This window comes from Chiloscyllium plagiosum, unplaced genomic scaffold (genome assembly GCF_037043375.1).
Source record: "Chiloscyllium plagiosum isolate Xiang-an unplaced genomic scaffold, Cpla_swu_hap1 HiC_scaffold_39, whole genome shotgun sequence".
Lineage (NCBI taxonomy): Eukaryota > Metazoa > Chordata > Chondrichthyes > Orectolobiformes > Hemiscylliidae > Chiloscyllium > Chiloscyllium plagiosum.
Window position 1 is genome coordinate 89,181,939 of NW_028270177.1, and position 72,089 is coordinate 89,254,027.

General features: G+C 41.2%; 1 gene segment (V, D, J or C); it reads right to left on the reverse strand.

The window, feature by feature from the left end:
* Window positions 1-34,350: 34,350 nt before the first annotated feature.
* On the reverse strand, window positions 34,351-55,243 carry LOC148138803 (Ig heavy chain C region, membrane-bound form-like). The segment is given in 7 exon segments: window positions 34,351-34,809; window positions 34,949-35,076; window positions 37,873-38,202; window positions 38,658-38,966; window positions 40,911-41,222; window positions 44,322-44,627; window positions 55,105-55,243. Coding segments are annotated over 7 exon segments (1,413 nt in total).
* Between the last annotated feature and the right edge of the window lie 16,846 nt (window positions 55,244-72,089).

Here is a 72,089-nt window from a genome sequence, read left to right on the forward strand (position 1 = left end):
ACATTAAATCTCTTTGTCTCCACGGATGCTGTCAGGCCGGCTGAATTTGTCTGTCAATTCCTGTTGTTGATTCAGATTTCCAGGATTCGCACTTATTTGTTTTACGCCAGTCTGAATACTATTTGTGACAAAACTCCATCAATTGCCAGCACCATACAACATTCCCTGCTTTGGGAAGGCTGTCAACAAGATAACCGGTCAGAGGAAATCTCCCATTGTCACAGCAGTCAGAGTACTGAATCCTTACCACTAGACTTCCAGGGAAATTGAAATATGGTGCTGTATGTTTCCTTAATGAATCCCCTTTTATTTTTTCATTTGTGATCATTTTATCTGCACATCAATTTCCTTCTTTCTTCCATTTCTTTCAGCGTGGAAAAGGCCTTTCCGCCTATCTGCAGTGCGGGAGACCGGATATTCATCTACTCTCGTCCCAGTTTCCAGCATGAGGCACTTAACCTTGCATGTTCTGATGTTTCCAGGGTAAATTTCAATGAGATACTCCCTGTGCTTTAAATGACACAATCATAGGACTGAACTTTGACGTGGTCACACTGTATGGTAATCGCCCTGAGGAAATCATCCTCATTTTCATCCACACAGATGGACAGACAGACAAATCCCCCGAGAGCAGGAGAGATGTCAGGATGAGACCAGTTTAACGTGCTACACATCTGCCAGGTTCTCCGACCACCTCACCGCACCATGTCAAAGATTTGTGCAGCACAGAAAATGCACTTCAGCTGAACAGGTTTGCACCAGTCGAACACAAGTCCCTGACTGTTCTCGTCTCATTCTCCAACAGTTGGCTCACAGCTTCAAACGCAGTTGGTGGTAGAAGTGTACACCTCAATGCGTCTCAAATTTCTCTAGAAATTTCTGCTTGCTGCACCCTGACAGGCAGTGGGTTGCAGATTCCCAACATGCCCAATTTGCCCATTTTTGTTTTTAAGCTGACTCTTCCAGTCGAAGTCAGGGAGCAATTTCCCTTCGCAATTATTGACATTTCTCCATCACCATCAGTAGGATTCGAGGCTGCATGGTTTAAGCCATATGAATTTCAATTCCATTGCCTTAACCACTCCTCCAGGACGACAGGACGACTTGTGCAATTCACTTTCCAGGTCTCTTTCCTAGTGGAGATGAGGAAGAGTAAATCATTATTGGGTTTGTTTGAATCCAATCATTTCACAGCTTCCAAACGTGTAAAATTTCGATGCGTGGTGAGGCTGGCCGCATCATCCTGATGGATGGAATGGGCATTCAGTTAAAACAAAAACAGAACTTGCAAGAAAACCTCAGCAGGTCCAGCAGCATTTCTGGAGAGACATTAAGAGGCAATGTTTCAGAACGTCATCAGCGCTGTGTTTTCTCCCACAGGTACTCCCAAATTGGTTCGTTTCTGCAGCAGTTTCTTTTTGGTTTCAGATTCCCACAAGTTACAGTTCTTGACATTAATCTTGACAGCAATGCGCAAATGACATTGTGGTTAGTCACACGGTAGTGTTTCCATTTGGAGAATACCTGTTGATCTCATTAGAAATTGAAACAGTGCAGCAAAGCAAACAGATGCATTAAGGGCAGCAATCGCTGTCGCCCTGGGGGCTCTTGAATCAGCTATCTTTCATTCAGCAGACTAATGCGCTGACACGTGCAATCCAGCACATCACACGATCCTCCAAAGTAGGCGGTTACTGAATCTCAACTTCAGTCTGCCCTTCCCAGAATGACAACTGTCCTCTATCAGATGTACTTTTCCAAAATAAAGCCTGGGACGCTCATTATTAAGACCTAGGAACAGTCTGATCCCACTCACTGCAGACGTACCCATGTCACTGGGAAACCTCTCTCCCAGAATCGGGACAGTCTGGTTCCAGCCTCTCAGTGTTTGTCTGGCCCGAGCTTTTTCAATGTCCTGGAGTCCTCATATACAAAAATCTTTCAATGTCTCAGATCAGTTCATGTCCCGAGAACATCAGAGTTAATGTCCCGTCCCCTTAAACAGGGGGAAGCTGTCTTGACTGTTTCTGCTCAGTCCGACAGTTCACCCTTGCTCATTGCCCTCCGATTCCACTTCCCAAAAAGTTTCTGAAGATCCACAAAGCTGGAAACTGCTTTCCATGTTTGCCTCCTTAACATTGTTCCGCTCTCAAATGTCAATATTTCACCAAAATCTCTTCACTATCCTCTGTCTTTCACCATGTCCGGGGATGAGAATTCCCTTCATGAGGAGAGAGTCCAGAGGCTGGTAAGTTTCACTTTGGAGCGAAGAAGGTGAACCAGAGATTTCCTGCGGCTGTTTATAATGATGTGGGAGGGAGAGGTGGGGATGGGCGCTTTGACGAACAGGAAGAAAACTTGCCACCGCCCAGGGTCAGTACATAGAGGACTGTGATTAACGGAATCGAATGTAAAGTTGCACTTTTGCACAGTACATTCCGAGGATACTGCAGAAACTCGGTGTGTCCAGCAGTATCCGTGGGAAGAGAAACGGTCAAGGTTTTGATAGTGGCACAGTTCTGATTAAGAACTCGAGGTTACAAAATCAAATCGAACAACTGGCATGGTTTGTTGAGATTGTTCTTTTTTCGAGTTTGAGCGCGAAATCGTCCTTTCGGAAATCATTGAAAACGGCAGAATTCGAAACTGCGTGGGGATTCCCAATGGATATCTAACCCATCACCTTTCCCACTCGGACCTGTCTACACATTTAACTTCCGTGCTTAATACATCTTATGAAATGAATGTTTCCAACCTGAAACACCAGTATTTGGCTTGCCCTGTCCGCAGCCTGACCCCAGTATTCGCTGTCCCCCTCTCTTGGTTCAGAACGGAGTAGGATGCTGAGAGATCCAGTTGAATTACAACCGTTGCTGAGAGATAATTGTGGCTCAGCAGTTAGCACTGCTGCCTCACAGCACCATGGTCCCAGGTTTGCTTCCAACGTCGGGCCACTGTCTGTGTGCTGTTTGCACATTCTTCCCCTGTCTGCGTGGGTTTCCTTCCACAGTCCAAACATGTGTTCGTCAGGTGAATTTGCCGTGGTAAATTGACATAGTGTTTGGTGCATTACTCACAGAGGGTCAGTGTGGACTGGTAGTGCCGAAGGGAGCCAAACTGGAGGGAATTAAATCCATTGAAGTGGATGGGAAGGATCCATTTTCATGTGCAGAGAGATTAATAAACATAGCAATGGATCGAGAAAATAAAAACGTTGTTGTATTGGTACAGTGCTTTCATCGCCAGCTGAGTTACTGAGGGTTACCTCAGATTACAACAGGATCTGGACCAGATGGGTCAATGGGCTGAGAAGTGGCAGCAGAAATTTAATTGAGATAAATGCGAGGTGCTGTATTTTGGGATAGCAAATCTTAGCAGGACTTATGCCATTAATGGTAAGATTCCAGGGAGTGTTGCTGAACAAGGAGACCTTCGAGAACAGGAGTTGGGAGGTCATGGTGTGGCTGTAATGGACATTGCTTAAACTACTGTTGGAATATTGCGTGCAATTTTGTTCACCTTCCTATCGGAAAGATGTTGTGAATATTGAAAGGGTTCAGAATAGCTTTACAAGGATGTTACCAGGGTTGGAGGATCTGAGCTGCAGGGAGAGGCTGATCAGGCTGGGGCTATTTTCCCGGCTGCGTCGGAGGCTGAGGGGTGACCTTCTCGAGGTTTACAAAATTATGAGGGGCATGGATAGGATTAATAGACAAAGTCTTTTTTCCTGGGGTCGGGGAGTCCAGAACTAGAGGGCATAGGTTCAGGGTTAGAGGTGAAAGATATAAAAGAGACCGATGGAGTAATGTTTTCACGCAGAGGGTGGTACGTGTATTGAATGAACTGCCAGAGGTGGAGGCCGGTACAATTGCAACATTTAAGAGGCATTTTGATGGGCAAATGAATGGAAAGGGTTTGGAGAGAAATGGGCCGGGTGCTGGCAGGTGTGACGAGATTGGGTTGGGATATCTGGTCGGCATGGACAGGTTGGACCAAAGTGTCTGTTTCCATGCTGTGCATCTCTATGACTCTATGATTCTATGTGATCTTGAACAAAATTCGCTTTTGGCAAATCTAATGTGCAATTCATGTCTGTTTGTGGTCACGATTTGAAAATGTTTCAAATACTCACAGCTGGCTCTGCAGTGTTAAGACCGACCTTCCGGTGTTTATAATGCCCTGATTTAAATATATGGATAATGTGGGACCAGTGGGCCTTATCACAGCGGATGGGGTCAAACATGTAAGACTGACGTGAGGAAAATATTCTCTCTTTCGGAGGATAGCAAGTCTGTGGAAATATATCCAACAGAGGTCTGTCAAGAATGGGTACATTCAAGGCTGAGATAGGCAGTTATTTAGTTAGTCCGCAATCAAGGGCCACGGAGATAAGGCTGAAAAGTAGTGTTGGGGATTATACAAATAAGCCGAGATATCATTGAAAGCTGTCGCTGACTTGATGGACTAAATTACTGCTATCTGCTCTAATGTCTTTGCTGTCATTTGGAAAATGCTAGACACCATTTAAAATGAGTAAAAACACAACGTTAGGAAGAGATGTTTGCACTCAAACTGAGTCAACATTATTTATTGAAAGGAAAGTCACACTTGCCAATTTGCCAGATTCCTTTGCTAACATGACCAGCGGAGCTGATCAAGGGAGCTGTTCGGTATAGTCCTTTCGAATTTCTGTCAAATACTCAATTAGGAGCCATATAATAGATCATTGCACACTGAGAGAGTTCACGGTGTTGGGTAATAAATCAGCATTAACTGTCCACTGTCTACTCACAAGAAGTCACCGAATCGGGATTATTGAATAGTTTTCAAGTTGAAAATATATAATTAGTGAAATCCAGAATGGTCAGTCATCGGGCTTCAATGATTTATCTGTCTTAATGACTTGAAGGAAGTGGCAAAGTGAAATGTGTCCGGTTCTGCTGCCGATATGCAATCAATGAGCGGGTTTATTTTGATGAGGACGTGCAAAACTGCAAAAAGATAATGATAGTATGAGTGAGTGGAGAAATCTTGCAGTTTCATGTTGTGAGTGTGAGGTCATGCACTTTGTCAGGAATAATCAAAAGACAGACTAATATTAATATGGAAAGAAACCCAATAAAAGGGTGGTTCAGATGGTTTCCAAGAAAAGTCGGAAACTAAGTCGCCTGTAAAGTAATCGATGACCAAGATATGGCTTGTCTTGTTCTATGGGCCATACGTATTTTATTGATTATTGTTCTCCAAACATTCTTTACAATAGAACCGGGAGTGGGAGAGGGGAAATTTAGATCACCCATGATTACTGCCATCTTTTAGCGCTCACACACACTATATTTCTTGTCCGTCTTATTTCTCACTCTGGTTACTGCGAGTGGGCTTGTCAACTACACCTGCTACTGACTTCTTTTCTCGCTGTTCCATATCTCGACACAAAACACATTTTACATCCTTATTTCCTGAATCAAGGCAATCTCTAATCATTGCATAAATATCAATAAAATCTCGGCATTTCGCACGCCTCTGAATGTCATCTTCCAACATTAATTGATTCTTTACTGTGTTGTAATTGCACATGATAAGAGAAAGACAAAAAAGACATTGGTGGACCTGGGCTTCAGACGCGCGTTATTGAAGTTAAAACGCAGATTACTGCCCACAATACGATCATAGAAGCACTCACATAATCTTCAGGAAGCACAGAAAAAGTACAGTGTCGTAGGGCATGTCAAGAGCAGCACCAGAAACACAACAGAAATACTGTTCTGGGCTACTATTTTGTATGTATTTCTCAATGAGCAATAGACTTTTACATGTGTTCCATCAGGAGGTACTTCACACAAGGAAGTAACCAGTGCTGCAGACGGTCATATAATCCCAGTTCCAACTCCCGGGATCAGAGATACTCAGTGTCCTGCATATCGATATGAGGAACAGCTGTCCGTGGCATTTACGGGCTAGATGAACTTTATGAATGCAGCTCGCACGTTGTCAGCCTCTTTCTCCTATATATTCTTTCGTGCAATCCCTTGGTGGAATCTCGTCAAATACTTTGTCCTGCACTTGATGGGTCTTGGGTCTTGTGTTCTCAAACCCCAACAATCGGAAGCGGAAACTATTGATTGAAACTAATTCAATTCATAACACTCACAGGACCGCAGCGTTTCACATGAGCTTCAGCAGCGCCGAGAATGTCATCGAGAAAGGGGAGGAAAAGGTTGAAAACCTTCTTCTCAGCTCCGCTGAAAATTCCAACAACTCCGAGGACCGGAGCTTCACAGCTTTCTGCTCCAAAACTCTATGGTTTTCTGCCGCAGAGAGTTGTACCCTCTACTTCCGCGTGCAAGGTGAGGATACCAAGCCCGACACTATCAAGGATGGTAGTTAGAGCGAGGGCAACACCGGTCACTATCATATAGACAGCCACAAACACACTCTTTTCATATGGAAGTCCATTCCTTCACACTCTCTTCATTTTACCATCACCCCAGAGATTATTCTGATAAAACAGCTTTGCACTGCCTCTGTGACAAGGGGACCATTGATTTAGAAAGGTCAGAAAGTCTGTCCACAATAGCCGAAATACTGTCTCAACAACACTCCACAACTGCTACACATGATTCATTTTGTAATGAAGGCTGACATTTCATTTCCTGTCCTGGTTCATGGATGCCCTGCATGAATTCTGTTCGTGGTGTCTGACCAAGGACATTCCGGTCCTTTTTGGCAAAAGCACTTCCCAACCTCTTACCTTCTAATAAATACAACATGAAAAGGAATGTATAAGTTAACAAAAAAGAACAAAGGAAATTTACAGCCCAGCAACAAGCCCTTCGGCCTCCAAGTCTGAGCCGATCCAAATGTACTGTCTAAACCTGTCGGTCAATTCCTAAGCATCTGTATCCCTCTGCTCTCCATTACTACATCTGTCTACACGCATCTTAAATGAATCTACCGTGCCTGCCTCTACCACCTCTGCTGGCAACGCCTTCCAAACGGCCACCACCCTCTGTGGGAAGTACTTGCCGCGTGTATCCCCCTTAATCTTTCCACCTCTCACCTTGAAAGCATGACCTCTCGTTATTGAATCCTTCACCCTCGGAAAAAGCTTGTCTCTATCCACCCTGTCTATACCCTTCACGATTTTGGAAACCTCAATCAGGCCCCCCCTCAATCTCCTTTTTATTAATGAAAATAAACCTAACCTACTCAACCTTTCTTCATAGCTAGCACCTTATATCCTCGTAAACCTTCTTTGCACCCTCCAAAAGGCGTCCATATCCTTTTCATAATGTGGCCACCAGAACTGTTTACAGAATTCTAAGTGCGGATGAACCAATGTCTTGTACAATGTTAACATGTCTTGCCAGTTCGTATACTCAATACGCCGTCCAGTGAAGGCAAGCAAACCATATGCCTTCTTGACTTCTCTATCCATCTGTGCAGCAACCTTGAGAGTACCATGGACCTGCACTCCCAGATCTCTCTGCCCAACAACTTTTCTCAAGGCTCTTCCGTTCATTGTATAATTCGCTCTAGAATTAGTCTTGCCTACATGCATTACCTCACATTTGTCTGGATTGAAAACCATCTGCTACTTTCCGCCCAAATCTCCAGTCCCTCTATATCCTCCTGCATTCTCTGACAGTCCCTTATGCTTTCTGCTACTCCAACAATCTTCGTGTCATCTGCAATCTTGCTGATCATACCAACAGTGTCCACTTCCAGATCATTTATTTGTATTACAAACAACAGTTGCCCCAACACTGACCCCTGTGGATCACCACTGGTCAACTTTCACCATTTCGAGAAACTCCCTTCAAATACTCCTCTCTGTCTCCTGTTTCTCAACCAGTTCTTTATCCACCTAGCTAGAATACCCTGCACACCATATGACTTCAATTTCTCCATTCGTCTACCATGGGGAATCTTATCAAACGTCTTATTAAAGTCCATGTATATGACATGTACAGCCCTTCTTTCATCTAGCAAATTGCTCACTTCCTCAAAGAGCTCAATTAAGTTGGTAAGGCACGATCTCCCCTGCACAAAACCATTTTGCCTATCACTGTAAACCCATTCTTTTCTAAATATAAGTAGATCCTATCCCTCAGTACCTTCTCCAGCAACTTTCCCACCACTGACGTCATGCACACTCGTCTTTGGTTACCCAGAATATTCCTACTACCCTTTTGTACAGGGGGACAACATAAACTACCCTCCAATCCTCCAGCACCTCACCTGTATTTAAGGATTCCACAAAGATATCTGTCAGGGCCCCAGCTATTTTCCCTATCGCCTCCCTCAGCAACTTGGGATAGATCCCATCCGGTCCTGGGGATTTGTCTACCTTAATAACCACTAGCCTACCCAACACATCTTCCCTACTTATGTCAGCATGATCAAGACTAATCAAACTTCTGTCTCTAATCTCAGCATTCATCATGTTCCTCTCCTCAGTGAACACTGATGCAAAGTAATCATTCAGAATCTCACCCATTCTCTCAGGTTCGACAAACAGCCTTCCTTCGTTATCCTTTAGCGGACCAATCCTTTCTCTAGTTACCCTCTTGCTTCTTGTATAAGAATAAAATGCTTAGTGATTCTCCTTAATTCTGCTCGCTAAAGTTATTTCATAACCCATTTAAGCCCGCTTGATTCCTCGTTTAAGACTTGTCCTACTTTTCCGATATTCTTCCGGGGCCCGTTCTGTTCTTAGCTGCCTAGACCTTATGTATGCTTCCCTTTTCCTCTTGGCTAGTCGTAGAATTTCTCCTGTCATCCACGGTTCACGAATGTTGCACTTCCTATCCTTTGCCTTCAACGGGACATGCCTATCCTGCACTATCCTTAACCTACCTTTCAAAGCCTCCCACATCTCAAATGTGGACTTCCTTTCAAATAGCTGTGTCCATTCCACATTTCCGAGCTTCTGCCGAATTTTGATATAATTGTTCTTAGCTTAGTTTAGTACTCGTCCCTTAGGACCACTCTCTCCTTTATCCATGAGTATTCTAAAACTTACAGAATTGTGGTCACTGTTCCCAAAGAAATCCCCCACCGCAACTTCTACCACCTGTCCTGGCTTGTTCCCCAGTACCAGGTCCAATATGACCCTTCCCTCGTCGGACTATTGACATGCTGCAGTAGAAAACTCTCCTGGACATTTCTTACAAATTCCACCCCATCCAGACCTCTGACGCTAAGCATATCCCAGTCAATGTTGGGAAAATTAAAATCTCTCATCACCACTACCCTGTTGCCTCTACATATTTCCAAAATCTGTTTACCTATTTGTTCTTCTACCACAAGCTCACTGTTGGGAGGCTTGTCATACAACCCCAACAGTGTAACTGCACTCTTCTAATTTCTCTGCTCCACCCATAATGCCTCACTAACCAAGACCTCCATAGTGTGCTCCTTTAGCACAACCGTGATATCGTCCTTGACCAGCAATGCAACTCCACCCCTCCCTTTTACTTCCCTCCCTGTCCTATTTGAAGAGTCTGTATCCAGGGATGTTTAATTGCCAATCTTCATGCCCTTACTTCAACCAAGCCTCTGTGATTGCAATGACATGATCCTCCCAGGCGCCAATCCAAGCCCTATGTTCATCTGCCTTTCACACTATACTCCTTGAATTAATGTAGACGCATTTTGGGCTCCCAATTTTTTTGTGCTCATCTACTCTCTGTCTACTCTTCCCTTTATGAATGCAATCTTCATAATTCTTACAGTCTCCGGTCTCCACATCACTGCCTACTTGTTTTCTCTTCTGGTTCCCAGTCTCCTCCACATTAGTTTAAATATTCCCAAATGCAGTAGCAAAAAACCCACTAAGGACATTGGTTCCAGTCTGGTTCAGATGTAGACCGTCCATTTTGTAATAGTCCCACCTGCCCCAGAACCGGTCCCAATGTCCAACAAATTGAGCTCCTCCCTTCTACATCATCTCTCAAGCCATGTGTTCAACCTGTCTTTTTTTATTTCTATGCTGGCTAGCACGTGGCACTAGTAGAAATCCCCAGATCACTACCTTTGAGGTCCTCCTCTTTAACTTCTCTCCGAGCTCCCTGAATTCTTCTTTGAGTTCCTCATCTCATTTTCTACTTATGTCGTTGGTGTCCATAAGCACCAAGACAACTGGCTGTTCACCCTCCCCTTTTAGAACGCTCTGCAGCTGATCGGTGGCATACCTGACCTGAGCACCTGTTAGGCAACATACCATCCAGAAGTCCCATTCCAGCACAGAACCGCCTATCTACTCCCTTCACAAGACAATTCCCTGTGACAATGGTCCTACGAGTCGTTTTACCGCCCTTCTGAACAGCAGTATCTGCCACGATGCCATGAACCATGCAACTGCTGCCCTCCCCTGGTAAGTAATCTCCCCCAACAGCATGCAAAACGGTATACCTGTTTTGGAGGGAGATGACGGCAGGGGACACCTGCAGTGTCTTCTTACTCTTTTTCTGTCTTTTGGTCACCCATTCACTGTCTCCCTCAGCAATTCTAAACTGTGTTTAAACCAGCTCACTAAACGTGCTATCCACGGCATCCTCAGCATTACAGATGCTCCACATTGAGTCCATCCGCAGCTCCAGAGTCATCATGCGGTCAAACAAGAGCTGCAGCTGGACACACTTCTTTCAAGTGGAAGTGTCTGGAGGGTCAGCCACGTTCCTCAGCTCCCACATCAAGCAAGAGGCACAGGCCACGGGTCTGAGTCAACCATCGTTGTTTTGCTAAAAGGTTGCCATAATACAGTGGAAGTTTATAGTATCCATTTGCCTTACAGACATCTTACATTTCATGATTTTCCCTTATCCATGGTGTGTGTGTGTGTGTGTGTGTTTGTGTGTGTGTGTGTTTGTGTGTGAGAGAGAGAGTGACAGAGAGAGAGGGGTGCTGACAAGAATCCTATTGTTATTTTTGTATACTCTAATTATATTCAGGGGTTCAGCCTTTTTTACGTGAATGTTCATTACTTCGGTGTTTCTTTGGAACTGAGAATTAACCGGAGTTCAGAATGGTTAGGACAATGTAACTTGAGCAGCTATTTAAAACAAATCTGTATCTGCTCAAATCTTTCAAGTATTGACTCACAGTCCATGACTCACGAAGGTATTAATATAAAGCTGACATGACAAAGAAAGGCTAAAAAATAACTTCAGAGGACATTGGGGCGCTATAGAGAAATATAGGTTAAGTGAGTAGTCAAAGGCCTGACAAATAGAGCTTTACGTGGATAAATGTGAAGTTGTCCATTTTGACTGGAAGAAAAGCATTTTGTTTTGATAGAGGGAGATTCCATAGCTCTGAGATGCAGTGGGATCAGAGTGTAACATTACCTGAATCACAAAGTGCTAGCAGTACGTAATTAGGACAGTGAATAAATGTTTTCCTTTTATCATGGGGGAATTTAAACACAAAAGTAGAGAGCACTGTTGAGCTTGTATCTTGAATGCTCTAATTCTTATCGGTCACCCTGTTTATGGAAGGAAGTAAATACGTTGGAGGCAATTCGGAGAATGCTTACCAGAATAATACTTACAGAATGACTTGTCATACAAAGGGAATTCGGATAGTCTAGGCTTTTTGTCAGTTTGTGGTTAGGAGAGGAAGAGGCAAATTAATTGAAACAAGATGTTTCCTCTTACAGAAGAGACGAGAATGAAGGATTACTGTCTAAATGTAAGTGGTTGCCCATTTAAAACACATCCAGATGATTTGTTTTCTCTCAAAATGTGGAAACTCTGGCACGCTATTAAAGCAGATTTATGGAATATTTTAAAGGCAAACATAAACAGTTTATTGTTGAGAGAGAGATGGCGAAAGGTTTTCAGGGTAGGCAGGAATGTGGATTTAAAGTTACAATTAATGAGACATATTCATGTTGAATATCTAACTCATCCCTGTTTGTATGGGATGTGGCAGGTTGATTAAACTGATAAATTGGAGTTTCAATGTAAAGATCCAACAAACAAGTTTATAATGCTGAAATCCTCCATCTTCAGAGCTTTTTCAATGGTTGAATTTTTCAAGTGTTTGTTTAAAATCACTTAATTTGTGCTGCAACACTAATTGCCGATATGGAAACTGTGACACTTCCAAGGCAGAAGAGATTCCAGTAATGAATGCAGTGATCACAAAGAAAGTTTTAGTCCAATGTCTGACTTAATTAAGATTCATCTGGAACACAACAATGTGAAAGAAAATGAGTGCCACTTCCTGTAAGTTCTATGGAGGGGCTTCTGTCTGAGTAATGCCACAGCAATGCAACAAACACCAACCTACGGCAGTCACATTAACAAAGTTGCTTTAATATGTCTATAATGTTTGGATTTTTCTGAGAGATTAGAGATTTTGTTTGCTTAAAAAATAGTTGCATCAATACAAAACCTTCAAAAGTGGTCAGTGGAAAATTGCTTGCCCATTCAATATTCAGATCTCAATTTGTATTCGAACATTTCGATAGCTGAACTCTGAAGAAAGAATAAATATATTGAACAATTAGGATTCCTATATCCTCTGCTCCCCTCATTCTGCCTGTGATGTCTTTCAAAGCCCCTATGAAAGTTTTAAGGAAAAAACCTACTGTTTTCCATTATCCCACTACCTCTGGAAGTTGACCTACTTAATAAATACAGTTGATCAAAGAATATAATACTGAATCCCTGAGCATCCAGCAATTTTATACCAGCCATCAGCCAATTGTGCATACAAGACCTAGCTTAAAATGTTATCTTTCATGACTAATTTCAGCTGCGTATACTGTGAAGAACCGGGAAATCTAATTTCTCCAGGGACAGTTGCAGAAAATAAGTTTGCTCCAGTTTGTGTATAAATGATCCTTGATTCAGAATTCAAAGACGTGAAAGGAAATTGCTGGAGAGCTGTTGTTTAGATTGTTCAGGGGCTTCCTCTTGAAAGCATGTGACAGCAGTGCAACAAACACCTTTGTAGACCAGACCACAGCAATCGCACTAAATTTGCATCCCTAATGCTTGCTTTGTTCCTACTGATTGAAGCTCTTATTTAACTAGAACAACAGAAAGCATCCAAATACAACCCGAAAGAACTGCAAATGCTGTAAATCAGAAAGAAAAACAGAGTTGCTGGAAAAGCCATTGCTTTAAAACATCCCAATCTCTTCAGTGAAACGTTTCCCCTTCATCAGCCTGGTCCTGAACGTTTTACCTCCCATTGACCTCTCTGGTCTATACTGCAAGGAAAAATTCCATCTCCCCGACATTCTCTGCCTCTCCCCCTACCTGTGCTCTGACTTCTTGCAAACCAGTTATGCAAGTTTGACAAAAAAAATCACCAACTCATGCAGTCATCCTTCTGCAGTGTGAGCAGTTTTTTTTTTAAAAAACAGCTGAATAAGTGCTGTAATACTGAATCCAGATCCTTCAGCCATTCCAGCGGCTGGCACACAATTGTATATGCAGACAAATGCTGATTTCAGTGACTAAACTTGCCTGTTCAATTGCAAGCCTGGTAAACGTGACAGCCTAAACTGCGATGGAGATGGGAAACCATGCCTTCCAAATCTAAGGCGGTCTCGAAAAAGTATGTTTGATACGATATGTGACCATGATTTTGCTTCATTCAGAATACAAGAAAGTGAAAGTAAGTTGTTGGTGTGCAGGCAGTTATGGTAAGATAACGTACAGGCCCCTCATGAAAACACCACACAGCAATGCAGAGATTACCACTCCCGACCACAGCAATCACATACTGCCTCTCCATTATCCACATTGTTCTTTGGGTCGGAGAGTTCTTTTCAAAACAAACAGTTTTAGGAAAGGACATCAAGGAAGCTTGAATTCAAAATTGCTTGCAAATTTGGGTTACTTATTCCTGATCATTTTAGTCTCTTAAAATGAATATATTTAAGAAATATGTATCCCATCACACACTCACCCTTCTCACCAGCTGTAGTGTCCATCAAACCTGTGAAAGGGGTTGAAGAATAAAATCAGTATTGATTGCAGTATCCGTCTGGGTTGTAAGAAGTTTCACAAAAGCAGCTGAACTTTAGAGTCTTCTTGAGAGAATCCAAGGCTAAAGAATCCAGAGTCTTCAGCCATTCAAGCAGTTGGCACTCAATCGTAGCTGGAGGCAAATGCTCACATAAGGACTTTAATTTATCTTGCCTGACCAGTTACAGGCATGGCAAGTTTGACAATCCAAACTGCATGGGATATGGAAAATATAGTTCTCCAGGATTGGTTGCAATAACTACAAAATATGTTTGATCTTTTATGTACTTCGTACTTCATTTGATATTGTATTCTCCAAGGCAATTACTGGAGAACAAGCATTTCCTGTGAAGTTATGGAGATATTTCCTTCTGCATTCAGGAACCATGTAGCAGGCCCGAGTTACCACACTCAGCTTAACCCGCAAAATATGTATTACATCCAGAAGGTGGAAGATGGTGTTCTTTCTTACACAAGACCTTTGCAGTCATAATTTTATGAATTCTGGTGAAGCCTGCTGGTTGAACTGAGAGCTGGATTATAACGCGATGGTAGACAGTGCCAAGGGTGGCATGGTACTGACAGTAGCTAATACAGAAGTTGCTGCCTGGTCACAAACCATTATTGAAATGTCATTATCCCAGGAGCTAACAGCAATAACAGAGTGAAGGCAGGGCAACGACCTTTCCTTTGCTGCCATTAATGATGGGTATTGCTGAGCCTGTACTAAAGAGATTGCAGGCAAAAGCTCACTGTGGGAGTTGAGGAGCTCTATTGTTCAAAACACAGACAGACATGAGTGGCTCTCAATTGGTGCCATCATTTGCCCACCACTGACAAGATAATATAATGGTGCAGAAGGGATTGGGCTTTGCTCCTGAACTCCCCTCCACTTGGCCTGACTCATTAGAATATTGGCAAGAGCAAATTGACGTGGAAAATTCAGCCCTGTATGTCGAGACAGTACCAAAGGTCCTCATTGGAGACATTGGAAAATTGGTTGCCTCGTCTCCATTTGGGCCTGGAGCTCTTCAGTTGAGATATTTTGAGACGTTGCAACAAGTATAAAGTATTGAGGAAATGAATTGGTTGCATCCTATCTCCCTTTCTTTGCTCACTCGCTCCAGCCTCATTACCTTGTCTTGCAAACAGCCAATGAGGGTTTTGTGGTAATACATCACCATCTACTGTAATTGTGCCTTGAACTAGTTTTACAAAACCAGCTGTCCATGGTTTGAAATACTGACTCAATGTTTCAGGTTAATAATGATGATTTTATTGTGGATGTAGATGTACGCTTAAAATGACTGAATAGCACTTTTCTGACTATTAGCAGACCACCTGACTGTCCATAGTACAAGGTCTATGGAAAACTGTACACTCCAAAATCTATCATGAAAAAAGTAAGTTTGAAAACAATATGTGATCAATGTTTTGTTTCATTCAGAGTATACAAAATAGAAAGGAAATTACTTTCAAGGTACTTTTCAGGAAACATCACACAGCAGCGCAGGGAATACCACTCCAGGCAAGAGCATTTGCATTACTGCCACTCTGTTATCTGCATTAGAATTAGGGCTTCAGAATTTTGGTTCAAAAATATTGTATTAGGAGAGGACATCAAAGACACTTCATTGTAAGTCTGCTTGCATTTTGTTATTGAAGTTTCTAAACTCTGAATATGAATACATTCAAGAACTTGATATCCCCTTTCTGTCGCGAATAGTTTTCACCAGCAACAAAGGTTTTGAAGAACAAATTCACCATCTATTGCAGTCACCCATCTGGAGTGTGACCAGTTTCACTCAAACGGCTGAATGCAGGCTGCAGTCCTGAATCCAGAATCTTCAGTCTTTCAAACAGCTGGCACACAATTGTGGGATGGAGGCAAATGCTTATTTAAATAACTTCATCTTTTATGACCAATTGCAGGCGTGGTAAATGCGACAATCCAAACTGCGATAGAAGTGAAACCTATAGTCCGTCAGGAACAACTGAAGAAATTAAAGAGTCAGTTTGATCCAAAGTGCAATTTAATTCCTGATTAATATTGTATTTGGAATAAAGGTTATTGCTGGAGAACCAGCAATTCCTGTGCAGTTATGTAGATACTTCCTTCTGCAACATCCGAGAGCAATGTCAAATACGCTAATCCAGGCCATAGTTAGCACATGACGGAAACTGCTGGGCTCTGCCTCCCAAGTGTGTATTTTTTCTAGAAGTTAGATTGTGGTGGTCTTTCTAAAAAACAAGCCATTTGCAGTAATAATGTTGTGAATTGTGGTGTAGCCCTGCTGCTTGGACTGAGAGCTGGACCCAGCGCTGCTGTGAATGATGGTACCACTAATGTTGACATGCTGCTGATGTGGCCTGATCAAGAAGCTGTTGCTGGGTCACGATCCCAAGAAGGAAACGGCCAAATCGAAAGAGCTGATGGATCAATTGGAGCAATAGCAGAGTGGCAAACCTTTCTGTGCCACTATTAATGTTTGCAATTGCTGAGCCAATACCCATTGATGAGGAAAAGTCAATCCTGTATGTAGAACTAGAATCCAAAGCTCTTAAATGGAGAAATTGGACAGTTAGTTGCCCTTCTCTAATTGCCCTAGTCTCCTTATTTGAGACTTTTCTAGACTGTGCAACACGTGTAAAGTATTGAAGAAATGGGTTTGTCACATCCTTCATTTCCATGTTCCAGCCTGACTGTCAGTGGCTTGAAATCCTGACACTCCTATTCAAGTTTCTAAAAATGTTTTTATTCTGAACGTAAATGTTTGCTTCAATTGACTTAATGGCACTTGAAGACCATTTGCAGCTCTGAAAACATCAACTGCTGAAAGTGCAAGGGAGCTGGTGTTTCTTCTTCTCCAGAAACTAAGAAGGTCATTGAAAAGTAAGCTGAACACAATGTGTGACTGTTTACTAACAGCTAGGACATCTGGCTGCACTTGTGGAGTGAAAGCAGAGTTAATGTTTTTCGTTGAATGACTCATGTTCACAACTTCAGATCTCTCTGAAGAAGGGTCACTTGTCTCAAGGTGAACTCTGCTTTCTCTCCACAGATGCTGCAAAATATGTTGAGTTTCTCCAGCAACTTCTGTATTTCTTTCAGATTGCCAACTTCCACAGTTTGTTATTTTACATTAAAGAAATTATTGACTGGCATATAATCTTTGCTCTATCGTTAGTCTTGCAAAAAAACATTTTAGGTGAAGCTTGCAGTGAATGCTGCAGACCTGATGCTGGGACTGAAACTGGAGGTTTTGGCGTATGCTAAGGATGGTATATTGCCAGCAGTGACCAATGAAGAGATTCTTCATTGATGAAGGGCTTTTGCTCGAAACAGCGATTTTCCTGCTCCTCAGATGCTGCCTGACCTGCTGTACTTTTCCAGCTCCATTCTAATCTAAAATGAAGAGATTCTTGCCAGGGTTACTCATCAGTTGACGGTGCAGCTTAGTTTCAAGAGATGCTACTCCAGTAAGAGGGAGGACAGATCAACACATTTCTGAGCCCTACTGTTCATACTGATCATTGCTGAGGCTGCAAAGGTGGGCACAATCAGGGAAATGATGGAGGCAGGCCTGAGAGATCATGGAGAGTCAAGATGTCAAAGAGAACTGGTCTATGTCAGCATGGCTTAGCAATGAGAAGGTGCCAGACTCCTTCCAAGCCATTTTCCAAATCCTACCACCTCCCAGTTAAAAGCCAGTGAATAATTGAGCATGCATTAACATGAAGTCTTTCAATAATAATTTCCAGCCCTTCAATGTTCAGGCCTTCAGTTGTTCACTTCAAAGCACTGGACTGTGCAATGAGGCTAAACATATTGAAAACACATTGACTACCAAACTCTCTGCTTCCCAATACTATGACATCGGCCACCTCCCCTCATCCCTATCGATTCAAAAAGAACAGACCATGGTGTCCTGCAAACCTCTGTGAAAGTTGAAAAAAAATCAACATATATTGCAGTCATAGCTTTTGAAAGTGGCCTTTTTTAAGAGAATGTAATGTGAAAAGGAAATTCTACAGAGCAGGAGTTTCTGTAAGATTTCTGGAGGAACTTCCTCTTGACAACATCTCTCGGTGTTATAGCAAACACCACCATTCCAGACCACAGCCCATCCCAATATTTGCATTACTCCTGGTGATTAGAGTGATTCCTCTTTATTTAAATAAAGTGCTCTATCAGCTCAATAGAGCCTTTTGATCTTCAGGGTTTATTTTCAAATGTTTGCAAGTCATTTATAGGTGTAAGCCTTTTGTTTAATTTGTGTTTCACAATGACTTGTGGCTGGGGACATTTTGACAGACCAGATTGTCAGGAGGATGGGAATCAAAGTTTGCCAGACATGAGGAAGCAAGTTTGAATATGATCTGATTTTGATGTGGTTTAATTATGCTTCATTTGGAATGCAACAATGTGGAAAGGGAATGTTGAAGAACCATTGATTCCTTTGAAATGTTTTGTGCAACGCGACGAATGCCAGTTCAGATAACAACAGCTACATTAAAGAGGCTGCTAGACTGCCTCCTATGGAATTTAATATTAATGACAGAGTTGTCTTAAACAGTAGTACCACCACCCTAAATGCTGAGACGGGAAATTGCTTGCTGATCGATAATGAGGTTCTGTTTCTGGACATTGGAGCTATTGTCAAAATACTGAGGAATTGGGTTTCTCTCCTTCACCCCACCTCATCGCTTCTCTTTGTTTCTCTTTCCTGCTCATCCTCACTCCCCCACTCCCCATTCCACACTCCCTCCAAAATCATTGCCATCGTCTCCAGACTTTGGTGACATTTGATGAAATATGGCTACATATTTGAAGAAACATGGCTATGGATTGGGACCGGCTCCTGGTCTCCTCACCTTGGTCTATCTCCCATACAGTGTCGCCATTGAATGCTTCGCACTTTTTATAATTTAAGTTGGACAGAGGCCATGTGTATCCACAGAGTCAGGCGCTTTCCCGAGTAATAGTTATTTGTTTGAATCAAGCTTATAAAGTGCTTTCATGGTGAATTCAATACAGGCAGCATCACATCCACACCGTTTCACTGATGTCATCAATGAATAGAATCCTAAACCCTGAGGTCATTACACTGCTCTGGATCAGAGGCCTGTAATTACTCCGGGGTTATTCTGGTCAGATCTTTCAGTAAACTCCGAACGGATGAAGGAGCAGGAAATGAAAAGGAATAAAATTCTTTTTTCAACAAAACAGCCAATACTGACTAATATTACATGAACCTTCAGTGAATTTGAATAATGAGAAATTACTATATTCGGATTCTGAATCAAACATTGAGTTGCAAATTGTGCTTGCAAGGGTTACATTAGCAATAGTGTATGAAGACCTTAAGGTTTTTTTTCAGAGATAAAGCAGTTAAACTTGAATCCTTGCATTTTGGATGTTTTCCCTCTGTCCCAGTGCAGACAAGTCTTTATTTGACCTCTTTACTCCCACCCACCAGCTCCTGCCCTCACAGCCAAAACTCTCGATGTTGGTAAGAAGTGCCAAATATTAACTTGGTGATCATGCACATATTTAAAATGATTTAACTGGTACTTTATGACCAGTTGCAGCTGCGAAAATGTTAACACCTCAAACTGTGAATTAGGCAGAAACCTAAGTTTGTCAGAAACTAAAGGGAACAAATTGGCAAGTAAGTTTGATCTAATGTCAGATTTAAATCTGCTATGCTAGAGATCCAATAATGTGAAAGGGGAGTGCTGGCTGCTGTTGTAAGATTATATCAGGGTTGCCTCACGAAGAGATCCCATGGCAGTGTGGTGAACACCAACAGAGATGAGAACAATCACAGATAACAACTACTTGACTGGTTTAGAAATGCTTGGCTTATTTTGAGAGACCAATCTTGAATCAGCATAAAACATCCAAAGTTTTTCGATGGTCGGTTGAATTTTGCTTGTCTTTCAGTATTCAGGAATGGCTATAAACAATGGTGACATACTAAAGAAATGGTGTTCTCTTCTTTTCACCCTGTACTGTCTCTTCCACACCCCAAGACCAGCATTCCCTCATTGTGGTGTACTGTAGACATCCTGTGGAAGTCAAAAGAACCCCATACCATCACGACCAAGATGGTTAATGATGCATCTTGAAAACAAAGTCCCAGCAACATTTGCCAGATCATAGGAGAGCATTGTCAATACACTCCAGGGGGATGGGTGGTGAAGGCATCAATAACGAATAACATTAGCAAGATTACAAGACTGGGGTTCAAGATAAACTGCTTGGTCATTACCCCCTCATTAACTTCACCATTACAAGGGTAAAGTCGGGAGCATTGGAATCTTCACTGCTCACCCAGTGATTGGTTTAATTGTAAAAAATAGTCAAGAAGCTCAATATGATCAAAGAGAGAGCAGTTTGATTGACTGGCAAAAGAACTAACGGACCTAATTGCCACCTTCACCATCACTGAGCTATGATGTTGGGCTACCTAGCACTTACACTCCACGGAATGGACTACAGAATCTCATTACACTTACACTGAAAGGACCTTTCCTGTCTATAATCTCTATTTCTGATGAGAACAACGATCAGCTAAAGGTCTGTTACACCTGATTCTCACTTGCATGGATATCTCTGTTCTTTTTTTATCACTATGGCTAATAATGCGATTTATTAAAATTGTAGTTATTGACTAACTTAAGAAAACTAGTCGACCAGGCTTGGAATATTGAATCTCAAGTCTGCGATTTTTTTTTTGTTAAATTGCTTTGGACTTAATTCTGGATAAGTTTACTGATGTTAAATGACTTAATTTGTGTTCTTTGATGAATTGCAGTTCTGGAAACATTGTCAGTGCAAACAGTGAGGGAAATGGGAATGCTGATCGTTGTTCTCATCAGAAATAGAGATTATAGACAGGAAAGGTCCTTTCAGTGTAAGTGTAATGAGATTCTGTAGTCCATTCCGTGGAGTGAAGTAATTGCAAAGTAAGTTTAGTTGCAGGCATGACTAAGTTAGTCATTATATCAGAATATGACAAACCATTAGGAAATAACTGGTGAGCTGGCAGTTTGTGCAATGTTATACAATGATCAATGTTAACAACTCGGAGGCAATCGTTTGATCAGCTCTCAAAGAGAAACCTGCGCATGTTCACTCCCAAGTCTTTTTACTATGTGATACTGCAAAACCTCTCCTTATGAAAATTGTAGATTCCTTTTGAAGACCTCAGTTGAAGCTGCCTCCACCACTACACTATTAGGCAGAACATTCCAGTTTCCGAACTATGCTATTTTTTAAAAAAAATTCCTCGTAACCATTGTTTTATTTTGCTGATCATCTTAAGTCAGTGTCCTTTTCTTCTCAAGACTTTTTAAAAATAGAATCGGTACAGAATGGAAACAGGCCACTTGGCCCAATAAGTCCAAACCAACCCTCCACAGAGTAACAAATCCAGATGCATTCTCCTACCCTTTTACTCTACTCTATCCAAATCCCTCATGATTTTGAACACGTGTAAAATGTCTTCTTCATCTTCTGTCCTCCATAAAGAGCAGCCCGAGCTTCTTCAAACTATCCACATAGTTGTCCAGTTGCTCATCTCTGGTACCATTCTTGTGTACCTTTTGTGCACCTTCTCAAATCCCTTCCTGAAGCGTGCTGCATAAATACTAGACATGAGGGAAAAGCAGGACTGTTTATAACCATTTGTCATAATTTCCTTATTTTGCATTTGACGGTCCTATTTCTAATGTTCAGAATCCTAATGATATCTTCAATCTGCACTGACAACTTCATAATTTGTGTGCATACACACAATATGTATAAAATGTATTAAATATTAGCCTGGGATCATTTAAGAAAGCATCAGTCATTGTATAAAAATAATTTAGCTTGTGTATAAAATGAACAAGGAACAATCCAGAAAAGTTCTGAGTTGGAGGAGGGTTGAGTTCAATGGGCCAAGAGGGCATTTGAGCAAGGACATTTGAGCACAAATCTGGGCAATGTTCAGCTTCAGCTGTACAGTACAGCTTAACATTTCCACAAACAGGAAATGGTGGCAAAAACAATACTCTAATTCCCTGCATGATGTTGCAAAGAATATGGATTATTGTTAACCCCAGTGAGAACCATGCTAAATATAGACTGTTCAGAGGGGAAATAAAGAGTAAGGGAGACTGGCAGCTAACATTAAAAGGGAATCCAAAAGTCATCATTAGTCACAAACAATGAAAGGGTAGCAAAAGGATGAGTGGGGCCAATGATCATAAATCCCCTTTTTAAACTTCAGCGGGGCAGGGGCCTGGCTGAGGTATTATGAAGAGGAATTTGATGTCCAGTTCATGGTGAAATAAAATGTAATTGGGACTTGGATGAGATGAAGTTTGACAGAATTTTAGAAAGGCTAAATAAAACAAAATTGCAGATGCTGGAAATCTGAAACAAAAATGAAACTGCTGGAGAATCTCAGCAGATGTCTGGCAACATCTGTGGCGGGAAAGCAGAGTTAATGTTTTTGAGTCCTGTAACCTATTGAGATTCTCCAGCAATTTCTGCTTCAATTAGAAAGGCAGATTGTCTTTGAGTGTTGGTAACTGATAACAACTGAATTGGAGATACCTGAGGATACAGAGAAAAGTAACATTGAAGCTGCAGTGGTAATATCCACAACACCCTAATCCTGTTCAAATACAGACATGGAATCAGAGACTGGCGAATCACAACATTTAAAATATTTTTGTTCAATCCAGCAAACAGATTCATCTTAGTGGTGGGAAAGCTTCTAATGAACTGTAATCTCAGCCTCAAGCAACAATACTGGGAGATCATATGGACTAACTTTATACGCTGACTAGAAAATCTAATGTGTAGCCTGTTTACCTAAATCATCTGATGAAGGCATATAATTCTGAATGTTCAGTTTTCTTGGATATTTAAGCCTGTTTAGAAACATAGAAAATAGGAGCAGGAGGAAACTGCCTCTTTAATTGTAGTTGTAAGTGTTTGCTTGAAATGCCTTAATTTGTCCTTGCGTTCAATTGAAGCTGTGAAACAAACATGGAGTCCAAACTCTGTCCAAATTCTGAGGAAGTTGACAATTTGAGTTCACGAGAAAAGAAAGTGACAGTCAAAAAGTAAGTTTGATCCAATGTACGACCATTTTATGCTTCAGCATGTGTTCAGTCTCTTTCTGAACCTGTGCCAACCTTCAAAGGTTAGGTCTATAGGATGTCGCTTGATTGGAACAACATTTCCTCAATCAATATTATGTGTAGTGAGATTAGTAATTCCCAGGTTATTCCCACATATCTCCCCATGGGACTATACCAACTCTTTCAGGTCATTTCGATTTTCATCTGGAAGGTAACTCAACAGTTTATCCCAGTTTTCCAGAATTTCCTCATTGTTCAATCTAATTTGAAGAATGTCTAATTCACAATCATCTTGATGAGCTTTTGAACAAAATCCATCTCTTCAAGCCACAGAATGGTCACAGAAATAGGTGGAGCAGTAAGCCATTCAGCCCCTTAAGCATGTGCTGCTGTTCAAAATGATGATGGCTGATTATCCAACTCAGTATTCTGTTCTATCATTCTTTGATCCCTTTAGTCTGAAAAAAAACTATTATGTTTTGGACTTAATCAATTTCTATGACACTGAATTCTAAAGTGTCACCACTGTCAGGGTGAAGAAAAGTTTCCTCATTTTAGTCCAAAATGCCCGAGACAGTCTCCTTAGTCCGTGAGCCCTGGTTCGGGACTCTCCAGCTGTGGAGATCATCCTTCCTGGTTATCTAATTCTGGGCATAAACACTGGCCTGTGCTGCATCTTGTGATCTTCGCCTGGGTCATGTATGGGGAGGGTTGTTCTCTGTATTGCCACACTTTGACAGTGCAAGTTAACCTCTTGCTGATAGCAAGCTGGAAGCAAGGTAGCCATTTGTTGCTAAAAAAGAGCTAGGACTGAGTGCTCACTGCCCATATTCAAAAGGGAAGAATGACCAACTGAGGAGAGATATTAGAGAACATTTTGTAGCTTTAACGGTGGACACTGATAGAAATTACTGATTCCCGTAGAACACACAGGGAATCAGCAAAGGTGACCCAAAGTGCTGATTCCTAATTACACATATTGCACTTTCCAAATGACAACAGCTCAGTGGTTGAGGGGTTTTCCGTTTTTTTTTAATTAAAATGTTCAGCGATGTATGACACACCTCTGGAGTAGGTGGGACAGGAATCCAAGTCTACTAAATCTAATTTACGAACTTAAGCCTACTGACCAAGGGTAGGGAGACTATCATTCTATCATCAGAGGTCTGTTTTGCATCTCATACAAAATTGATGCAATTGCCGTTAATTGCTTCATTAATCCCTGGGGATGTAAATAATAAGCCACTTGTCAGAGCATTGTGCGTTGCTCAGGTCCAATGAGTATAATGCTGATCGTTGAGTCGGAGGGTTCAAGATCTACCCTCGGGGTTAGAATACACTAACTGATACTGCCACGGCAGTGCAATCCTGAGATAATCCTGCACATCAGAGGTGTATGAGGCATTAAACCAAAGCCACACTGCCCTCTAAAGGGACCCTTATTTCTTTGAATTAAAGTGAGATTATATCTGGTGTCCCAGCCAATATTTATCGCTCAATCCCGATGAGCAGACCATCTGGTCATCATCTCCTTCCTGACTTTCTCACGGTACACAAATTAGATATCACATTTCTAACATGTGACTACATGATCAAAAGTACTTCGGTTGTTGTATAGAACATCTCTGATTGAAAATTGGCTTTGTCAGAACCTGCATGCATTATTACTCAACTTGGCCGTTCATTTTTCACTCTCTTGACCCTCTGTTGAAAGAAAGCACTCCTTTCTAACTTCCACTAAAGGAGAATGAGACAAAGCTCAGTGCTGTAACATTTCACTTTATACTAACATCTGGATCAAACTGAAATACCATTCAATGCAAATATAAAACGGACTGAACCAGTTTTAAAGGATTACAACAAATTATATTATTCACCAAAGGAGTGTATTGAAATATTTCATTAGTTTCTCATTGCGTCAAGTACAAGCAAACAGTGGAGTCTGTTACAATCTATTTTATCTTGTCTAAAGAACAGGCTGAGGAAAAGCATTGCAAGCTCTTTAAATTCGAGAATGAGGAAAGGAATACAGTGTGGAACAGTGACTAACAGCAGGAAAATTATTCTTCAGATTAGAATAGATGTGTAGTGGAATGTACTAAAATGATAGAATGAGAGAAGCTAAAGTGGGATATTGTCAGCGGAATGTTTTATAAGCTTGTTAATATCGGGTCAGTCAGGATCTTATTGAATGGTGGAACAGGCTCGAAGCGCCAAGTGACATATTCTCATTTACTGTTCATACCTCGAAACAATTTTGGTAGTTACTCGAGCGGAGGTATTAAACACATTTTAAACTGTTACATGGACACATGCTGATATTTCCGTCTATGATTCCCTTGGTTTGATAGTATGTAGTTGACAGTGGCCCCAGGGGTTCTGCACTTGTGTCAGAGATCTGGAAAGAGATGTTTAGGATACTCTGAGGTGGCATTAAGATGTTATATAAATGCGCAACTTTTCTACTCTGCCAGGGTAGAGAGGATTTTGCTCTCTATCAAACGTGTGCATCATTTGACTTCAATCTGCTTTTCTTTGTTGCATTATTGTATGGAGTTTATTCTCTTAAGTCAATAGCCTGGGCTTTGCCAAATTTTTAGAGGTTTTTACTCACATTGGTGAGTTTCTGTATCCCATGAGGTAGATTCATTGCAGTCAGTAATGGGAAATATAGCAGATCAAATATAATGTTGTTAATTGTTATTACATCTTTTAACATGGATAACTATGTGCTGTTCTATGAACCTCAAGATTTAAAAGCCTTTTCAGTGGAGCCACTGCTGATTTAACCAATGCGCTATACTGGTGAACTCACTGATACTGAAACCTCTATAATCTGGGACAATGATGAAATAGAAACTGACTGGAACTGCAACTTATCAAGAAACCTAGGGATCAGCGAGAGGTTGAGGCCGAAGCTCAGGATACAGAGGCACTGCAAACCCAAACACCCATTGACACAGTTTCTCAAGATGAATTATGATGTGGTTCTGCACTATTCAGTTCTGATATCTGTGGTTTGTGGAAAAAAATGATGTCTGCTGGAAGACAACTACAAAGCTCTCTTGCGGTAATGTGACACAGAATCAAGTGAAATTTGGAGTTCTCCTTCTGGGGCTTCTTTCATCCTTTCAAGTGGCAGCTGAATTTAGTGATCAGGTATCAGTTACTATCAAATTGGATGAAATCTTGATAGTGGTTCCTTTATTTACATTTGAAACTTTATTGCTGGAACAGCACAGCAGGTGAGGCAGCATCTAGGGAACAGGAGATTCGACGTTTCGGGCACAGGCCCTTCTTCAGGCCATTCCTGAAGAAGGGCCTGTGCCCGAAACGTCGAATCTCCTGTTCCCTAGATGCTGCCTCACCTGCTGTGCTGTTCCAGCAATAAAGTTTCAACTTTGATCTCCAGCATCTGCAGACCTCACTTTCTCCCCTTTATTTACATTTCCCTATCGCTGAGGTTTGCCCCATTTCTTTATTAAAGGGCCAATGGGTGTGAGATCTCTTTAGTGCTGTCCATAGGAGAGCCGTGCTCCTGCCACTGTGCAACTTCATATTAATATCTGCCTTTAAAAACAATCTGAATCTATGGTCAAATACTGGTGTCGGAACTAACCGGAATTCATAGTAGAATGAGTAATTCTTCAACTGCTGCAAACCAATATGGGCTAGATTTTCAAACTGTCATTATCACAAAGGTGCTTTTGGTGCCACATTCAGTATTCAGAATGAAAATTAGGTTTTCTGTTAGTGCAGAATTTCTCTCTATTACTTTAAATAATAGTGTGCTGTGTGTATGTGCATGTGGTTTGTTTCTATTTATTCCTGTTTCCTCAATAGCATTGAAATTGTTGTTGTATAGGATCAAAGGCAAAGTATTGTCTCCACAAGGACATCGTTGCTGGTTTAACTCTGAGACCAGTGCATAACTTTACCAGTTCATTGTAGGCCTGATACATTATAGTTAAGTTTCACCTCTGCCAGCTGGTACAACATGGAAATTTGAGTATTGATGAAAATAAAGTTATTTTATTTAAGTCTTTAATATTGTACTTAGCAGGACACGCTCAAGAATTCCAATGGAAAGAGAGAAAGCATTTAATCTGTCTGGGTAATGAGTGCTGATTGGTAAAGCCATGGAGAGTGGACCAGTGATGGTTGGCAGTTAACTGCCAATGCTTGTTGTGATTCGGCTAAATTGGTGATGGCCATTCTCTGCCTCATTTGGCATGACAATGCCTTGACCACTCAGGCAACCTGCCAATTGAAAACATAACAAAGTTCAGTTGTCAACTGTCCACCACCATCTGACCAGTCCATTTTTCCATTGGGAACATCTCGATCAATCATTGTGCACTTTCCAACACATCAGAACTCTTTTCTTGTTCAGTATAAAATGTTGTTTCCCTTTATGTCAAAATATTTCTGTATTTGCAAACAATCGTTTGAATTTGGGAACCTTTTGTTAATGGAGTATCCAACATCCAGCTGATATGATTAAAATGGAATCTAGTTTTCGAATTTGAAATGATTTAATCCCCTAACAAGCCCACTTTGTTCATGAAGATCCTCTTTGAATATTGTATCAGTCTGGCTGTTAAAAGACAGCTTTGGAAAGTTGTTTACTTTGGTCAATTTCTATTTAATGAATTGCTGAAACGGTGCAAAATGCATTCCATTGCATTTACAAAACTAAGATATCTTGTGAAATCAGGAGATGTGCACAGTGCAAATAAAAATCCCATTTACTGCTGGCCTGGACAAGACTGGTAAACTTAAACTTGTGCTTATAGAGAAAGGACTGAGATCTTAACTGGCTCATTATCATCTAATGTATTGAGTTTAAACTTATGTCTATCTCTAAATTCTTCAAAGTCTTGATCCACGCTGTCTCTTGTACCCCTTATATACACACTCTGTTCTTTGGTTCTCTGATTGCTTTATATATTTTTGTCCATGAGTATGGCCAAGCCCCCTTAATTAGCTGTACTTTACTGGTAAACTTCCTCAGATGCCCTCTGGTACTCATTCTCTCTTTGTAAGCTTGCTTAAAAGCCGCTTTCATGTTTTTGGTACTGGTCCGAACTCTTCTGATACATGCCAATAAACTTCTCCTGTTTGGCATTTGGTGCATCCTTTTCTAGTTTGGAAGGTCGGACTCGAATAAATATAGGGTTAAAGACAGGATTCTTGGCAGTGTGGAGGAACAGAGGGATCTGGGTGTGCAGTACATAGATCCCTCAAAGTTACCACCCAAATGGCTAGGGTTGTTAAGAAAGCATTTGGTGTTTTGGCTTTCATTAACAGGGTGATCGAGTTTGAGAGCCGCGAGGTTTTGCGACAGCTCTACAAGTCCCTGGTGAGACCACACTTGGAATATTGTGTCCAGTTCTGGTCGCCCTACTGTAAGAAAGATGTAGAGGCTTTGGAGAGCATTCAAAGAAGGTTTACCAGGATTCTGCCTGGACTGGAGGGCTTGCCTTATGAAGAAAGGTTGAATAAGCTCAGACGTTTCTCTCTGGAGAGAAGGAGGAAAAGAGGAGACCTGATTGAGGTATACAAGATAATGAGAGAAATAGATAAAGTCAATAGCTAGACACTTTTCCCCAGGGCAGGATTGACTGGTACAAGGGGTCATATTTTTAAGATATTAGTAGAAAGGTATAGAGGAGACGTCAGAGGTAGGTTCTTTACGTAGAGAGTTGTGAATGCATGGAATGCATTGCCAGTGGTGGTGGTGGTGGAAGCAGAGTCATTAGGGACTTTTAAGCGACTGCTGGACATGCACATGTTTAGCAGTGAGTTGAGGGGTGTGTAGGTTGTTATTATATTTTACATTAGGATTAAACCTCGGCACATCATCGTGGGCCAAAGGGCCTGTTCTGTGCTGTACTTTTCTATGTTTTATGTTAAAGCATCTCATAAATGTGAGTATTTAATGTCCACTTTGGCAGATTTAATTGATTCTAATTGGAATGTATCTGCCAAAGCTTTAGCAAAACTGAATCAGCAAACAGCTTCAAACTGTGCACACATCCATCATATAACATTGCTGCTCCACATTAACTTTCAAATGCACTGCTCCATTCCAAATAGCGGACCACCCGTTCCCTTCATAGAAATTTGTTTCTGATGGACGGAAGTGGTTGTTTCGGTACTTCTGCCATTTTTATTGAACTCATCTCAAGTTACACTTTAGAATTTAACACTCAGGACAAGACTGTTTGTGTTAAGCTTTATCAGTTTTGATCAGTTTGCCAGCTCTTCATGTTCTTGAATATTGGAATGGGACTGGGTTATATCAGCCCTCTAGGGACAGGCTGCAAGGTCATTAGGTTGATAATATTAAGGTAAGGAAGGAGTTTCAGTGGCTCTCATATTTCCACCTCCGTAATATTTTATTGATCCCAATTTAGGGAAAGGATGGCCACTCAGGTGGTCAATGTAGAGTCTGTTCCCGCCAATGCTGGCAGTTTGTTAGCAGTCGGTGGGTCCTCCATTGTGTGGGAGACCTCCCCCTGCATCCTAGAGACACGCCTGCAGGATGTCCCTCCTAATGAAGTACCTTATGGCTCATAACAGGGCATCCCATCTGCATACTGGAACAGTCTCCTGTCCATGGTGGCGATCATTACGGGAACTGGAAATCAGAGTAAGTGAGTGTAAGAAGCCGTGAGGGCTGGAGTGTTCACAACATTCCCAGGACCAGGTTGGCAGGTCCTACTGAGACCATTAATAAGTCATTAAGATCCCCCAATTGGTGCATGGACACTGGGTTACTCCTACTCCTAGTAAGAGTACTGTGATTACTGCTGTTTCGGTGCTAGCAAGCAAATAGTGAAGTGTGGCCATGTGATAAAATCATTTACATTCAGTGCTGAATACTTGAGACCTTTTTGTGAGAAACTTTATAATTCTTCTCGATGTTCTTAATACACTTTTTGTTTCATACAATGGTGATTTTCTACATAGGATTACAGAGGAAAAACAGACCATTTGGCACAATCAGTTCATGCCAGCGCTTATGTTCCACTCAAGGTGTTTCACATCGTTCCTCATCTAAATCGCCCATTGTAATTCTCTATTCCCATCCCTTCCAAGTGCTCGCCTAGTTTCCTTGAAATACATCTAAATTATTGATTTCTACTATTCCGTCTGGTCACATATTCCCCGTTCTCATCATTCTTTCAGTGAAGAGGTTTCTTCTGAGTTCCCTTTTGGATTTCTTGAGGTACCATCTTGTATTGACAGCCTCTAGTTATGTTCTACCCCGTAGTGAAATGTTTTCTCTTTTCAAAACCTTTCATTATTTTAGAACTGTCAGCCTTCTTTACAAGCGAGAAGTGAACAGCGCAACAATTCTTCCTTGATATACACAGCCAGAAACTTGTGTAGCATTCTTATAAATCTTCTCTTCACTCTCTCTCATACATTCTATAATATGTCAACTCGAACTGCAGGCAATACTCTTAATTATAGTCAACCAAATTTCTAAAGTGACCCGACTTTCAAATCTATCCCTTTAGAGATAAAGCTTAGAGCCTTGTTTGCATTTTTATGGCCTTTGGAACCTGTAGTGAAATTGTTAGTGTCTGAAATCCCTTTGTTTGTCTCCCTCACTTAGACGTGCATCTTTGAATAAATGACCTGCACATTATTCCGACCAAGATGTAACACCTTACGTTTATCTGTGTGGATCTTCATTTGCTAATTATTTGAACAATCCGTAAATTAATTAATGATCTCTTGCAACTTCTTGTAGTCCTCAGAATTGGCTACATTTCAACATTCCTTTCCAATTTGGTGTCATTGAATTGCTAATTATTTTTCTCGTAATTACATACAATATTGATTTGCAGTTTTACTTTATTTTGTTTTGAATTTTTAGAGAGGTGCAGTAATCCACACGGTAACTATAACAACTAAATGTAGAATGACAGATAGATGAAAATTATTACACACACAGGACTAATTAATAGACCCTATTAACTTCAAGGTCAAAACAGGGAATTATTTTTTACACGAATGATATGGTGAGATTATCCGTAGTGCAATCACTTTTGTCCATTTCTTTTTTTGTTGCAGTTTATTTCCCCAGGTCTTTCTGTGCTACTGGTATGAAATTGAAAAGGCACCCAACCTCCATTTTAAACTAAATGAAAAAAAACAGCGTTTATATAAAATGTAACATGATTTATGATACCATCCCTCTAGGCTTATACATATTCACAGCCATGTAGAGTTATATAGGGAGAGGCTGAATGATCTGGGGCTGATTTCCCTGGAGCGTTGGAGGCTGAGGGGTGACTATATAAAGGTTTATAAAATCATCAGAGGCATTGATACAGTGAATAGACAAGGTATTTTTCCCTGGGATGGGTGGAGTCTCATTAAACCTCGTGAGTATAGGTTTAAAGTGAGAGGGGAAAAAGTTGAAAGTACCTAAGGAGTAACTTTTTCATGCAGGGGATGGTGTGTATGGAATGAACTGCCACAGGAAGCAATGGAGGCTGGTGCAATTTCAACATTTAAAAGGCATCCGAGTGTGCAGACGAATAGGAGGGTTTCGAGGGATATGGGCCAAGTACTGGCAAATGAGACTAGATTGGTTTAGGATATCTGGTCAGCATGGGCAAGTGAGACTGAAAGATCTCTTTCCAAGTTGTACATCTCTATGACACTATGATCTACCCCTTTGCTCTTAATGTACTAGTCGAATCTCTTTGGATTATCTTTAACATTATCTCCCAAGGTTATCTCATTTTCCTTTCTTGCCCTCCTCATTTCCCTCTTTACAATGTCCCTGCACCTCTTGTACACTTCGGAATTCACTTGATCTCATTTCTCTATATCTAATATACGATTCATTCTTAATCTGATCCAGAGCCTCAATATCTTTATTCCTCCAGTGTTCCCTCCTCTTACCAGCCTTATCTTCACAGTAACAGGAACATCACGCCGCCGAACTCTCGTTATCTCACTTCTGAAAGCCTCACTCTTGCCGGCCGTCCCATGAGCTGCAAACTGTCTACTCCAATCAACCCTTGAAAGTTTTTGTCTCATACTATCAAAATTTGCCTTCGTCCAATTAAGAACTTTAACTTATATATAATGCCAATCCTTTCCATAAATATTTTACAACTAATCGAATTATGACCCCGGCCCCAAAAAGCTCCCCTTCTAATAATTCAGTCACTTGCCCTGCCTTTATCACAAGAGTAGGTCAGGTTTGCTCCTTCTGTGATAGTTACATCTGCATATTAATGAAGAAAATTGACTTTAGCACTGACCAAATTCCTCACCATCCAAGCTCTTAAGACCATGGCTGTCCCACTTTATGTTTGGAAGGTTAAAATTTGCTATTATTCCAATCCTATTATTCGCACGTATAAATAAGATCTTTCGACATATTTTCTACACAATTTCACTCTGACTACTGGGGGGACTATTACAATCGCATCAAAATAATCATGCTTTTCTTATTTCTGAGTTCCATCCACATAGCTTCACTAGACCATCCCTCAGAAATACCTTGTGTTAGAACAGTAGTAATGTTTCACCACAAGAAAAATTGACTCCAATCTCCTTCTAGCTCTTCCTACTTCTGCCGTACCTTTGATGATGGGAGGGACTTTGAACATAAATTATTCAATTTACTGGTGTTGGTTAGTAGCTGAAAATAAAGATACTATGGGTGACTTGGGTGATGGGAAATAAAAGGTTACATTGTATGGAAGGAAAATTCTGGATAGAAACAATAATTTTAAAAAAACGAACTCCATTCAGTGTTTGGAGTCCTTGTTGGTTCAACCTGTGCTTTGGTCTATAATACTAAATTACAGAAAAATATTAATAGCAATTTAAAATAAAATGTTAGGATATTGGAAGAACAGCTAAGAGCTTCAAAGCTTGACAGACGGCTTGTGGGAAAGGACATGGAAAGCAGCAGGGTTTCCAGAACTTCTAATCTCTGCCTTCCCTGATCGAAATCAATCTGCGATTTATAATTGTTGAGGATTGTTATTCATTAATATCGGTGTGTCAGACAGATCTCAGTCTCAGGGAGGTGTGACGTGCTTCTTTGTTTTGCGATGAACTCAGGGGAACATATAATAGTAAGGGGGTAAACCCAAAGGGGTGCAGGAGCAGAGGATCCCCCGTGTGTATGTGCACAAATCAGGGAATGTACCATGATACATGGACAGAAGAGCAAATAAACCCTACTTCAACACCCTACGCTGTAGAGAACAAACACAAAGCAATTATGTTAAACTGAAATAAAAAAGTCTCTTGTCTCACCTGGAATGTTGCATCTAGTTTCAGGTGCCATGTTTTTGAAAAAAATGCAAAGTTATGAGATTGGGTGCGTGACTGATTCACAACACTATTCCCGGGATGATACACCTCACCAACTCTGAGAAATTGGGACTGTTCTCCTCTGCTGATAGTTTCCAGACTCTGTGAATAGTTGCTATGATTGGTTCTCAATTCCGTCTTGCGTCATAAAGATCTCAATGGCTGAATATTTCAAGTACTCATGAGCTGTTCCTTGCCTGATCACAGCGCCCTCTGATTTATTATTTTTGAGGGTTGCTGTTCAGTAATATCCCTGTATCAGACAGATCTCAGTCTCATTCCCTGGGATTTGACAGGTGTGGTGTGTCAAGTAGATCCCAGGAATTGCGCTCCATGAGATTTATGTGTGAGAAAAACTCCAGTTCTGAGAATCCGCCCTTGGATTGTGCACGTGTTGTGTCTGAATACCTGACTGAACGTTGACATTTTTGGCTGATGAATGTTTCGTTGGGCGCTTTAGGTGGCGATTTCTGCATTACTAACCCAGGCTGCCCTGACATTGGGAGTACTTTTAGTTTAGACAGTGTAGAGTAAACTTTCAAACTCCGTTGTCTGCCTTTTTTCGGCTTCTGGTGGAACCTATAAAATTATCATGAGGTGACCCGAGGCCGTGACCCTTGGTGCATAAGCGGAAATGTTCTCTAATCATTCTGCCTCTGGAGTGTTCCATCAGGCATATCGTGTGAAAGATGTATTTACATCAGTGGGCTGCATGGTAGCGCAGCATTAAACTAAATGACTGGATAAAATACAATCAAAAAGAACAAGTGAAAGTATTTGGCTGGGAAAGGAGTAGGATGTGGGTAAATGTATTATTACTGACTGGCCTTGAAGAAAGAATTAAGCAAACTCAAGATTAGTGCATATTCATTCGAGATTTATTAACCATTTCAGAAAGCATTTTTATCCAAAAGGTTTATTTAAAAGCTAACAGAAGTGAATATAATGGCTGGATGCCACATTGAGACGAGAACACATGCGCTGTGAGCTGGGGATTTTCTGTACATTAGTAACAGTCACAAGAAAGGCAATACAAAGGCTCATCAGAAAGGGTAGCCAACCATTCTGAGTAAGGAACAAATAAAAACAAAACAAACGGGCTTCAAACAACTGGGAAGCTACAAGTTCTTCCAACCACAACCATCTCAAAGATATCAAAGTAAAAAGGAAAATCCATCAATAATTGTCTCAGTTCCACGCTGATAAACTGAAGTAATCTCACTGTTCGAGTCAGCAACAGGACAGATTGGAGATTGGGAATTCGGAGACCTTGATAAGCAGATCAGGAAAATCAAAGGGGTCCACAACTCATTCACTTAACCTGGAAAAGAGAGAGAAAGCAATGATGCAGATATTTATGATCAGGGACTTTCAGATATAATGTTTATTCAATGGCATACTTAGAGATTTCACAAAACACATTGGGCTGCTTGGCGTGAGAAAGATGTGATTATTCTCACCTTCACCAGAGTGACGGCAGCGCTGTAGAAAATACTCAGGAAGAACAAGGTGATGAACGTGGAAGCAGTTGTCCAGATGTTGCTGTTATCATCCTCATAGTCTTCAATCCAAGTGCGATCTATTGAATCTATGAATATAAAGCCGAGAGAACGCATTTAGATTGTTTATTGATCCATATCGATCTATCTGCATCCAAGTCATGTAATTGGAGACCATTACATCTTCATAAAGCAGTCACGTATTTCTCAAGTGTGACTCTTATCTGGTTCTATTAGTGCATTATTGACTCAGCAAGAAATTACAAATACTAACTGCACATGTTCTTTCCTCATTGTCCATGTCAGAACGTTTTAAATTATTTTTCTTTTCATCTATTATTTAAGGATATTATTATTTGAGGAATGCTTATTACGAATGATGATTTTAATTATTATATTATAAATATAGGCAGTGACAGCACTTTAGTTGAAAATTGTGGCCATCACTGAATAAAGGTTCAAATGTGATTCTCATCTTTTATATTGGTGACCAATTGCTTGGCAAATCATGAATATAAGTGACATCACAGTCAGGACATTGCTTCGTATTTTAGTTTGTAGGATCTGTATATTTAGGAATAAGTTTTTGTACGTGTGTCCCTTAATTTATTTGATCTACTGCTTGGTGTGTTTGGTTTCCCTTTAATGTTTGTGTATGTGGTTATAAGAGTCTCTTACTTCACTCTAGCCCATGTTGGAGTCTGTGCATGAATAAACATATTCCTGTTCCTTTACTGCTGGTGTGCTCATGTGTTTGTGCACCTAAAGTTTGGTCTTTTCCCAGTGTATAAGCATCATCATGCTAATATGCCACTTCGTTGCTGCCTATGCTTCTCTTGTAATGTCTTTGTGAATGTTCACTTTTCATTAGTGCTGTCTAAAACGTGTGCTTATGTGTCTGTTTCAGATCCTCCCTACACTGGGTTATTTTCATGTTTATGCTTAATAAATGTTAGCATGCAATGTTATGTTTTGATGGATGTTTATATTTAGATGATGATGTTTGCTTGTGTGGCAATCTTTCCCAAACCATCTCCTGATCAGCTTGTTTGTGCTATTGTTTGTGGATGCTTGCTGATCCTTGTGCCCATTACCCTTATTGAATAAACGCCCCTCTATTTGTTCATCTATGCACTTGTGTGCCTGCATGTGAGACTCTGAATTTGTGTGTGCGTGTGATATTGTATACATGCTGATCAATGTGGTTTAAAAATAACTAATTCAGCTGCCTCTGTCATCGTATGTTTGTGATTCGGAAAATGGGAAGATAATGATGTTAATGTTTATCTCTGTGCACTTACGTGCCTGTGTGAGTTGACATGTGGGAGGACATTTTTCGGAATTTGTATCTGTGTGTTCATGTGTGTATGTCTGTACGCATTGTGCTGTATGAATGGATATGTATTCATGCCCATTTGTGTGTTACCGTGTGTCGATGTTTCTCATGGTTATATGTGAGTCCTCCTGGTCATTTGTGCAAATGATTTTCTTTTGGTGTATGTGAGTTTCTGTATGAGCTTAGGTGAGTGTTCAAGTACCACTTGCATGTGTGGCTCTGTGCGAGTATGCGTGTGTGACATCTTATCTATATGCACATTTGAGTGTGCACATAAATATGTGTCATTACGTGTGTATTTGTGATCATCTCTCTGCATCTGTTCTTATACCAGACTGCAATTTTCATTATTCTAATTTATTGTTCTAATTTTAATGCATTGCCCATAATTAGATTTGACCTTGGTGTTACAGGAAACATTTCCCATCGTCGTGCAGAGATAAGCGTTTTATGAGCAACTCTTCTGTTGCAGTGATAGAACTTCTGTCTCTGAGAGAAAAGGCGTCAGTTCAAATCCCCACTGCCCCAGAGATAACATTTCTGAATATGTTTATTAGAAAATGTCTACTTGTGTTCCGTATGTGAAACAAAATGATATCAGGTATTCGAATACCAGAATTGATCCCATGTGCTCCAGAAAACTGAGACAAAACTATGGAATTCAAACCGGGACGATGCAAACCAGTTTTGGATAATGGGAATCAATGTTAATCATTTGTTAACAGAGCCAAGCGTGTCTAACTTGCTTCAAAGGTATTGTTTTGCATGGAAATGTTAAATCTTTGGACAGTAAGCAAGAAGCTGACTGTTCCTGTTCGCAACTGGGTTACATTACAGAGGACATCCACCATGAAAACTCTGCACAGGGAGCAAGAGGACAGACCATTCATCGTTCCCCTCCCCTCTGCTCCACAACAACTTCTCTGTTGATTCTCTTTGGTGTGAAAGTGAAGATACATTCTGTCAACTCATGCGCTGGCGCAAAATCCCTGGCAGTTCCCCAGAAACAAAGGTTACATTCAAACTGTTCGGCACTCTTTACGATTGGTATGTTCCAATCAAATTTAATTTTAAAGTGTCTTAAATTTACATTTCCAATTGGTGCAATTTGGCAGTTTAACACTGACATGAATTTTGTAAGAATGTCCAATCGGGGGAATCAAAAACACCAAGTTCAAAACTCGTGCCCTACTCTTGACATAAAATGGACATTGTCAGATTTTGTCACAGAGGGATTTAGGATGAATAAGGTACTTGGTGGAATCCTGCAATGAGTGAGCTTTACTCTGTCTCTGACCCAGGGTGTATCTGAGCAGAGAACATTAACTGCACAAGACACTTGTTACAGACCTGTTAATAATCGACTTTAACGACACAGATGGAATGTAAGTCAGGGTGAGAAACAACTAATTCAGTATTTAACTCATAACTGGAGGAAATAAAACTTCATTACTTCTGTTGAATTATTAAATGCAACTTTGAGATTTTTATTGACATGAATTAACAGTGTCCATCAGTGCAAGTGAAATGTTTACAAAACTCGGTTTACCGCTGGATTTATCGACTGTTCTGTTGATGATCTTCAATGGAATTGCTTCATGTCCCACCACACAGGAGTAAGAAGCACCGCTGGCCCACTCCTCCGCTGTAATGGATAACAGGCTGTACATGAAGAAGGAGGTGTTGTCGCTCTCCGCTATCACCTCGGTGTTCTTGTAGTTACTGGGATTCACTGGCTTGTCATTGTTTGTCCACTTGACGAAGATCTCTCGGGGGGAGAAACCTCTCACCAAACAGGTGAGGGAGAGAAACCTCTGAGCGGAGATTTCTTCTGTTGGTGGCAGGAGGACCGACACTGATGGCTCCAGCGGATTAATCACTGCAGAATATTTGAGACAAATATAAATCAACCAAAAAAATCCTGAACCAATATCACAATTTCACTAAATATTAAAATACGCCATGTTTAATTTGGGATTTATTCACTTTCGTTTTCTAAAGGAGCAGTATGGTACGCATACTGTTCAGTAAAAAAAGGAAAGTTTAATGTGAAAGTTGTCTCCATGTTTCCAGCCCACAACGAGGGCATTCTGTCCATTTGTCATTGCTGATGGTGACGTCACAACCCAGGCTTATTCCCACCTTATCTGACTTAATCAGAATACAATATCCTTTGGTCCATCTTTTTCTGAATCAGCTACTTAGCTATCCTGCCTTCAGATGCATCGTTAATGCACCCAACGGTGTTGGTTCATTTCCAATCAAAGCCTGCCATTGATGTAACTGGATCTGGATTACACAAGGGATCCTTTGTGCTTTAATCTCACCGCTCACCTTTCTCCTTGTGGATGGAGTCTCTCAGCGGAGTCGGTAGATTCTGATGGTACACCACACATTCAAAAGTAACGCCACTCAGCCAGGCTTCAGTAGAAATGTCTAATTTGCTGATCACACTGTCGGGATTCTGTCCAGGCTGCTCAGCAATCTCTGATTTCAGAGGCTTCTTTTCTTGTTTCCAGGTCACATTGACTCCAGAAGGAAGATTGGACACAACGCAGGTTAACGTCACCGTCGCCTCCAGTAAGACTTGTTCTACTGGCGGTGGGAGGATTTTAACGGTGTTAGGGTGGCACTCGGTATCTTCTATGAAACAAAAATCAAAGTCAATGAAAAATGCCCCTTTCTGATACAAACAGCCAATCTTCAGATTACTCCTTCACAGGGTGAAGACACCACCTTCAAAATGGCAACTCCAACTATTCTGAAATGATGCTTACTATTGTTGATGTATTTTGATCTGTGAAACATTTGTGATTACCTAGGACATACCCTGTGTAATTATTCCGAAAGAACACTGGCTTTGTTACAAGTGAAACCTGTGAAAAAAGTAAAATCATCAAAGATACCATCATGTAACCCATGGAATGACCTTTCTTTCGGAGTTTGTCTCTCACTTAAGACCATCTATTGATACTTGTGACAAGAGTAATCTGAATATAATGAGTTCATTTCCATGTTCATAACCTTTAGGTGCAAGTGCTGCTGGTCACACTGACTGCCAAATCAAATCCCAAATTTTGGACAGATTATAATAAATAATTATTATTCTCTTTGCAGAGTTCTAAAGTGTTACAGAAGCAGTGAACAGCCATGGAAAATCTGTTCATTATATTTAACATGATTAAAAATACTTTGCGTTATTGGTGTGATGTCATTCTCTAATTTATGTCATTGTTCCTCGTGGGCTGTGTTTGGAATAGATCTGAAAACAAGACATTGAGTACAGCATTGGATATTGAGAAGGACACCCATCTCCTTAAGTCTTTCCCTCCATTCAGTTAGTTCATAACTGGTCTGTACTTTCACTTTATTTACCAAGCTGCATTTTTTAATTTCTTCATAGAGCAGGAGAGAAAAAAAACAAACAAAAGCGTCTTAAATTAATCTACAAACGCGATGGAAATGTCACTAATTTTATAGACATCCACTACTCACTGTGTAAACATCATCACCCCAAACCAGGCTAAATCAGCCTGTCTCGAGTTCCTAGTTCATTCATCCCTATTGTAGCATTCCCACCAGAATTTATTCTCCTGCTTCATCCACTAATTACAGAGAGCATCTTAAAGCAGCTCAGTGAGATCACGTTTATCCCAGTTCATCAAATGTGATAGCCACTTGGTCTGTGGTCTGATCCCATAAATAAAGTTAAAGAGCTCAGTACCAGATAAAAATCGATGTCGTACAATGTCCAATAAACAGGTCATTCCTGAGCAGGGAATGAAGAATTGAACACATTTTGATTTATTTTCAAGTAAGGGTCACTGCATATTTTAACCACGTCAATTTGATAGAGGATCAGAATAAGGCTGTTCGGCCAATCCAGAGTTTAGATCAGAATGATGCTGGAAAAGCACAGCAGGTCAGGCAGCATCCGACGAGCAGGAAAATCGAGATTTCGGGCTAAAGCCATTCTCCTGCCTTCTCCCCGTACTAAACAAGAGCCGATCTATCTCTGGCTTGAATACACACAATGGCCTGGCCTCCACAGCCCTCTGCAGCAACATGTTCCACAGACTCATCACCCTCTGGCTGAAGAAATCCCTCCCCATCTCAGTTCTAAACGGTGCCCCTTTGACCCTGAGACTGTGCCTTTGGGTCCTAGTCTCGCCTACCAGTCAAAGCATCTATTCCACATTCACTCGACCTCAGTCTCTCAGTATTTTCTATGTTTCAATCAGATATCTCTCCAATATCCCCCTCCACCCCAAACTTACCCTTGAAGCGGCTACCAGGCAAGGATTCAGCACTCTGAATGCCTCTCCCAGCATGGTCAGGCAACAAACTATTTAACAAAGCTCACTGTCTCTCTATCTATCTTCAACAGAGAGGAAACCTGCTTTTCTGACTTGCCAAAAGGTTGAATTATGAGCAATGCTAATGTAACACTCAAACTGAAATGAGATACGTGGCATGTTGGGAAACGAGAAGCTGTACCGTGCTGTTTACTACGCCTGATAAATTAGTGTGTTTGATTCACATCAGAGTTCAGAGTGATTTGTAGCTCTCTCAGTCTGTGTCTCTTACCCTGGAGTGCGGTGATGTTTTTACTTTGAGTGTTCTCTCCATGAGTGACCTGGCAGGTATAGACCGCGCTGTTGTACCATTCACCATAAGGGACCATCAGCCGACTCGTCACCGAGAAGTTCCCGTTCGCCTCACACACGGGAGACGTGAAGAAGCCAGAATCCAAGCGTCGGCCATTTTTCAACCAACTCACGGAGATTGACTTCGGATGGAACGCGATAATTGAACAGACGACGGTTGCAAACTTGCTGCTTGCGATTTCTTCACTGGAGCTCACAGTTAGGAGAAGAGTTGGTGGGAGAGGACCTGTACCTTTAGGAAACACATCGCATACATTATCCGACGAATTTCATAACAAATACAATCAGTTCTCATATATCAAGGCTTCTTGTGGTTAATGGTCACAGGAATCATAATTGTGCAGAGTGCTGGAGAAGCTGGGATCCACACAGAAAGACCAGCAGGACAATGTGAAAGGCTAAAGTTAGAGGACACAGCAAGGGAGTCAAGGAGGCACAGAAACTATAGGCCGGTAACATCAGAAGGGAGATAGCAACGTTGGATGGTATTCGTTTTAATGACAGAGTCTGATGAACAAGGCAGACGAATTACTGGCATAAATGAAGATATGATGCCGTTGCTATCACGGAGACATATTGAGAGCCGGGCAGGAGTGGCTATTCAATATTCCAGGATTTAGTGCCTTCAGGCGAGACAGGGAAAGATAGAAAATGATGGGGGCGGGGGTGTGCGGTACAGAATGTTGCTTCTGTCGCAATTCTGACAAGAGTATTTTAGGCTGTAAAGAGAAATGAAATCATGGATACCTCCTTGAACAAAGGCAAATGGACAGTACTTCAAAACCAAAATACAGCAAACATAACTACTGGGAGAGCACGATAGACCTTACTATTGGTCCAAAATACCAAGTGCAAATACATGGGCAAATTTCAGAGACATGTAAATTAAATAGGGGATTGAGAAAAGAGGTTTTTAACTTCCTCAGCATAGGCTTGGATATTCATTTTGTCAAAAATTTAGAGGGAGCACAATTCTGAAAATGCCCCCAGGAGAATATTTGAACAAAGTATGTGTTTAATACAGAGAATTTTAATCCAGACCTTGCAAGAGAGGGGTGAACCGGAACTTAACTTTAGGGAATGAAGTGGACCCAGTGGGTAAAACACCAATGGTGGAGCACTTTGCAGACAGTGATGGTAAATCAGTTGGATTTCAGATTGTACTGCAAAGGAATAGAAATTGGCCCAAAGTTCTGAAAAGGGGAAGGACAATTTTAGTAAGATCAGGTAATGACTTGACCAGAGTGGACTGGAAGCTGACACTTATTGGTAAATCTGAGTCAGAGCAGTGTTACACATTTCATAAAGAGATAGGAAAATCACAGGGAGGACATTTCCCAGGAAGCCACTGCGTGTGACCAAGAATGCAGCGGGCTCTGGACACCAAAGGGCATGGAGGGGGAGATAAAGAGAAACAAGGGAGGCTTCCGGTCTATACTGAAATCTCAAAACAATAGAAACTAATATGAAGTACAGAAAATGCAACGGGAAGTTTGAAAGACAAAGGAATTAGAAGAGCAAAAAAGACCAAGAAAAAATAATAGCAATCAAAATAAAGGAAAATATTTTTAAAAGTTACAGACTCATTCATAATAAAAGAATTATTCGGGAAATAGTAATGCCCATTAAGTGTTATTATTGGAGTGGAGCCGGAGGATTTGGTTGTGGTCAAAACGAATGTGTTGTGTCAGTGTTCACTAGGAAGAGGGACAATGTGGGGACAGAAATCATGGAGGGGTATTGTGATGTACTTTCAGAAATTAGGACACATGACGTGATGTTCTGTGTTGTCTTGCTGAATGAAAAGTGGTTATATTTCCAGGGCAGATGAAAAGTATACCAAGCGGTTGAGCGATGCAAAGGATGAAATAGTTGGGTCGCTGACAATAATTTAGAATTCCTGTCTGGCCACAGCAGTTGTGCCGAGTGAGTGTAGATCAGCCAACGTTGCACTGTTATGCAGGACGAAGGAAGGGATAAATAATGAAAACACAGATCTGTCAAGCTAGTCTCAGTGGTAAGGAAACTATTGAGAAGTGAAATTAGTCTTCATTTGGAAGATAAATCAACAATTTTCAGCACGGTTTTATTGAGAGGAAGTCATGTGTAACAATTTGATAGTAGTTTTCATAGAGATAACTCGATGTCCAGATGATAGCAATAATCAGAGCCAATGGGATCCGAGTTAATTTGACAGATTGGATCTAGAACTGGCTGAGTGATGGGAGCAGGGGAAAATAGTCATCGGGTGTCTGGGTGACTGGAAATCTATGTCTCCTGGTGTTCTGTAGGGATTGGGGTTGATTTCTGTGCTATTTCTCTTACATACCAATGATTGAGATTCAAATTTAGGAGGATTAACCAGTGAATTCACAGATGAAATGAAAACTGTCATGTTGGTAAATCATGAGCATAATGGCTTTAGATTGCAGGAGGATATAAAAGGGTTGGTTGTATGTGAAGAGAAAAGTTGCAAATGGAAATTATTCTGAATAAATGTAAGGTGATGTAATTCGGCAGAAGAATCTGTGAGGTATGACGTTTTGAATGGTGGAACCCTGGAAAGGCCTGAGGATCTTTGGTGCATGTACCCACCGATTCCCTATCGTACTGTGTCGTCTGGATAAAGAGGCTAAGAAAGTGGGAGGATATTTGCTTTTATTAGCCTAGACATTGACAATGAAGAGTGGTGAGATGATACTGGAACTTAATAAAACACTGGTTAGGCCATACTGAAGCGTTGTGTGCATGTTATCGAAGGAATGCGATTACACTGAAGGCAGTATTGATTAGATTTGCCAGGATCTTGCCTGGGTTGGAGGGTTTTAGTTATGAAACTAGTTTAGATGGACAGGGGCTTTCCTTGGAGCAGAGGAGAATTAGGGAGAAGATTATCATGATGTCTAGAATTATTTTAGGCATAGACAGGGTAAACTGGATGAAACCTTTCCCCTTGATGGAGAGATCAATGCCTCAGGGGCACAGGGTGAAGGTAAGGCCAGGAGGTTCCAAGTGGATCTCAGGGGAAAACAAAATCAAACAGAGGGTGGTGTTAGCCTGGAGCTCAGCACCTATAAGTCATGTAGAGACTGAGCCCCTCATAATAAGTATGAAGTATCCTTGCAAGGGCAAGTCACACAAGGCAATGGATCATGTGCTGGCACATGAGACTGGAATAGTTAGGTGGCTGTTATTGATAGGCGTGAATTGGATGGATCAAAGGGCCTTTTTCCTGTGCTGTATAAGGTGATTCTGTGAAAACGGTTATAAATAATGCCTTATTCATATTAATCACAGATGATCTGTTTATCTCAGTTCCCACAACACTTACCTGGACATGGCATTACTTTGCTCTTGTGTGACCCGCTGTGTTGAACCTCACAGGAGATTTTGCTGGGGCAATCTACCGCTGACCCGGGCAGGGTTAACTGGTTGCTCAGGGTATAGGTTCCCTTCTTGTTTCTCACTGATGGGTAAGTCTTCAATCCAGTCGTGATTAGCTCCCCTCCTTTCTTCCAGGTTACCTTGGTGACGTCAGGGGAATAGTCCATCGCCAAACAACCAAAGATCACAGAACCGGTGTTGTGCTCCTGACAGGAGGAGACCAGGCCATAAAGCGTGGGGGGAGACGGTGTCTCTACAACAGAATGACCAATTGAGCATGTTAGTTTCTGTTAATTTGACCTTATCAGTTACTCAAATGTATCCTGAGCTGTAAACGTTTGCCAGTATGCTCCCGCTGAAGTCGACAGCATAACTGGGGTTTATTTTTGTTTCCTATCAGTTGCTGATCATGATCATTGGTTCCCTCTTTAGAAACATGCCCTCGACCATTGCCATATAATTTCGGAAGAAGAACATCCTGATCCCACCCCAGTAACTGTTTGAAGATCTCACCAACTGACACTTTCACTGGATTGCTGTGAAGAGCAAAGACGTTTCACAAAATACAAACCAAGGAAATGCAGATTCATCGAAATTCTACAGTGTGTGCAAACAGGCCATTTGGCCCAACAAGTCCACACCCACCCTCTGAAAAGTAACGCATCCAGACCCATTCCCCTACCCTATTATGCTACAGTTAACCCTGACTAATGCACCTAAACTCCCAATCACTGAACACAACATTTGCAATTCCCCCAGCTTGCACATCTTTGGAGTGTGGGAGGAAATGCACACAGACGTGGGGAGAAAGTGCCAACTCCACACAGACAGTCACCCGAGGCTGGAATGGAACCCGAGTCCCTAGCACTGTGAGGCAGCAGCACTAACCACGGAACCAGCGTGCTGCCCCACGAGGTGCCGTGCTGCTGGAAATACCCAACAGCTGGCAGTACCCCGGAGAGAAGTCAAAGTGAATCATAGAACATAGAACATTACAGCGCAGTATAGGCCCTTCGGCCCTCGATGTTGCGCTGCCCTGTCATACTAATCTGAAGCCCATCCCACCTACACTATCCCATGTACGTCCATATGTTAGCCCAATGATGACTTAAATGTACTTAAACTTGGCGAATCTACTACCGTTGCAGGCAAAGCATTCCATACCCTTATTACTCAATGAGTAAAGAAACTGCCTCTGACATCTGTCTTATACCTATCTCCCCTCACTTTAAAGTTGTGTCCCCTCGTGTTTGCCGTCCCCATACTTGGAAATCAGGTCCAGTGAGCCTTCCTCACTTATCAATGCAAGGCAGAATGTTCTCTCTGGGACGGAGGTCGCTGCAGCAGCAGCACAGGCAGGAGCTGAGCACTGGGACGGGGAGGATGGCTGTCACGGCTGAACTCATGCCAATTGGCTGGAAGTTGAAACATCTCATTTACAATTATCTGAATTCTGGAGGCCTCTGAAAAATGGAGGACTATTAAGGTTCAGAGACTTTGGAGTGTTACAGCTGAGTATTTACGTAAATATGATTTGAGAAATGAACAAGTAATCTTTAACTTTAATAACTATCAAACTGACACACAGTTCACCACCAAACCTCATGTCTCAGACTAACCACTGCACTTATTCTGTCTAGACCTAAATTCCCACTCACATTGACAAACCTTACCCTGCTATACACCCATTCATGCCCGGAACACACAACCCCTATCACACGAAACACATCCAAGGCAATCCATATTGGTAGTGTCGCTGAGCAGAGAGATCTCGGTGTCCATGTACATAGATCCCTAAAAGTTGCCAGCCAGTTTGATAGAGTTGTTAAGAAGGCATACTTTGTGTTGGCTTTCATCGATAGAGGGAATGAGTTTCAGAACCACGAGGTTAGGCTGCGGCTGTACAAAACTCTGGTGTGGCTGCTCTTGGGAGTATTGTGTACTGTTCTGGTCACCACATTATAGGGAGAATGTGGAAGCTTTGGAAGAGTTCAGAGGAGGTTTACCAGGATGTTGTTTGGTATGGTGGGAAGGTTTAATGAGGAAAGGATGAGGGTCTTGAGGCTGTTTTTATTTGAGAGAAGAAGGTTGAGAGGTTACTTAATTGAGACATAAAAGATAAACAGAGGGTGGACAGTGAAAGTCTTTTTCCTTGAATAGTGATGGCTAGCAGGAGAGGACATAGATGACAGATGTCAGAGGTTGTTTCTTTCCTCAGAGAGTAGTAGGGCCATGGAACACACTGCCTGCAACAATAGTACACTCGCCAACTTTAAGGGCATTTAAAAGGTCATTGGATAAACATATGGATGAAAATGGAATAGTGTAGGATAGATAGGCTTCAGATTGGTTCCACAGGCCAGCGCAACATTGAGGGCTGAAGGGCCTGTACTGCACCGTAATGTTCTATATTCTATATTCCAGATGGACATATGATCTCAATCCCTTTCACTCATTTACACTCCTGCCGCCCTGCACCTGGCCCATGGTGAATCTGGCCCTGACTGGACCTGGCACCATCATTTTCACAACCTCGGACAAAAGCCCACTACCCAAAACATGACCTCAGCCCTTGATCACTGACCTCTCACCTTACCCAAGTCAACCTGTGCACATTGCATCCCAGCTCCTTTCGCATCTGTGCTTTACCACCCACCATTTTGCCAGACTCCGAGCTTTGCATTTAGACAACACGTCCCCCTGTCACTTCATTACAGTGACCTTCCACCCCCGAAACATCCTGGCACTCTGCCCACCTCTACACTAACCAGCCTGGCACTCTGCCCACCTCTACACTAACCAGCCTGGCACACTGCCCACCTCTACACTAACCAGCCTGGCACACTGCCCACCTGTACACTAACCAGCCTGGCATCCTGCCCACCTCTACACTAACCAGCCTGGCATCTGCCCACCTCTACACTAACCAGCCTGGCACACTGCCCACCTCTACACTAACCAGCCTGGCACTCTGCCCACCTCTACACTAACCAGCCTGGCACACTGCCCACCTCTACACTAACCAGCCTGGCACTCTGCCCACCTCTACACTAACTAGCCTGGCATCCTGCTCACCTCTCCATAAACCAGCCTGGCAAAGACAGACCTCCTGCATTTCAGCTCAAACTACCCCTCACCTACCAAGCACAATTCGACCAAATTATCCTGTGACCATTACCATTTATCTTGATGCCACCTTGCCAGACAGAGTGCATGCAAGCTTACCCAGCAGCCAGCCAACACCTCACAGCCTTGCAGCCCAAACTCTCCCACATGCCAAATCTAGCCCCTCACTTGCTCACCACCTTCCAACTTTGAGCCTATTCCACCATAAAGTCAGTGAGTCATAAAGTCGTACAGCACAGAAACAGTTCCTTTGGTCCAGCTCATCCATGCTGACCAGAGTTCCCAAATTAAACTAATTCCACTTGCCTGCCTTTGGCCCATATCCATCCAGACCTATCCAGTTCCTGGAGCTGTTCAAATGTCTTCTAAATGTTGGACCTATCTCTGCATTTACCACTTCCTCTGGCAGTTCATTCCAATGTTTTGGACAGTTACAACATGAAGCCCCAACTGCTGCACTCAGTGCTCTGACCAATGAAGGTACATGTGCCAAACGCCTTCAACACACTAGCTACTTGAGACAACGCTTTCAAGAATCTTTGAGTCTGAACCCTCAGGGTCCTCAGTGTTCAATATCACTACCCAGTGCCTTACCATGAACTCTGTAAGACTCTATGAGTCTGGACCCTCAGGGCCCTGTGTTCAACATCACTACCCAGTGCCCTAAAATTAACTCTGTAAGTTGTGACCTGATTTGACTTCTCAAAAAGCAACACGTCGTATTCATTTAAATTACACTCAATCTGCCACTCCTCAGCCCATTGGCCCAGCTGATCAGGATCTCATTGTACGTTTAGATAACTTTCACTGCCAATTATACCACCAATGTTGGTGTTACGTGCAAACTTACAAACCATGTCCCATTCAATGTTTTCATGGCTTTCAACCAATATTGTACCCTGTTTGCCTTTCTCCCACATATCCGGAGCATTTTTGTAAGGATTGAAGGAATCTATCTCCTTATTGAAATCATTTAATGTTTAGTCCTCAATCAATTTCTGTGGTGGAGAATTCCAAAGGTTCACCATTCTTTTGCTGAACAGTAAACAATCAGGTTCAATGTTATCGGTGTGTTGGGAAGACTGGTGAGCAGCAAGATTCATGATGATCCCATGAATGGAATAGCATTCTAGAGGGGCCGAGGGGCCTTCTTCAGCTTCCAGTTTGCATGCTGACATGTCTCTTCAGCAGCATGTTCCAAAGCTGTGATCCTTGAGGATAAGGGCGCACATGCGTGTAAATGCTTCAACTGAAAGCTCTCCTCCAAATTAGACTTCAACTTGACTCTCAACTATTTCTCTGCCGTTTCCTCTTCCTCAATCACAGCCATGGGGCCCACTTCCTAACAGCGCTGTGAATGTGCTAATACCACACAAACTTCAGCAATTCAAATAGACTGATGATAACTGGTTTCTCAAGGCGATATAAAAAGTCGGACACTTACACACCTGTCTAGAGATTCAAACAACCACTGGAAGAATTGAAAATTATTTGAGGCACGTGGTTTCATTTTGTGTGATTTGACTGTGTTTTCACTGAATGAACAGAGCTATTTCTTAACCATACAATAGAAAGGAAGCTTCCCGCATTTTTAGCAAAGCAATCACACTTTATATTTCTTTATTCCAGGGAAGTATAGTGTTAAATTAATGAAATATGATGATTGGGATGTTTCAATTGGAAATTGTCAGAGATTTAAAGTTTACTTTCATGAGCAATTAATTCCAGCCTCATTGTGTCACAGTGCTCACAGGAATGTCTTTCAGAAATGGTGTCTCCCTTTGTTACGGGCAGTCAAATCAGTAAATCTGGGATAGTTTTTGCTCGTTAATCAAAGGTGTTGAAGAGTTTTAGCCAAAGGGAGACCTGTGGATTTAGCTCACAGATGCTCCATGATCTAAGTAAGTGGTGGAACAGCTCGAGGGGCTGAGTGCCCTCCTCTTGCTCCGACCTTCCTCTCATTGTGTCATTCATTAAGCTAGCACTGGCGGTGAACACTTTTTATTAAAATATTTCAACAAATTAATTGTTTCACACATGCTTTAAAAAAAAACCTTCAGTTGATTATTTGGAACGGGATCATTGACATTCTCTATCTGAGTGATCAAAATAACTTCCACCCAATTACAGCAGCCACTGCGCTCTGGAGTGTGTTGTTACTTCATAATAGTTTCTTGTGAAACTACAGCTCGAGATCAGGGCGCTCCAATTCAATGATTCTCTGATATTTAATATCTCTGAACATTCGCAATTTGTTCAAATGCATCTTTTCTCTGAAGAACGTATTTCATCGAACAGAACTTTTTTCAATGGAACAACAAACATTAAATGCTAGAAAACCAAAATAAAGACAGAAATTTCTGAAGAAACTCAGCAGGTCTAGCAGCTCCTGGGGAGAGAAGGCAAGGTTAACCTTTCGCATCCAGAGACCCCCGCCCCCCCCCCCCCCCCTTCACCAAATTGTTTTCATGTTTTTGGCACAAGAGCTCACACCTGTTGAGATAAACAGTGATTACGTTGGCTTGACTCCTGTTGGAAAAAGAATTCTTAGCAGAGGTACTGGATGGTCTGAGATAGCAATTGAAGACCAACTGAAAAGCTTTCACCATCTGCAGCAAGTGTTGGATTTAGCGGAACTCCCAGCGTACTGAACAATCAAATTCAGCTACAGCACTGGTTTAATATAAAGTAAACCAGCCTAAGCCTAATCTCATCAAATATGCTTCGAAAATGATTCATTCTGGATTAGTTATAAATGATATTGTTAGAATAGCAAATCAAAAGCTGGGATTTCTTTGAGCACTTACTCCATTAACCCCATCTAGCGATGCCCAAAAGCTTGTGAACAAATATTGATCTGGAAAAAGCTGCTAACCACCAAATTTCTGTTTAATATCTAAGAGACACAAGTCAGGACTGCGATTGAATAGATTTCATTGGCCTCTGTGAGTGGAATTCCAACAAACACCCAGACATGTCAATCTGCTTTCTTGCACTGAAGTAACCTGATAAGAGATTGTGTTACATACCTCTCTAACAGGTTGTAAGTGAACACAAGCCACCTGGCACAGAATCAGGGACTCTACTACAACATCACAACAGACCTGAACACAATGAGCTTGACACTATCACGGAGAACACAGCCCACATGTTTTGACAATACATAAACCATGTTAGTTATTATCACCTTCCAACAACCAGGGATTGTTCCAGAATGTTTGTACAATGAAAGTAACATTTCAACATATATCCAAGAATGCTTTGACAGCAGCTCCAAATTGTTCAAACTCTATGGGAACTACAGCGGAATAAATCTAGGAATTGCATTGCCATCAATTCACTGTCACTGGATTCCAACCTAGAACTCCCTTCCTCTTTCCCCTGTGAATGTTGCTGCACCAGACGGTCGACTTAGTTTGGAAAAGATTAAAATGTTTTGAAGTGTAATATGACCGTTGCCAGTGACATTAAAAGCTGATAATAGGTTTTCAAATAATAAGATGCAAAAAAATTCTGATTCTACATTGTGCCACGGAATATGTCCTGCATAACTGAGGCACAAAGAAAATATACAGCATATTTCCCTCTGCCTCGCTCAATCAAATATCTCTTGTTGCCAACAACCAATTTCAAAACTCTTGCTATCTGTCTTTTGTTCCTGAAACGTTCGTTCTGATTGGAACAACTTAGTCAGGGCTCTCAATTCTGGGGCACCTAATCGAATATTGTATTTCTGGCAGATAAAACTGGTTTTGAAGCGCGAGATGAAATTGAACTGTCTGAGATTCAGGTATCCGAACTGGACAATTTACAAATGGTCAGGACCATTGACAAGTTAGTCAGACATAGCACTGAAACAAACTGCACAACAGACTTAATCCTAGAGGATACATTGCTCAACTCCTCACGTCAAATATATTCACTGTAATTGAACATTCATCAGAGGAACTAACCAGAGGATTAATGTGAACAAGAATGTGTTCACAATGAACATAAATAACCACTGAGTTAATAAACTTAATAAGTCATTGTATTTAACAAAATTATTGAGGTGGGAAATATCGCCAATTAAAGCACAGATCCTGAGGAAATGGATTATTCTCTAAATTATTTTTACATATTCTTAAAACGTTCCTTGAACAGTGGAGATTTTGCATGCACTGCATAAAGTCAATACTGCATTCCAGTGTGGAAAGCATTTCTGTTGAAGGAATTAGGGCAAGGTCATTTTCTTGTTAACTGCTTTTAATGAACGAAAATGTTTAAAAAGGTATGAATTGAAAACATGCTTCTGTCTGGAGTTGCCCGCTTTAGCGGATGTCTAAGTAAATGTGGGCACTGCTGCCTCACAGATCCAGGGACCCAGGCTCGGTTCCAGCCTCGGGTGGCTGCCTATGTGGAGTTTACACAATCTCCCCTGTGTCTGCGTGGGTTTCCTCCCATAATCCAAAGATGTGCATGTCAGGTGAACTGGTCATGCTATATCGTCCATAGTGTTAGGTGCATTAGTCAGGGGTAAATATAGGGTAGGGGAATGGGTCTGGCTGGGTTAGCCTTCAGAGGGTCGGTGTCGACTTGTTGGGCCAAAAAGCCCGATACATACTGCAGGAAATCTAATCTAAATGATTGTCACACTTAACTAATGTGAGCAGATTCCTTCCGATCGCTACATTGCAATAAATCGGTCAAGTATATTAATTAAAATAAATATTACTCTCTTTTCAGTGTCTGAATAAACAATGTGCTCTGTTATCCTCTAGTTCATGTCTTCTGCAAATTTGTGAACTCTGCATCCGTCTGAACACATCGATGTGAAATGAATTCTCTGCGTTTGCAGCAAGCACTCCCATGGTTTTAAAAGTAGGGTTCCTACAGTATAGAAACAGGCCATTTGGCCCAACAATTCCACACTGACCCTCTGAATAGTAAGTAGCCCACCCAGACCCATTCCCCCTAATGTATATTTACCCCTGACTAATGCACCCTAACCGACACATCCCTGAACACTGTGTGCAATTTAGCACAGCCAATCACCTGACCTGCACATCTTTTGGACTGTGGGAGGAAACCAGAGCGCCCGAAGGAAACCCACGCAGACACAGGGAGAATGTGCAAACTCCACACAGGCAGTCACCCGAGGGTGGGATCGAATTTGGGACCCTGGCACTGTGAGGCAGTAGTGCCAACCACTGAGACATCATGCTGCCCTGCGAGTTCATGAGTGGATTATTTTAATTATTTCGAAATTTGGCCTTGGTCACATAATTCACTATAGCAGTTGTTTCGAAATAATGACTCCTCAGTTGATATTTTGTTGGAAAATGTAACTATTTATTTAAAATGCACAGATTGGGAACACCTAAAGCACTGTGCAGATTAAATAATTCAGTTAATGTTTTATTTTATCCAGTAAATCCAGTTTAATCAGGGACATAACAATTAATTAACTCAAGTTACGTGTGAAACTGATCAAAGCAGTGAAACTGACCTGTTCTTCATAGAATTGAGCAGAATTTCCAAATGGTCTTTGCCAATGATCTTTTCCAGCCAGAAAAATATGTATGTAGTGTACAGCGGAATTGAAAGGTGTGTGTTGATCAATTCCAACACAGTCATGGCATTTTTGCTCAAGAGCAAGAACTATTAGAACATTAGACTTTTGGAATTCTATTTATATTTCTCTATGACTTGTAAACTGTTAAAAAAAACACACCTTGTGATTGAACTAGATAGTGGGGTTCTGAATTTGGATTGTAAAGCATGGATTAGATTAATCCTTAATTATTACTTTTAAATAAAAATGGCGCCCGAAGGTATCTGTTTTCCGTTCATTTCTAAAACCTTTGCGATTTGCCTTTCACTTAATATTAGGCTTTATGAAATTTCACCTCGCATGCTGATTGCATTGAATGAGGAACCTGGAGCGGTTCACTGTCACCAACCATGTTAACATTGCAAAAACAATGTAGAAACCAGAAACGGTTTCCCAAATATAACATATTTAATGTTACCCAAGCACAGTCCCTCCTCAACAGATCAATGTGTTTGCAGCAGAACTAGCTCTGCAAACATTTTCAACAGAACCAAGAACATGATGTAACCTCACAAACAAAAAACAAATTGAAGTCTAACAAAGCTGCTCAGAATCCAGCAAACTACTGATTAAATTGAATAGACATAACAAGTCATAACAGCAGCTTTGTTTGTGAGGGGACTTAACACTTAAAGCTGTAACGTTTCTGGCAACAGTTCAATTTATTTCCAACCTGTACACCCTTCTTGATCATGACAATCTTGTGCAGCGCACAGTAGAGCGGTTGAAGGCATATATTGATTAATCACTTCATGATCAAAACAAAATTACTGAATGGACAAATATTACCACATTATAATTTTAAGTTAGCTTCAATTACATAATCTGATCAATTCTGCAGTTTCAGATTTTAGTCCCAAATTTTATTTTGAATGAGGCTACTCAAAACAAAATTCAGTTAGTTTACAATTAGAACTGAGTTTTTTTTTAAAGTCAATGCATTAAAAACTCGTTTGTTTTTTCATTTCTCACACTTCCGGGTTTCTGCCTTAAGTTGTTTTTCAGACCGTTACAAATGGATGTAATGTTTTCAATCAAGCAGAGAAAAATGTGTCATATAATTTTAACAAATGCAGAAATGATTCATGAAAAACCAAAGAACTTCACAAATATTGGTAATGAAAAGTAATCCAGAGAATCAATCTCCTCACCAGAGAGAAAACACCGATTACAGAAAGCATGAAAACGCTGATCAATTTCACAAACTGAATAAGATCCAATCAACTCAATTCAACAGAATCAAGGAAAATAAAACCAGAATCCAATCAACTCAGAACAACAGATTTGAATGAAACATAATCAGAATCCAAACAATTCAATTCAACAGAATCAAATAAACAATTTCAAAAGCCAATCAACACAATTCAACAAAACCAAGTAAAACCAGTCAGAATCCAATCAACACAGTTCAAACCGAACCAACTAAAACAAAGCCAAAATCCAATCAACTCAATTCAACAGAATCAAGTAAAACAAACTCAGAATCTCATCAACAGAATGCAATATAGCACCGCAAGAAAATTTTATGACAGTTTCTAACCTGCTTGTCATCAACAAAATTAACAAAATAAATGAGAAAATATAATCAGGGTAAGAACATATATTCACGAAGTTCATAATGATATTTTAGCATATTTTAATCATGTTTAGTAATATCTCGAACATCTTTGAATTCTTAGCGTTTGTTGTTGATAATAAAACTCACAGTCAGGGTGTCACTGACATTAACCATTATTTATAGCTGACTGATTAAGAGACATTAGGTGTTTCAAGTAACCCAGCCACACAGAATGCACATCTGATAAAAAAAAGCGATACAACGAGCAACTGACTCCATCATCCCCATTGTAACTATTTGCTGAGCCTTAACTGAAGTCCGTAATCAGTCTGAACAAAAATCAATCCTAACCAAACCAAACTCAGCACAGAATCTGAGTTTCATTTAATTCAGAAATTAGTCACATGAATAGAAAGTTTTTAAAAAGTCACTAAGAAAGTTCAAGGGTCTTACCTGAAGTCACTGTCACCATGGTCCCTTGGCCCCAGTAATCAAGATAGTCACAGTGTTACATTCTCTGGACTGGGTCACACAATAACTAGCTCTGCATAAAACTAATCAAAAATCTACCATCATTTTAAATTTTCAGAACCACAGGCAAAATAAAGTCATGATAAATCTTCATCACATAATTGCGCTAGTGAATTCTGATCATACTTGATAAATTTTAATACTGTTTTATACTTCACAGAGTAACACATGAGCTGATTCTCAAAATCCCCAACTGGTGTATCAATAATTACCCAAACACTTTCACGAATTAAATAGTGATACTGGCATTAAACCGCACAGAACTAATACTGACTGCAAGTTAAGACGGTTTGTAGAAGTAATCACTGACTAGTTTCAAACAATGGAGGCTGAATAGGTTTTTGTATTGGTCATAATTGCAGTGTCACTCCAGTTATATCACTGTGAGACACGTTGTGTCAAATACTATGACAGACTGTAAACTGTAAAATGCAGAGAATTTCTTCACTTCCTAGAAAGCAGTGATTCAGACTCCTCTAAAAATGATTCAGTGTGTTATTCCAGCTTTTACGATCCATTGTATTTTGAAAGCTTGGAATACTTTTCCAGCTTTGGTCTGCATTGAACTTGACAATCAACACGAAGAAGGTAGAAAAATTATACATTTGTACAAACTAGCACTACTGGATTGCGTTTAAATTGCATCTCACATTATTTCTCACTCCTGCCATGGTAGAAATCACCAATTTGAGATAAACACTTGTCAGTGGTTTTTGTATGAGGATGTCGCTGTGCACAACACTGTGACCCACTGTAGTATCACAATGATGTAGACCAGTACACTCATTCTCTGTTCTTTACTCCAGGTCTCAATTTTCATTTGAAAGAGCCATTTAGTTCTGATCATGTTTAGAATTGATGCCATAGTTGACATAACAATGAGCAGTGATTTCCTGAGCTGTCAGATATATTAAAACGAACATTTTGTCCGAGCATTTAATTGATGGAAGTGTTAGCAGTACATATGACATGCCCAAAACATTGTCCCATTGTGTCAGCAATTTGCTAGTTTAAATGGTACATTTCCTCTTTGATAGTTTTGTAAGAGGCAGCCTGAGGTCTGCTTCAGATCGCAGTTGGTATAATTGCATTTAAAACTCGTACTGACCGTCAGTTTATGATGGAATTGACTATAGTAGTACAGCAGCCACTCCAGACCCTGTCCGGGAACCTGTCGGACCCAGTGCATGGTGTAGCTGCCAAGAGCGAACCCGCTGGTTTTACAGGTCAGTTTCAGGCTGCCTGCGGGACGGCCAGTCTCTGCCTCTGGCTGGGTCAAAACAACCTCCGACTGGACACCTTTAAAAAGAAAACAAATAAACCCTGAGCATTAATGTTGGTGAAATCATGGCTGAGTCTTTTACATTCCTGCCGTAGACTAACATTGAGACAGTCACAAAGAGAGACTTGAACAAAAAACACTCACATGATAAGAAAGTCATTAACAAACTGAGAAAAAGTGTCGACACAATCATTCTGATAACTTGTGGGAAACAGTTCTGCTAAGATCTTTCTAAACAGAGCCGACCCACTGGTGTGTTGAATTACGGTCCAGTGCCCAGGATTTATATGGCCATCGGAAGGGGCAGGCTTACAGCTTCCGCATGTTGGTTTCCTGCTGGAGGCTCAGACTGGATCCTGGTATCAGCTTGTACAGCCCGAACACATGGGGTCATATCTTTACATGAGGTTCTGCTTAAACATGGACACATACACATCTTGGGATATTTATTTTGCTGAATAGCTTCTTTGGAAGTAAATCTGAGTAGCTTCGGGTCTGTTTCACATGATAGTTGCATGTATTTTGTTTAAAAAAACAAATTCAATTGGAAGTTAGCTCCCTTTATTTCTACATTCATTCACAAGCAGATAAAACTAAAATTAAAGTTCAAACATATTACTATCTAATAAAACAGTTGAGCTTTTCTTCCCTGGATACTGCAAGTCTCTGTCGCACTCAAAATAACATGTAATTCATACTAAACATTTCAAAATTCAATTTAGGCAACTGAATACAGAGCGTGTCCAAAGTGATTATATTTAGAATATTCAATTAGAAGTTAACTCCCTTTAATCCTACATTCCACCACAGCAGATAAAGCTAAAAAGAACTTCAATAATATTATTAGCCAACAAAATGAATGACTTTATTTTTGCTGTCACTCAAAGTCTCTCTCACATTACCAAATAACATACCATTTCTAATCTGCGTTTCTAAATTCAGTTTCGCCAACCTAATATGGAGCATGTCTAAAGTGATGATGTTCAGAATGTGAGTGAATGTCACTAAACAGTTTGAACCCGGAGATTAGAAGCACCTCCTTACATTGCAGAATGTCTCTCCCTGCATTTTTTTTTCAAATTGCTCCGACACTAAAATGCCCAGTAAAGGAAAGCTGTGTGCCTGAGAAACAAAATGTGAGTTTGCAGTGATACATAACACCGAGGTACACTTTTGAAAGAGCATCTAATGAACTCGAACAAGACAGTCCATAAGTTTTTTTTTTAAGTCCTCAACGTCTAAACCATTGCATGTAATAGTCTGGGTACATCAGGAATGTTTGGTTAAGTTAGAGAGTATTACAGTAATAATTACCACGAATGTAGGTTATAAACGGTGCATTTCTCTGCTCACTGATAGCACTGACAGGGCAGTTAACTCATAAAAATCAGCAAAAATTCGCTGTTACACTACACCAGTGTTAACCATGTATAAAGGGCCCACTCAGTTTTAATGAGATACATGAATCAGAGAATGGTGTAACAAGTGATGTGAGTTTGAACCAATTCAATTTTGTTAATTTACTTTGAGATGATAACAAATGTTACTTCAATGTGGGATTTTGGATCCATTAACTTCATTTTCAGGAGCTTTAAAGATACTCAATAAACAGGCTGAACTAACCAGAACGTCATTGCATTCAATGTCCTGTTTTCTGATAGTCATACAGTGAATGCTGTATTCAGTGACTTTCCTTTTAAAGGGAGAAATACCAAGTGAAATGTGTCCATTGTGAGTTAATGGGAAAATGTAGTTTGTTTGGTAGGATTTTACTTTAGTTGATTCATTTTCCCTTTAATCGGCCGGATCCAAGAGTTGGCAACAATTAAGCTGACTACAGAAAAGGTCCTTGAGTTCCCAGTTTCATTTACTGGAAGCAGATGGAGTTTCTGCAGTGGATCAAAGATATTGTGTCTCACTGTTGACCAGTTGGTGGAAAGCCAACTGCAAACTATAACCACCGCCTCCGCAGAAACACATCTACTCAGCAACAATGCTGGAGAAAAGTTTATTTTCAGTTGTGTAACTTGGAGAACTAGTCCCTCCTCTCATTGAAGGAAATATTCGCAGAGTCTCAGACACTACCTTAACATCAACAGTTCATTCAAGGATCACTACAGCACTGTTTAGTATTGAGAAAAACTGATCAATAGTCACAGAGTCATGTAGTGATACAGCATGGAAACAGACCCTTCGGTCCACCCAGTCCATGCCAGTCCTAATCCCAAACTAAACTAATCCCACCTGTGTGTACTTGGCCCATATCCATCCAAACATTTGATATTCATTTACTTATCCAAATGTCTTCTAAAGGTTGTAAGTATCCACCGCCAGACCATCCCACACACAAACCATTCTTTGTGTCTCTGGTATCCTTTTTAAAATGTTTCTCCACTCATTGGAAAAACATGTTCCCTATTGTTGAAATCCCCCACCATAGGGAAAATACACCAATGTCTGGGTCAAAAATTGAAAACAATCCCAGCTCCAAACATTTACAAAATATCACTATGGATCTTCCTCGAATCTAAAAAAGATTGTCCCCTTTGATCAATGATTTATAAAATTTACTCGCGTATCTACTGTGATAGACGTTTTCAAATAACTTCTTAGGTGCAAATTTTTTTCACATCAATCGGATTAAATTAACATTTCGTGCGCTACCCCCACACACAAAAAAACAAGTTTGTTAACACGAATTGCTCTGAGGAAGTCTACGATGCATTCTTTTATCAAGCAAAATCATTTCCAATGTTGTGAGAGCTCGTCTATCTTCTGTGCAATGGTCTGAATTTTAAGTTATGTCTGACTGCAGATGAAATTGGCTGATCTTGGTAAAAGTACAGTTTGTGCCTTTCGCATTGTGAATGTATATTGCTGACTTTAGTTGAATAAAGAGATGTTGTTCCAGCATCGTCTGGCACCATTAATTAGACCATTAATTTCCACATCACTAACCGTAGGGTCAGGTGTAGTTTATTGATATGTGATATTTTTGAAACGAAAGCTTCATACATTCCCAGTATGAATCATGTCAATTAGAGCCATTCACCTTTCCACTCATGGCTTTATAAACTTATATGAGGTCACCCCCCCCCCCCCCCCCCCCCCCGCCACCCCGAACTCTCACCCTCCAGTGACAAAAGTTACAGTCTATCTGGATTTCCAACATGATTCTGTTCCCTCACATTCTGCTGTGAAAGATCCTCCTGCCACCCCAGATCCACAGACAGTATCCCTTGTTACTAGTTCAAAGAAATGAAAGGAACTTCTCCCACCATATTGTTCAATTTTAGTTGGCTTCAAACACTATCACAAATAAATGTTCATGTCATTGCTGATTTTTGGGAGAATTCCGTGTACACAGTATCTGCTGAAATACCTGTAGTACCATCCTGAATCTGGTTCGCAGATTCATCTGTTGCTCACAAACGCATCCAGACATCAGGGAATAGTGAACATCGCCCACCCCCACCCCTCCACCCTTCCCCTCTGTACTTTGCACTTTGTGAAATCCGTGTTGTCAATAATCAGTTAAAAGAAAGTTTGTTCAAAACTTTCTTAATTCATGTTGCTGATCTTGGCTGAATAAAGGTATGTTGCTGTCAGCATTTCTGGGGAACATGTCTGCATTTTTTTCATGTCAGTTTACAATGATATTAAGTCAAGAATAGCCAAAATGTCCTGAGGAACAACGTTTAGAAATGGGCCTATTAGCTCCTAAGGGCTGGACCAACTGTTTGAATATTGATACAGTTCTGCCCCTACGTTTTCCCCATAAGCCAGGATTTACAGCATTGGAGATCATATCGATGTTGATAATGGATTAGACCCTACACAATGTTCCCGAATGTTTACAGTGCAGGGTTATGGACAACATGCTATAAATGGGGTGTTGGCTGGAAGGCTCTATCTTCACGTGATACAGGTGCGATGGGCAAAGTGATCTCTCTCTGTCGTGAAAACATCCTACTACTCGAAATTCATCTTTCCTACTTTGTCTCCAGGATGTTGCCTGGAATGGAGAATAGGTCGCACGAGGAAAGATGCATTTCTCATTGGAAAGGCGAAGGAAGAGGGGTGACTTGATAGAGGTTTATAAGATGATCAGGGGAATAGATAGAGTAGACAGTCAGAGAGTTTTTCCCCGAGTACAACAGAGTGTTACAAGGGGATATAAATTTAAGGTGAAGGGTGGAAGGTACAGGGGGGATGTCAGGGGTATGTTCTTTACCCAGAGAGTGGTGGGGGCATGGAATGTGCTGCCTGTGGGAGTGGCAGAGTCAGAATAATTGGTGACCTTTAAGTGGCAATTGGATAGGTACATGGATAGGTGCTTAAGCTCGGACAAATGTTCGGCACAACATCGTGGGTCAAAGGGCCTGTTCTGTGCTGTATTGTTCTATGTTCTATGTCTCGTTCAGAGGCTCCACTTCACATGATTCATACCGGAAATATTCCAAGCATTCGTTTCAATGAGATCAATACACCCCACCTGATAGTCTGGCTAGTAATGTGGAAATTAATGGTCTAATTAATGGTGCCAGACGATGCCTGGGACAACATCACGTTATTCAACTAAAGTCAGCAATATACATTAACAACGTGAAAGGCACAAACTGTACTTTTACCCAGATCAGCCAGTTTCATCTGCAGTCAGACACAAAATTCAGACCATTGCACAGAAGATAGACGAGCCCTCACAACATTGGAAATGATTTTGTTTGATAAAACAGTCCATCATAGACTTGCTGAGAGCAACTCGTGAATATTGCTTGATTTCTTTTTGTGTGGGGTAACACATGAAATGTTACTGTATTCCGACTGATGTGAACCATTTGCACTTCAAGTTATTTGAAAATGTCCTTCACAATAGATATGTTAGTAAATTTTAGAAATCATTGATCAAAGAGACAATTTTTTTTGGATTCCAGGAAGATCCATAGTGATATTTTGTAAATGTTTGGAGCTGTGATTGCTTTAAATTTTGAGCTAAGACATTGGCATACAGTGCACAACTTCACAATTTGCTGTAACATGAAACTCGCAACCACTGTGAACCTGGAAGGCTATGGTTCAGAATTTAACAAGGACCTCGCAAGGTTCGTGGAATGGACCAACAAATGATTCATGAAATTTAACAAAGGCATTTCTGAAATGATTAATTTAGCTAGGAAGAATGTCGAGACACAAATTCACATCTCTGTTTGCATTTCAATATACTATAAATTACTTTTCTAATATATCCTAAAATACTTGTGTCTTTGTTCATATTTAATACACTCTATCTTGTTCCGGAGCTAACACAGTTTCTTTATTTATTTCACTCAAGACTGTATGCTGTATTTTTGCCTCAGTATTGACCAAACTCGGTTTGGTGCTAGCTTATACCACTTGAGCTGCTTTTTCAGGAAGTGAATCTCTCCACCTGTTTTGTCAAAATAATCTGTTCATGCTTAGATCAAAATAAATCCTGTTAATATCATCCCAAATTCAGGCTCGGTTATTTTGTATTTACTCATTGGAAATGAACAGAATATGACCAGCCTGTTCTTGGTGGAGTGGGAGAGGGAGTTAAAGTGGTCAGCCACGGGGCCGTGCGGTTGGTTGGCACGGGTGTCCCAGAGATGTTCTCTGAAATGATCCGCAAGTTAGTGTCCTGTCTCCCTGATGTAGAGGAGACCACAGCAGGTGGAACAGACACAGTGTATGACATTTGTGGAAGTATAGATAAATTGCTCCGGGATGTGGTAGGATCATTTGGGGCCTTGTCGGAGGTGAGGGGGGAGGTGTGGGCTGGTGGAGGGGCATGGACCTGACGAGGGAGTCGCGGAGGGAATGGTGTCTCCGGAATGCAGATAGGGGCAGGGAGGGAAATATACCCCGAGTGATGGGGTCTGTTTACAGGTGGTGGAAGCAGTGGAGGATGATATGATGTATGCATGGTTGGTGTGATGGAAGATGAGGGCCAGGAGGGCTCCCTGTTGCGATTGGAGGGTTGGGGTTCAAGGGCATCGTCGACCACATGGGAGGGGAAATTGCAGTCTTTGAAAAAGGAGGTTATCCGGGATGTTTTATGGTGGAACTGGTCCTCCTGGGAGCAGGTGCAGTGGAGGCAGAGGTATTGACAATAAGGAATGGCATTTTTACAGGAGGTTGGGTGGGAGGAGTGTAGCCCAGGTACCTGTGCGAGTCAGTGGGCTTGCAGTAAATGTTTAGTCGGTCACTGGAGATAGAGGTGGAGAGGTCTAGGAAAGGGAGGGAGGTGTCCAAGATGGTCCCTGTGAAGTTTAGGTCAGGGTGGAAGGCTTTAGTAAAGTTGATGAACTGTTCAATCTCCTTGTGCTAGCATGAGGTGGCGTTGATACAGTCATCAATGTAGCGGTGGTAAAGATGGGTAATGATACCGGTGTAGCTGTGGAAGATTGACTGTTCCACATATCTGACGAAGAGGCAGGCATAGCTGGGGTCCATACAGGTGTCCATGGCTACCCCTTTGGTTTGCAGGAAGTGGGAGGATTGAAAGGAAATGTAGTTGAGGTTGAGCATGTACTGCTTGGTTTGGCGTGACAGGAAGAAACGGAGGGCTTCGAGGCCGACATCATGGCGTTTGGATGTGTACGGGGCCTGGACATTCTGTTCTCTCTGGGGCTTATCAATAGCTTGCAGTTATTGTGGAACTGCAAGTGCAATGGCTGGGAACTCGGAGAAACCAATGTTTAAGTCTTCTGCTTGAAGCACATTTTGACCAGAACATTTAAACACCACAAAGCTCACTGTAGGAAATGCCTGGGCTGCAACTTTTAATAATGTTTGAAACTTTGTTAAAAATAGGGATTTTTAGTCATAGTTTCTGAAATAATCAAGAAAAGAATTAACCGTTAGAACAAGCTCTTTCAAAGAGAGAGGATTTGCAAAGATTGAAACCATACAGTGCTGTGCTTTATTTGAATTCAATGTCGGTCAGAGTTCGATACAGCCTAGGTGATCTCTCCATATATTGGTTCTGTTAATCTGACACACCAACATACCTGTCTGTACAAAACTGTATTATTTGTTTAGTTGATCAAAATTTAGGAAACAGATCAAATAGAATGTATTCGGCTGGGAAGGTGATGGATACAGAAGACAGAATCAAAACTGGGAACATTAAATCTGAAAAGAGAGTAACAAGTAGTACAAGATCAAAGACATGACAAGGTGCATGTCGATATGTCCCAGACGTTAGTGAATCGAATGAGCTTGTTAGATGGTCGAGAGACTCGTCCAATGATGTCCTGGAATCAGACCGTGAAACAGAGATCAAAAGGTCAATTTGCAAATGTCACTTCAATGTAATCACTTCATACTCTGTGTCCTGATATAGGCCACATTGGCAGATGTTTCCGCTAGATTGCATCCCCCGGGTTTATTTTCTGATCAGAAGTGAGATGTGTGGCTTGCTGCTGGCACATAGAAACAGGAAGTTGTGTGCCAGCTGAGAATGATACATCAGGCGCTACTTTCCGTATTATCAGCACAAAGTCTTCCTGCCTCTGAGGGGGAACACACACTGACAGTGTCAAGAACAAACGGATAGATTGCTGTTGGTTTCAACACTGTATTCAATTCCATTCCCATTTCCCAGAATGAAACAGAAGAGACACAAGATTATTTCAGCTAGAGTAAATTATCTGTCAGAGAGATAAGAAGAGTTGTCATCGGGTGAAAGGAGCTAAGTGACAATGTGTAGTTTCACTCATAAACCTATGTTTAAAAGTAGAAAGCTTGAGGGAAGTTAATAAGTAAATCTAAGAGACAGCATTCATTAAAAGTTGGAATTGTAAGGTTTAAGCAATGAAATTCAGCATGGCTTTGGTGGAAGTGATATCATATCGGAAGTGGTTGATTCTGTTTTCCGGAGAGGCAATAAGATGTAACATCGGGTGTAAAAAGTGGATGTAATGCTTCTAGACTTCAATCAGGTTTTTGACCAGATCTTGCATCTTTAATATGGTAAGGGTTCATGGGAGCTGGTGCAGTTTGGCAAATGATTCGAAGGTTTATTTGTTGGCAGAAGGTAATGGTCGAAGGTAGTCATTGTGAAGACATCTTGTGTCCAGTGGCTTACAACATGACTGGTTGCTGGATCCTTTGATGTTTGCAGCGTATATGAACGGTCTAGTCAAGAATGTAGCAATTTTCATCAGAAAGTTCAAAGATGAGGTGAAAAACGTTTGGTTTTGCAATTAGTGAGGAGGAAAGCCAGTGTGACATCGATGACCTTGTCTGTCGGAGAGAAGAATTGAAAACAGAACATTATATCCTAAAGTCTGTGAAGGAAAGTATTTTCGAGACTAACAATTTAAGCGAATATACGATGCATTGTTGGAATCTACACAATACAAAGGATAAGCAATCTTCTGTTGTGAATGTCCACATTATGGAGTGGGGGTTGGAATTATAGTCTGGAGATATTGTGCCTAGACCATTCTTTCAGGAAACAGGGGTCTGAGCCCACAGTGCTGCCACATCAAGACATGAATTAAAGTTGATAATTAAACAACTCATTGAAGGAATAAGCTCCACAGATATTTCCTTGCTCTGCTTTGGAGAGCACAGCACATCAGCACAAAAGTTAAGGCTGAAGCATTCACAGCAATCTTCAGCCAGAAGTGCCAATTGTGTGATCCATCTCGGCATCTTCCATAGATCACCAATATCACAGATACCTGTCAGCAGGGAATTCGCCTCTCTCCATGTGAAATCAAGGCACTGTTGGCCGTTGGGGGGAGGGGGAGGGGGGCAGGGGTTACTGCAAATGCTATGGAGCCTGACAAAATTCTGGCAATAATACTGATGACTTGTGCTAGCCAAGCAATCCCGGTACAGCTAAAACACGAGCATGGACAATGTGGAAAATAGGCCAGGCACGTCCTGTGCACAGAAAATAGGTCAAACCACCCTGGCGAATTACTGCCTCATCAGTCCATGCTCAATCATGAGTTAGATGTAGGGAGGTGCTATCAAGCAGCACTAGCTCAGCAATAACCTGCGTAAATGTGGGTTACGCAAGGCCTCCTCAGCTCATGTCTGAATTACAGACTTGATTTAAACATGGACCAAGAACTGAATTCCAGAAATGAGGGGAGAGTGACAGCCCTTCACATTAAGGTCACATTCGACAGAGGGTGATATTATGGAGCCTAGCAAAACTGGGTTCAATGGGTATCAGGTGACAACCTCCCTGCTGCCTGCAGTCATATGTCACACATTGAAAGATGGCTCTGCTTGTTAGAGGGCAGTCATCTCAGCCAAAGCAAATCCCTGTTGGAGTTCCTGAAGAAAGTGTCCTTGGCACAATCATGTTCAGCTGCTTCAGCAATGACCTTTCCTCCATCAGAAGGTCAGAAGTGAAATCTGCATTAATCTCGCACTTGATTGTGACTCCTCAGTCAACATTCAAACACAACAAAATCTGGACAATTTCCAGACTTGAGCTGACAAGTGGCACATAGCATTCACACCACAAAGCTGCGAGACAATGACCATTGACAATAAGAGACAACCTAACCAAAACCCCTTGACATTCAATAGTGTTACCATCACTGAATCCCGCACCATCGACACCCTGGGTTTTATTGTTAATTAGAAATTGAGCTGGAAACTCCATATAAATACAATGGTTGTACGAGCAGGCCGGAGGCTAGGAATACTGCAGCGAGTAACTCACCCTCCTGACTCGCAAAGCCAATTGACTGTCTAAGAGACAGAGGTCAGGAGGCTAATAGCACAGCTCACCCCTTGACTGGATAGGAGCAGCTTCAACTGCACTCAAGAAGCTTGGCATTGTCCAGGACAAAGCATCCCACGTGATCAGTAGCACATCCACAAGTGTCCATTGCCTCCAAATCTGATTCTTAGTATCTGCCATATGCACTATCTAAAATACTACACTGCAGAAACTTAGCCACTTCCTGAGACAGTACCTTCCCACTACCACTTGCATCTCGAAGGACAGGAGCAGCAGATACATGGGAACAGCACCACTGTAAGCTCCTCTCTAAAACACTCGGCATCCTGACATGGAAATATGTCACCGATCCTTTACTGTAATTGGGTCAAAATCTGGAATTCCCTTCCTCAGGCCATTTTGGAACATGTTATTTCAGAAAGGCAGCTTACTGCCATCTGCTGAAGGACAACTACGGACAACTAAAAGCAACCACCATGTTCCAGGAGTCAATAAAAAACTCATTGAAGCTAACATGACAGTTTGATAAAGTGGTTGAGGAGGCATTATGAGTATGCAATAAGCAATCAAAAGGTTTGAAGTAAAGTTCCAGAATCAGCCCCTACCATGGTAGCTTCAATTAATAAAAGAGTATGAAATGAAAATGCTGGAATAATGAACGATAATCACAGACCTACCAAAGGTTTGAAGCATGTTACATGGTTCAGTATTGTCCTTCAGAGGAGGTCTTCTGACCTTCCTACCTGGCCTGCCCAACCCGTTCAACAATAAGGTGATGGTCCTTTCCTGTGCCGAACCTGACTAAGAAACCCATCAGGAGAAAGTGAGGACTGCAGGTGCTGGAGATCAGATTTGAGAGTGTAGTGCTGGAAAAGCACAGCAGATCAGGCAGCATCCGAGGAGCAGGCCTTCAAAAAGATAGCTGATGAGCACCTCCTTGGGATATGTGACTAACTTTTTCATAAGTCAGTGAAGAATTCAAAAAATGCAAATTATGGTGAGTCAGGCTCTTCAGACAGAGTCCGGTACACAGTTTAGATTGATGACTGGATGCAAAGTCTCCTGTGACGTTGCTGTGAACAGCAGGAGAGTTCTTGCCAGTATTGCACTCCAATATTTGTTCATGAGGTAAAGTGTCAGATTTATTGCATTTCTGTTTGTGACCGCTTTCTGTGCATTCCCAATATTAGGATCACAGTGGTGACACCATGACACCAGTATTCCCAAACTCCAGTTTGATGCTGAATGGACGGCGTTTGGAATACCATTGTTTGCCCAGGGTGAAATTTGAATTCTAAGAAAGCCTGGAATGGGAAAGAAAGCCAAATGGTGACCATGTCACCCGAGTCAATGGGAAAATACAAAAACAGCTGGTTCACGAATGACAAGGCATCTGTCACCTTTCCATGGTCTGGCCAACATGAGATTCCAGACCCACTGTGTTCTGAAGTGGCTTTAGCAAGCTATTGAATGGGCAGTTGGGGATAGGGACTCATTGCTGACCCTTACCAGAAAGTAATACGTGTAACAAAACCTCACAACAACTATATCAATTAAATGTAATTGTTACGCAGTTCCTGATGTCATTTCAAGTATTTCATGTGAATATTCTAAAATGCACTTTGAGTGATGTTGCACCGTCTAAACGGACTACAATATAAATTAGTGGGACATTCAGAGTAGGAGAAAGTGAGGACTGAAGATGCTGGAGATCAGAGCTGAAAATGTGTTGCTGGAAAAGCGCAGCAGGTCAGACAGCATCCAAGGAGCAGGAGAATCGACATTTCAGGCATAAGCAACACGTTTTCAGCAGCGACATTCAGAGTAGATCCAGTTCAACATTGAAGTTTAATTGCAGAATTTTCAGCACTGAATATTTAACCTAAATAAAAGTTTTAAATTGTGTTTATCATTCAGAAATAAATAAAATCTGTTGCAATTCGTCTTCATAAATTGGTATTCACTTCTGAAAATGGTCACCATTCTGAAAATAAACTTGTTTCGATTTGAATCTTACCAACAAACCACTTCTTTCATCTGGCTTTGCTGTCACCATCACTTCATTGAAACCAATTAAGCATTTATGTAAATAAACACAGAAACAGAATTCTCAGAATAAATTACAGAACAACAAAACCGCAATTTATATTTCCCACAAGCACAGCACACGAATTGTGGAAAAAATGCAAATAACTCAATGGATTCCAATACTAATTGATGTTAGGACTTTTTAATACATAATTTGTATAATTGTTGAATGACAGAGGTATCAATTGTCATGTTTAGTCAAAAAAAACTATAATTAAGTGATACGTTGGCACAGCTAATATTTCTGTCTCTCTTTTTCTCTCTTCCCCTCCTGCTTCCCCCCATTTTCCTTTATATCTGATGCCTTGTTTTGCCTCTCCACAATCGGACAACGTTTTCCTTAATAACATGAAGCCAACACCTCACCAACATATGCTCTCAGCCAAATTCATCCATTTCTTTCGAGAGATTTGAGTCAGTACAACCAGATTTTCTCAAAAATCTGTCTGAGTATTGAGTGATCTGGAAATGCTTGATCGGAAAGACTTTACTGTGATAGTGTTTTCATTGTAACTCAGCAGTATTATTCTTGGCTGAGGAATGTTTAATGGTTCAGTGCAATGCATATTTAGTCTATAATTAACTTTTACTGCACATCTCATGGAATGTTTAATATTGTAGAGGGTTATTTATTCTGTGTCGACTCTGTGTTGTACCTGCTCTGGGAGGGTTTTTTTTAGGGAATCCTGGATGCGGATCCATACTGTGTCTAAACCAAAATGTATTTGACATGTTTGCATTGGACAGCACAATATAGAGGGAGATTTACCCAGCACATTACATGAGCTGTACAATCACAGAAAACATTTGATGTAGCCGTGTAAAGGGGCTTGAACTCCTAACCACTGTCTTTCTGATTTTGAAATGCTTGATACCAGAATAAAAAGGGAACCACACGATGCATCGAAACTTTGTTATACAAGTAAATTATCATCTACAGGCACAGACATACATACACACATAAGGAAATCATCTATGAACAACCCTTGCAGTGTTTAATGGATAAGTGCAGAGAGACCTTTAATATGCAATGTATGTATTCCATGCAATGCATACCGACAATGCGTTTGATATGGTAGTTTAAATGTAGTTTTGATCTGTCTTTAACCTTTTCTGTGACAGCTGTGGTTGTGTTTGACAAATATTCAACAGAACCGGAGGAATTTCAATGCAGTCACTGCATTAGAGGCAGAATGCGATGCCATCAAACAGGGAGAAAGGCGATCCCTGTCTTTTTTCATGATGAGGAGGCATTGAAGCATCCGGGCTTCAAACATGAAATGGAGGTTGATTTAAATGAGGCCAAGATAATTCTGAAAAGACTAACTTAGAGCAAAGGTCAATGATAGAGAACCAGAGCAGCCTGTTCAGCCAATGGGGTTTGGTCTTCCAAACAATGACATCATGGCTGAGCTGATAACCCTCACCTCCACTTTCCAGCGTTTTAACTGTCAGCATTGATTCAATTACCAATCAAAATCTGTCCATTTCCGCCTTCAAAATACTGAATGACCCAACCTCGACAGTTTTCTGTGGTAAAGAATTCCACAAATTCTCTACATTCTGGGAGACAAAATTCTCTTCTTCCCGAAATTTGTGACCTCTAATTCAGAGATTCTACTCCCTGGTCCGAAACTCTCCCACAAGGGGAAACAACATTTCTGCATTTACACCATCAAGTTTCCTGAAAATAATAGATGTTTCAGAATGTCAAGACTGAATCTTCTATGTTCTAATGAGTATAGGCCCAAACGACTCAATCTCTACTCTCAAGACAGTCCCTCCATCTTTAGGATCAGTCGACTGAACCTCGTGTGGATTGTCTCTCTGTCCAGTGTACCTTTTCTTTGTGATATGAGTCCCAAGAACAGGTCACAGTATTCCAGCTGTGGTAAGAATACAGCTTCTTTTCAGTTTTAACAAACATTATAGTCATACAGATATCCAGCACAGAAACAGACCCTTCGGTCCAACTGCACTGACTAGATATCCCAATCTGACTGAGTACCATTTGCCAAACATTTGGCCAATCTTCCTCTAAATGTGACCTGTTCATACACCCATCCAGGTACCTTTTAAATGCAGTAATTGAACCCGCCTCCACCACTACCGCTGGCAGCTTTTCCCACACTTACACGTGAAAAGGTTACCCCTCAGGTTATTTTCAAACTTATCTCCTCTCACGTTAAACCGCTGTCCTCTCGTTTTGGACTCTCCCGCTCGAAGAAAAAGGCCTTGGCTATTCACCATATCAATGCCCCGCATGATTTTATAAGTCTTGTTCAGGCTACTCCTTAGCCTCCATTTCTCTCACTGCAGGGAAAAGAGAAGCCCCAGCCTATTCAGCCTCAGCTTATACCTTAAACACTCCAGTTCCAGCATCATTCTTGGAAATATTTTCTACACCCTCTTAAGTTTCACAAAATCCTTCATAGAAACGGTCAGCCAGATTTGTCTGTAATAATTCTAAATGTGGCCTCACAAATGTTCTGTACAGCTGAGACATGACATCTCGACTCCTACACTTAACATTTTGACCAATGAATGAAATCTTGCCAAACACCTTCTTCCCCACCCTGTCTCCCTGCAACTCCACTTTCAAGGAATGATGCATCTGCACCCTTTGGTTTCTTTGCTCAGCAACACTCCCCAAGGCCCAGCCATTAATTATATAAGTCCTGTCCGGTTTGCCTTACAAAAATGCAACACCTACATTTATTTAATTAAGCTTGGGTTCATGAAAGGCAGGTCATCTTTAACTGATTTATTGGAATTCTTTGAGGTTGTAATGAGCGTGGTAGACAATGGGGAACTGGTGAACGTGGTGTATCTGGATTTCCAAAAGGCATTCAGCAAGGTGCTGCACAAAAGGCTGCTGCATAAGATAAAGATGAACAGTGTTACGGGCAATGCATTAGCATGGACAGAAGAATGGTTAACTAACAGAACGCAAAAAGTGGGGATAAATGGGTGTTTTTCTAGTTGACAATCAGTGGCTAGTGATGTGTCTCAGGGATCAGTGTTGAGAATGCAACTGTTTACAATTGTTGGGACTGCAATTGTTTCCAATTCAGAGAGATTGCTTCGAGTTAGAGACCAAGTGTAGTGTGTTGTAGTTCGCAGAAGCCACTTAAATGAGTGATGGAGCAAAGTGTTCAGGAGGATATAGACAGGTAAAGGGAGTGGGCAAGGGTCTGGCAGATGGAGTACCATGTTAGTAAACATGAGGTCAACCATTTTGGTAGGATTAATAACAAAGTGGACTACTTTAAAATGGTGAAAAATTACAGAATGCTGCTGTGCAGGGGGACCTGGGTGTTCCTGTGCATGAAACACAAAAGTCTGGTTTGCAAGTCCAGTCGCTAATTAGGAAGGCAAATGGAATAATGTCCTTCATTGCCAGTGGATAGAGTTTAAAATTAGGACTTTCTGCTGCAGCTGTATAGGGCGCTGGTGTGGCCACGCCTGGAGTACTCTGTACACTTTTCATCGCCTTACATGAGATGGCACTGGGGTGGGGTTTGCTGAGGAGTTTAACTACGTTGATTCTGGAAATGAGGGGGTTGGCTTATGAGCAGACTGGGATTATACTCATTGGAATTCAGAAGAATGGGGGAGGGGATTGTAAAATTATAAATGCGATAGATAAGACAGAAGCAGGGAGGCTGAAAGTTTGGGAGAAGATTTGTAGCTCGGGTGCTCTTTGTTGTGGTTCTGTTCGCCGAGCTGGGAATTTGTGTTGCAGACGTTTCGTCCCCTGTCTAGGTGACATCCTCAGTGCTTGGGAGCCTCCTGTGAAGCGCT